This window comes from Chlorocebus sabaeus, chromosome 4 (genome assembly GCF_047675955.1).
Source record: "Chlorocebus sabaeus isolate Y175 chromosome 4, mChlSab1.0.hap1, whole genome shotgun sequence".
Lineage (NCBI taxonomy): Eukaryota > Metazoa > Chordata > Mammalia > Primates > Cercopithecidae > Chlorocebus > Chlorocebus sabaeus.
Window position 1 is genome coordinate 89,389,819 of NC_132907.1, and position 72,089 is coordinate 89,461,907.

A 72,089-nucleotide genomic window follows, 5' to 3' on the forward strand; every position below is an offset into this window, starting at 1 on the left:
ACTGAGTGTCAACTTGATTGGATCAAAGGGTGCAAAGGATTGTTCCTGGGTATGTCTGCGGGAGTGTTGCCAAAGATTAACATTTGAGTCAGTGGGCTGGGAGAGGCAGACCCACCCTCAGTCTGTGTGGGCACCGTCTGATCAGCTGCCAGCACGACTGAGGTAAAAGCAGGCAGAGGAAGGAACGTGGAAAGACTAGACTGGCTGAGTCTTCCAACCTTCATCCTTCTCCTGTGCCTGATGCTTCCTGCCCTCAAACATCAGACTCCATGTTCTTCAGCTTTTGGTCTCTTGGACTTACATCAGTGATTTGCCAGGGGTTTGTGGGCTTTTAGCCACAGACTGAAGGATGTACTGTCAGCTTCCCTACTTTTGAGGTTTTGGGACTGGCTTCCTTGATCCTCAGCTTGCAGACAGACTATTGTGGGACTTCACCTTGTGATCGTGTGAGTCAATACTCCTTAATAAACTCCATTTTTTATATACATCTACCCTATTATTTCTGTCCCTCTAGGGAACCCTGACTGATACAGGGTCCATGTGGTTACTTGTGCCACTCATGGGCACCCATGTAACTGATGGACGCTGCTGACTCTCCTCCTTTAACTACCAGTGTGTTCTCTTTTCATGTTGTCCACCAAAAAGAGCTACTTTAGAGCTTTTCTTGTGTACCTCCTTCCACCTGACTTCCAAACGACCCATCTCCGTAATGCGTGTTCTACTCAGCTAGATTAAACCTGTGTTTCACGGACTCCTCTAGAGCAAATTCTGACATCAAATGTCCTAGATTTCCAGTAAACATAACTTGCATCCTTGCAAACTATAGCTAGCTGTATTAATTCCATTATCTCCCCCACTAACTGATGTTAAATTGCATATGGCAACTTGCCATGACACAGCATGATTGGGTAGCCAGGAAGAATTTTTAAAAGTACTCCAAGATTTCTGAAGTATTTTTCTGCATCTGGATTTTCCCCTGGAATCATCTGGCTGTGCTTTATCAGATTAGGTCATGCCTAGGAAGAAAAGCATCCCCACCTCGAAAAATGTACCTCAAGGGCTTTGTTCATGGTGAAAGGAGCATTTGTTAAATCAAATACATTTGTGATTTTTGACCAGCAACTGTATTAGACTTTGGTAATTAGAAGAATCAGCGTGAAAAAGTGCGCATCATACAATCGAATGTCCCTGGTGAATCTGAGCAATTGGAACTACATCAAGCAACTTGATTAATCGAACAAAATGGATCCATCAGGGCTATTAGTGTTATCAGTGATTTATGCTTAAAGTAGCGCAATATTTCAGATGACTCTTGGGATCAGTTTTAAACACTAAAAACAAGTGCCTCCGTCTGAAGGGGCAGTAGATTGCTCCAGGAAAGCTTCCCTGCCCATAGTAATGTACATATTCAGGTTAGTATATAAGCCAGGCCATCTCTTTCTCTCTCTGTCTTTCTCTCTCTCTCCCCCCCCCCCCCGCCCCCCCCCCACTTTTTGTTTTCCCTGGAAAAGAATAAAAGTTCATTAGCCTTCAAAAGAAAAAAAAGTCCATATCTAAACCATTTTTAATTCTGATTACTGCTTCCATTTGCCTTTTTTACCTGACTTGTCTTTTCAGTTTCAGACAGGCCACACTTTTTTGACCCATTTTGTACATTCTGTTCTTTAAGTTTAGATCAACAAAGGCATTTTAACAACAATATGATTGTCAGTAAAAAATGACATCTGAAATTGAGTGGTAGGTGTGTGTGTTGTGTGAATTTATTTCTGATGCAGAACAAAATGGATCTTGGTTTTCACAATTATATATCTGGACACATTCCCATTTGCACACATAGACAGCGTGGAGGGTTCAAAATGTATCACTGAAGAATGGGAGGGAGATGATCGAGTATCCTATTAGGAGGCAATGATGCATGGCTAACTTCATTAACTCCATCCAGGTGGCACGAACAGAATTATTGTATAGCCTGTCCTCAACGGAATATACATCTATTGAGAAAAATTTAAATCCAACACACAAAATAACAGCAACTAAACAAAAGGTTTCGAAGAATTTCTTGTGCCTGTGTTTAATCTGTTTTTGGCAGCTACACATTGGGAAGAATGTTGGTCTGTGCGGGTTGTTAGTACACAGCCTATAGATGGTGTCTATGGCTCAGCTGAAATCAGAAAACAACACTCACAAGAATGCCTTTTTAATTATTGTGTTGCAATCAAGTGGGCATTGCAGAGTATTAGAAATGTATCTGTGGCCAGGTGCAGGGGCTCTCACCTGTAAGCCTAGCACTTTGAGAGGCCAAACCAGGTAGATTGCTTCAGCCCAGGAGTTCAACTGGGCAACATGGTGGAGCCGAGTCTCTACAAAAAAAAAAATACAAAAAAAAAAAAAAAAAAATAGCCAGGCATAGTGGCACGTGCCTGTAGTCCTAGCTACTTTGGAGGCTGAGGTAGGAGGATCACCTGCTCAGGAGGTCGAGGCTGCAGTGAGCAGCCAGGATCACAACACTGTATTCTAGCCTGGGCAACAAAGTGAGACCCTGTCCAAAAAAATGAAATGTATTTGTTTTATGATTCCATTAGTTGTTGTCCATTAGTTGTTTTATGATTCCATTAGTTGTCCATGAGATATATGGACAAAATAATGTGGAAACACACTATTATTTTATTCTAATAAAATAAAATTATAAAGCCTTTTAGGTAAATACTAAAAATATTTATACATGTGCATATTCAATAACAATACCAAGTGAAATACAACAAAATAGGAGAGTTTTCCAGAAATTCTCATGCATACTGCATTGAGTTTTCCTTCCTTGTTTTCTGAACTTTTAAATGTAAAAACTCACTTGGAATTACACAATTGGCACATAAAATAGCTTAAGTGGAAGTTTTTTAAATTGGTACCAATATTACTATAGTCAGTCACCCCCATGTGTGTGCCAATTAGCCTTCTTTCTTGACTCTGCTCCTTGTGAATCATCCAGTTTCCTTTTTTTTTTTTTTTTTTTGAGACGAAGTCTCGCTCTTATTCCCCAGGCTGGAGTACAGTGGCGCGATCTCGGCTCACTGCAACCTCCTCCTCCCAGGTTCAAGCGATTCTCCTGCCTCAGTCTCCTGAGAAGCTGGGATTACAGGTGCCCGCCACCATGCCTGGCTAATTTTTGTATTTTTATTAGAGATGGAGTTTCACCATGTAGGCCAGGCTGGTCTCCAACTCCTGACCTCAGGTGATCCACCCACCTCGGCCTCCCAAAGTGCTGGGATTACAGGTGTGAGCCACTGAGCCTGGCCTGAATCACCAAATTTTCAAGTTGCCTAATTTTTCTTCCTAACTAAGTCCAGTGGCCATTGCTACCATGGTGGTGGTGGGATGTTCTCTGCCCACAATTCAGGCATAGAACTCAGTGTTGATTTTTTTTCCCCCTAAGTCAAAGTGTTTACCTTGGCTTATTCCCAATATGCTTATTATTTTTAACTAAACCTAAAGAATCTTATTTTTCTTTTCTCTACCTATTTCTATTTCCCACTTGGGGCACCATTTTAAATCTTTCCTTCTAAGTAAATTTTGACATGCAGACCAGCGTCCCACACTTCTGTCATTGATATTGAAGTCCAGAGCCAGGAATAATCACCTGCAGCCTTTGATTATAATTAATGTCTCAATCTTTGGTCCAGAGAAAGTTTGGAAAATATTGGATGCTCTATTCCCCTGGAGGTGTGCAAGGGATATTCCCATATTAAAGGGCTCTAGAAACTGAACTTGAAATAAGGAGGGTGAGAAGTGAGAAGCAGAGACTTCTTTAAGTTAGGGTTTTCCAAACATTTTTGACCAAAGGATCCATGCAAAAGTGTTGATCTTTTTTTTTTTCATATTTGTTAACTTCAAGTAAAACTGTGTTAGTTTTGCAACATTTTAGAAAGTGATGCATTTTGCACTGAGTTTAAGAATTTTATGAATGAATTACTATGGTTAAATGGTCTAATGCTGTCACCAGAATGGTTGTGAGAAAAGGACTACAAAAACAAAGGGGAACTTGGTCATCTTAATAATAAGCTTTCAAATTTCAAAAAATCTTTAATAGTTCTTAAACACAGAATACAAAGTCAGATGCATTCTAATCAGAGATTTAAAAAATTATAAATCCACGTAACTGTCGATTTCAGCCTCTGCATTATTTAGAAGCCTTTCACCCTCAGTTAATGTTTTTGATTTGCATGAAACCACCTAGCTATTTGAAAGAAGAGCTTTATGTCTAAAAGCTGTTTCAATTTTATCCCAGATGAGGCAAAACAGCAGCACATTTCTGGGATCAGGAAGAGTTCCGGGATCATTTCATCTCATTATCTCCTTGTGCCAAAGATCTTTCAGAAATTCTTGAACTGGAAGCTGGTGGTGATCTCATCCCTGTCAAGAATGTCACTGTTGATTTACTTAACATCTCTGGAGGTATTGTGGGTGACATTTCTTAATACATAAATTGGTGATAACAAAGTAATTCTAGCTACAAAGAGTTTGTTTTCCTGTTTTGTACACTCAGGAAAAATGAGCCCTAGAAGAGGAAACACTAGAACTATGTGTCTTAGTCTACCATAGACTATGGCTGAAGCAACAGAAATTGATTTATTCTACTTTTGGAGGCTAGAAGTCTGAGACCAGGGTGCCAGCATGGCCAGGTTCAGGTTGAACTGAATGATGTCCCCTCGAAATTCATCTTCATATGGTTGAAACTCTAACCTCCAATGCAACTGGATTTTGTAGATAGCTTTTGAAAAAGTAACTGATGTTAATGAGCGCATAGCAGTGGGGTGCTAATCCAGTAAGACTGGTGTTCTCCTAAAAAGAAAGAGAGACACCAAGGATGTGCAGGCACAGAAGAAAGGACACAGAAGAAGGCAGCCATCTGCAAGCCGAGAAGAGAGGCCCTGGGGAAAGCAAGCCTGCTGACAACTTCATCTTGGATTCCCAGACTCCAGAACTGTGAGAAATAAACACCTGCTGTTTAAGCCTTTGAGTTCATGAAATGTTATGGCAGCTCTAGTGGACAAATGTACTCCTTCTCTTCTAAACATTTTTGATGATGCATGAGTGCTGATCTTGTGATCTCTTCTTACCTAGGTTTGGAGCTGCACCATGCTTCCTTAGAGAAAATACCCCAGAATAGTTCATCATCCATCTGATGAAGAACCTAATCTCTCGTTTAAGCACTCGTCCCAGCCTGCTAGTCAGCTATAGGACGTTTGCAAAGATGTTTCAGACCCCAGGGGCATCTATCAACCTCTTCCAGCTGTTTGCATGTTAAGCACTATATAGAAAGAAAAAGATGACAATGTTTGCGTCCAAGGAGCTTAAAATCATACCCAACAATAGATATTAATGACCTGACTTGAGATAATTTAGTGTATGTATTGTTTTAGAATCTTTGAATGCCTTTCTAGTCCTCTGTTTCTAAAACAACCACAAAAACATGTGTGAACCCTTAGCATGCGGTCATTGAGTGAGGCTTCTTTCACCCAGCTTTCAGTTTGAGTTCTTTTGTAAACTTGGACATTCCCAGTTTCTGTGGTCCTTGCTGCAGTTCTGGCATGATAGGGTTAGAATTAACCTTCTCCTGTTCCTACAGCCGGGAAAGGAGTGGTGAAGATGGAACCTTTCCTTCCAGCATCGGACATGCGCTGGAAAAGCGCTGCTCCTATGGATGCTGCCTCCTGGCGGCACACAGGAGACTTGCACCCGTACTTTCAGGTGATGCCTCTAAAGTGGACCGTATTTCAGGTCCTGCTGAGGCCAGGTGGCACCTCAGTCCACCTTCCACGTTGTAAAACAATTAGCTTCACAGATGGTGCCGCCCTTCCATTGTTGGGTGCATTTTCTTTATTTAGCCATGGCAGTATGCTTCACATTGTTATCCGGTAAACAAGACGCTTGACTTCTTTCATAAAATGTGTACCATGCTATGCAAAACGATATAGCTTACTTTACACTGGCCTGGCCTCATCAAGAATGCTACGCTGAGGGCCGGGCGCGGTGGCTCAAGCCTGTAATCCCAGCACTTTGGGAGGCCGAGGCGGGCGGATCACGAGGTCAGGAGATCGAGACCATCCTGACTAACACGTGAAACCCCGTCTCTACTAAAAAATACCCAAAAAAAGCAAAAAACAAAAAAACTAGCCAGGCGAGGTGGCGGGCTCCTGTAGTCCCAGCTACTCGGGAGGCTGAGGCAGGAGAATGGCATAAACCCGGGAGGCGGAGCTTGCAGTGAGCCGAGATCCGGTCACTGCACTCCAGCCTGGGCGACAGAGCGAGACTCCGTCTCAAAAAAAAAAAAAAAAAAAAAAAATATTATGCTGAGTCTCAGGGAAACTGTTACTCTCTGAAAGACTCATTATGTGTTCATAGCGTGTGGTCCTTGCCCTGCGAACTCTCATAACCCTTACTCCAGTGGGCTCAGACACATTGGAAAACACTCCCTCCTCCTCTGCGTTTTACACATTACGAATCATCATTTCACTTCTTGCCCTATTTAATAAACTAAAATTTTCTGAAATGTGAAATCCAAAGAGCTAGATTTTTAACGAAGTCTTCGTCTTTTCATTTCTAAGAGGAGGACAGTGTAAATCCTGCATTTTACAGAGTGGCAATCCAATGGAAAAGTATCAGAGACAGCTTCGTAAACTGCAGGATCCATAAGACGTTGCCTGAAACCTTTTTTCTGTTGTGCATCTTGGTAATTTTTTCTCCAGAATTTCTGTTTTAGGAAGTGCTACAGAACCTGCCCAGTTGTTGCCTGCTCCAACCCCACCTGGCCGCTGTGGCCTGGCCCAGGAATGAGTTAAGTGGGCCCACCTAAGTCAGCTGTCATACCCTGTTCCTCTGCCCTTCGATCCCTCCCTGGCCTGTTCCATCCATCCAGCCTTGACTTCCAAGGATGAGTTTCTCTAAGATGTTTGGATATGGCGGAAAAAGAATGCCAGATCACTCTATCAGTCGGTAAGCACTCTGGGCAGCCGTGTTCTGTAAAATACGAAGCCAAGTCCCAGACTGCCCGGGATGCCCACTCATGCCTCCGCCCCTCCCAGGGTCTGGGTGTACAATGGCGCAGAGGTTCTCTTAACTTTTGACCAAAAGCTGTTAGAGTTGGACTTACATTACTTGCAACCTACACCTAACTAATAAGCAAATAATTAATATAAAATCTCACAGTCCACCCTGCCCAACAGATAGACCAACTGCCAACTGCACCGATTTCTACTCTTTTATAAGAAGCAAACATTTGTAGTGGAGTTACAGACCACTGCGATACTATTGCTACTTCCTTTATACTAACACAATTTAAGGATGACATCACCATCATTTGTGGACATGTGTGAGCCAGTGGAGGTAATAATCCAAGCATCGTTCAGGATCTTGATAACACGGTTACTATATAATTGTTTAACTTATTGAGGGACTATCCAGGCCTATGAATTCTGTGTCAAGGGAACCTTGATTTCATTCATTAAGGCTATTTATTTCTCCCTTGGGGATTTTCCTCTCCCGCCCTCTAATTGAGCCACCCACCTGGGATTCCCAAAACATTCACTAAGCGGAGGCTGGAGGGGGCGTGAACCACATGCAGGTGGGGTTGAGAAACCAATCGTGACTGCCCCAGAAGACTCACACAGCAGAGGCCTCTGAGGAATGCGGGAAAGACGGCTCAGCATTTTATCACGAGTCTGTGTTGAATTCGTGACAAGTGACTAAATGAAATCTTTGACTCATTCCTGGCAAATTAAAATGTTTTACAAAGCAGCATCTCTTTATGCCAAACACATTATTCTCATTGCCAAATGTTGTGTGTTTTCCAGAGCAGAAGAGCTTGGTGTCCCCATGGACAGAGGTAAGGTGCTGCCCACTCTGGGCATTCCAGTTCATCTCATCATGTTGGAGCTCATGATGCTAAATGCACTTGTCATTTCTTCATTAGTAGATGAAAAATATAAAAATACAATGTGTTTTGGAATTAAACAGTGTTATTCCTCTTCAGGGAGTTCACTGCGACGAGTGTGCAGTTGCAGACCTGGACATATGATATTGAACTTTCTATTTTGGCTCCTGGCCTTTCAGAAGTCAGAGGAAAGACAGTAAAATAGAATCGATTCGTTCCTCAGAAAAGAGGGGAAAGAGTATATTTTAAATCAGATTATGGAGAGCTAAAATAAGTTAGTCCTGTTGATAATAAGAAATATTCTTGTTAGTACAGTAGTGTTCTAGAAGTTTGGGGACTCAAGCTGTTATTGAGGGAGGGGCCTCACTGAGGTTTTATGCTGCTTGGGAAATACAGGGAACCACCTTGGTCCCTTGGTTGAGTCACGAGGATGCTTGTGCTGTGACTTCCGTCATGGTGGGCGGCATGGGAGTGTCTGCAGCATAACAAAGGCAGAGCATTGGGTCAATGTGGTCACCTTTAAAGAGAAGATTAACCGCTCATGTTTTCTACACACTCAAAAGGGAATTCTTGAGAAGGGATGGGCTTTATTGTAGATATTGTATGAGATAAAGAGCTGCACTGTGAAAGGGAGGGTCCCTGTCCACCCACCCCAGCTTCCTTTCTGGCCTACCCTCTCCTTTCTCCCAGGCCTTGACCAGCCGCCTCTGAGACCCTCACACACACCAAGCCTCCACCTACCGCAGAAAATTCCTCCCCGGCATTGACAGCTGGGGTGGGGTCTGGGACATTCACATTACTGAAGACGGTGAGGATCCATCTCAGTAGCTTGGAAAGGAGAAATGGTGGGGGCAGAGACAGGAAATCTGGAAAGTGTAGGAAGGAAGATATTGATGAAGAAGAACAAGAAATGGGAATGGAGAGCTCGGCCGTGTGCACTGCTCCACAAAGGCCTGGGAGCCTCACAGGACAACCTTGCAAAGGTCTGAGCAATAAGGCCTGATCCCGGAAGGGCAGGAAGCCTGGGACGCTGTACCTTCTGGAACCTGCAGGTGTCCAGCACGGGTTTGCTTTCAGAACAGCATGGATGTGCTCCTGGTGAAGGTACAGAAGGAGCTTCTCCTTCCTGCTCCAGGGAGAGGCTATGCTTGGGCTGCCCGCCTGGAGAAACACCAGGCTCCATGCCCGGATCTTGCTCTGGGCTCGCTGCTGACAGCGGGAACACTGTACTTCAGGCCTGAGGACTGGTTATGGAAATCCGTAAGGGCAGCTAGACTGTAAACAATCAGTAAGACAGGAACACCAATCCCCCCCACCCCAAAAAAATGGAAACCAACCAAATGAATATGCAAAAAGAGACTGGTTTTCATCTCTCTAGTGAATGCCTAAACATGTCTATGAAAAAGTCACAGGTAAAACTTTCTGCATGTCCAATCTCTTAGGCCACAAAACTAGAGGGAAAAAGTCTATACGTGCTTTCTATTCCCTTTGGATAATAATAGGTTTGTGATATTAGCCGGACTATTAACTCCCTTGAGCCAATCTCCTTCACAGTTGATTGGAAAAAATGATGGTTCACATGGATGTTAAAGGTCATGTGTGAGTTATACAGTACTGTGATACTGTACAGTGGAATCTGAAGTCCATTAAACACACTAATGCTTAATGAGCATTTACTATATGCCATGTATTTTGCTAAACTTTTAAAGGTACTTACTCATTTAATTTTCACAAAAAACTCATGGAGTAGGTTATTTTATTTATTTATTTATTTATTTTTTATTTTTAGATGGAGTCTAGCTCTCTCACCCAGGCTGGAGTGCAGTGGTGCGATCTTGGCTCACTACAATTTCCACCTCCTGGGTTCAGTGGTTCAAGCGATTCTCCTGCCTCAGCATTTTATTTTGTTTTGTTTTTTTCTTTCTTTGTTTTTTCTGTTTCAAAGAAGAGGAAAATTAGGCACAGAGAAGTAGAGTAACTTTCCTGAAGTAACTCAATATGTAAAAGAGCTAAGATCCTCAGCTAATCAACAAAAAATGGAGTCACATCCATTTAATAGAATAACAAATTCTAGAACTATTTTCTGTAGGGGTGCCAACAGCTTTATCTTTCTGTTAAATAACTTTTATAAGCCAATTAACTTAGAAACATCTCCACACATTTCAGTGTATCAAAACCTCCCCAGTAACTGAGGGTTGCAGTGTGTCTCATCAGGAATTTATAAAGCGCAGGTCAGTGGTGAAGCATGTGGGCTTGGCAGCAGGTGGCCCAATGCCAACGGCAGGCCTTGGGCAAACTACCTGATTACTCTGTGCTTCTGCTCTCTCTCTCATTTGTAAAACAAGACAAGAGAACCCATCACATGGATTTGTGAGGAGAAGAAAAGAGTTAACAAATTGCAACCACTTGGACCAGTACTCACCAGCACAGACAGCACAGCAAATATTATATGCCAAGCACTGCACACTCACGGATTGAACACTTAACATTACAAAATAACAGGCACATACTTTTAGAAATAGTAATTAATAAGTCTGGTAATTTTATAAAATAGCAAATAATCAATGTGACAGGATCCTCTCAGAGGCCTGCATGTGTCCTGACAGCTAGGACGGGGCCAGGTGGTGATCTAGGAAAATGTAGGAAGGAGAGACTCCTGAATAACCAGTGCTGGGGAGGACTCTGGAGGGAGGATGGACTCCTGAGTACCTAGTGCTGGAGAGGACTCTTCAGGAAAAGTGAACTCATGAGTATCTAGTATTGGGGAGGACTCTGGATGGAGGGTGGACTCGTGAGTACCTAGTGCTGGCAAAGACTCTGGAGGGAGGATGGACTCCTGAGTACCTAGTGCTGGAGAGGACTCTTCAGGATAAGTGGACTCCTGAGTAATCAGTGCTGGAGAGGACTCTGGGTGGAGGGTGGACTCGTGAGTACCTAGTGCTGGGGAGGACTCTGGAGGGAGGAAGGAATTCTGAGTAACCAGTGCTGGAGAAGACTCTGGAGGAAGAATGGACTCTTGAGTTACCAGTGCTGGAGCTGGACTTTACAGGAAAGATGGTCTCTTGTGTAACCACCAGTGCTGGGGAGGACTCTGCAGGAAGAATGGACTCGTGAGTAACCAGTGCTGAAGAGGACTGTACAGCAAGGATGGGCTTGTGAGTAAGCAGTGCTAGAGAGGACTCTGCAGGAAGGATGGACTAGCAAGTAACCAGTGCTGGAGAAGGCTCTGGAGAGTGGATGGACTTGTGAGTAACAAGTGCTGGAGAGGACTCTACAGGAAGGATGAACTCATGAGTATCCAGTGCTGGAAAGGACTCTGCAGGGAGAATGGACTCCTGAGTACCCAGTGCTGGAGAGGACTCTGGAGGAAAGATGGACCTGTGAGTACCCAGTGCTGGAGAGGACTCTGGAGGGAGAATGGACTCATGAGTATCCAGTGCTGGAGAGGACTCTGGAGGAAAGATGGACCTGTGAGTACCCAGTGCTGGAGAGGACTCTGGAGGAAAGATGGACCTGTGAGTACCCAGTGCTGGAGAGGACTCTGGAGGAAAGATGGACCTGTGAGTACCCAGTGCTGGAGAGGACTCTGGAGGGAGGATGGACCTGTGAGTACCCAGTGCTGGAGAGGACTCGCAAGGAGGAAGGATTCATGAGTAACTGCTGCTGGAGAGAACAATTTCATTTCAGGAAAATTTTCTCATAGATGCTCATTCCCATAAGCTAATATCTCTAATTATCTCATTCCCATAAGCTAATATCTCTAATAACACACATTCATGATTGTAAACATTGTTAAAATACATAATACCTGCAGTACCTATATAACACTTGTATGTTTGTGTATATATTTGAGTACAAAATATACATAAGGACATAATGTATGCAGAAGTTTTTGCGATCATGAAAACAGGAAATAATCCAATGCCAAATAAAAGGGGAAGGTTAAGTAAATGTTGGTCTCTTTGTCCACTCTCTGAAACACTAGAATGAGGAAAATGCAGGGATCTTGGACCTTGGACAATGGCTGGGAATTTTGACTCCTTGTAAAACTATTTCCAGGGTCTAGCCTGTACATGCTGCCATGAAGGCTTAGATCTATACATAAATATTATTGTATAAAATGGTTTGAGTTGCCATGTGGAAAAAGAGACACAAATATTCCGGATTCAGTCTCTGTTACTCTTACATTTCTGTGTTTGTGTTAACTTACCTCTAACCTGGGCAGTTGAATGCAGGTGGCAGGCAGTGCCATCCTCCCCCTTCTTTTGGATTCCCTACCCCAGCACCTGGACAACTGTTGGACATGGGACAGACTTTTTGACTGATTATTTTGTTCATCTGTTATTTATGGTACATCTTATTTTGGGGAGCACTTTTTGTTATCTTGGGAGGCTTGGAACCCTCCTTAGGTGTGAACTTCTGAGAGGATGCAGGCGTCTCCTCCTGTCCGGGAGGCAGTATGTCTTGCCTTGGGATTCACCCTTCGGCATTCATTCTTCAGTGTTCTAAGCCCAGTGCCTTCCTTCTCTAAAGCTGATTCCACAAGCGCCTGCTGCTGAACACTGAGCACAGAGACCTGGGCGACAAGAGGCCAGCAGCCTGGGCCCCAGGCAGGGCTCCTAACCAATGCCTGCATGTTGTCTTTTGTATTAATGAATTATTTCATTTTCTGAATTCTGGTGCTTGGACATTTGGGGTCTTGCTGACCCTGGAGGGACTGCCCTTGCCAGAATGAGCTGGTTCTTGGAACCCAGGGCTGTGCTTTCCAAATCAAACCAGCCACCTGGAGTCCACGCTCCACCCACCTTCTCTGTGGCCCTCACACTCCGGGCCACCATGCACCTGCCCAAATCACCCCACGCCAGGCACCAGACAAGAAGTGACAGCCCCTCACCCCTGAACCTGTGAAGATAGTTCAGATTAGCTGATCTGAGCCTGCTCTGGCCCGCGCTCCCCTCTCTCCCTTGGCCACCTGGTTGGCTGTGCGTCTCTGTGTGGCCAGGCGTGATTCCTCTCTCCAGGGATCTGCGAGGATAAACTTCTTTCTTCATGACAATCTTTTCTGTGTCTGTGAGTCCCAGCATCCCTAACTTTAAAAATTCCAGGCACCATGAAAACGCCTTTGGCTTACTTGAGGCATAGTTCTCTCTATGCCTCAAGCCCCAGGTACGACCTTCTTCCTTCTGGTACTTCCCAGGCTCTTTCTCGCATTTCTTTTAGAAGTTGCCAATTCCCTTCCCCTCTCTGGCCTCTCTTGGCTTTCCCAGTCCTATGGGTGCCTGGCGCCCTGGGCAGCCACTCCAGTGCTGGCCCTGGGTCATGACCAGCTCCTCCCACAGTGCAGGGCCTCCCTGCACCACCATGGCTGTGCTGGACTGCAGGTCCCCATCACGGTGCTCCCAGCCCATGGATGATGCTCCGAGCTCTACCTAGATGCTTGGTGTGGCTCAAGGCCAGCATTTATTTACAAATGGCTGTAAGAACAGGCACCACTCTACGGGGGGGAGGGTGTGACAAGCAAATGCTCACCTCTAGTCCCCTCCGCTACAGCATCCCTTCTCCTGTTGACAGCCCAGATTGTTAGCGTTGAATAAGATGCAGTGTTTGCTGGTGAAGCAGGGTGACTATAGTCAACAATAATTCAACTGTACATTTAAAAAATAACAAAGTGTGACTGGATTGTTTGTAACACAAAGGATGGATGCTTGAGGGGATGGGGTTCTTTCATGTGGTTAGAACACTTTCATGCCTGTATCAAAACGTCTCATGTACCCCATAAATATATACTTCTACTATGTACCCACAAAAATTAAAATAAAAAAATCGAACGACGAAAGAACCACAGAAACCAGATTGTTAGCATCTGAGGACTGCGGGCCCGGCTGACCTGCAGTGCGTACAGCAGCCCCTAGGTGGCAGCACAGCACCGGTCGCCCGGAGGGTACAAGTGGCGGCTCTCCTGGGTCCAGGGTCCTCAGGGCAGGAGGGTCCCCGAATGTCCCCAGGCCCTGCAGCCTGGGCAGCCGCGCGGGCGCTGTCTCCAGAGGGGAGGGGACCCAACGCCTCAGGAGTGGACCGAAGCTGGAAAAACAAACAAAAAAAACACCGAGCTTTTCCTGAGAAAGATTCCCAGCCAAGGAAAGGGGGTGCTGCGATGGGATTCGGGGATGCCTGGTGGGCCAGAGAAAGGTTCTCCTGGGTGGTCTTCGAAGAGCCCTTGGAAGAGTCCACCCAGGAGCACCAGCAACTGAAGATGGAGAAGAAGAAGCTGCCGCAGGCCGGAGGTCAGAGCATCTCCATGGGGAAGCCAAGTCAGGGAGAGGCCACGGGCTTGGGAGAGGCAGGGAGAGGCCAGGGCGTCCGCTGTGGTCACTGGACGGCTGGTCCATGGCAGGGGAATCTCCGGAGACGCACCGGCCGCCACGGCTCACAGAACTTAGCGCAGAGAAAGAGCGAGGACTCGCTGAAGACTCGGGTTCCGCGCGCCCCGCGCCCTGCCTCACCGGAGGCGCGCCTCTGCCTTTGCAGGGGAACTGTGAGGTCGCAGCGATGTGTTCCCAAGTAGCTCATGGGTTCTACTCAGTGATCCGTTTTAAGAAAACTGTTAGAAATCTCAGCCTAGCACTGAAATGTAAGTGCCGGTTAGCATGACTTTTAAGGATCTTACAAAAACACGGACTGATTTTTACAGAGAAGTGAGAGAAAACGTATTATTGCTATCGTGTGCCAACTCAATAAGGCACTGTGGCATTTGTTTTGTTAATAATGTGACTCAGAGAAACATACTTATTATTTTTATTATTTGACATAGTTAGCAGTTGGGCAGGGGCCGCGCTGCCTCCTCCGTTCAGCTGTTGTGGCCTGGAACCCACTGTACTTGGCTCTGCATCTGACCCCTACAGTGAAGTCTATAAAAGATTCTTCAATTGAGTTCAAACTGAGTACGGAAATCAATTACTTTTCAAATACCCACTGCAACAATTAATCCAAGGCCGCACTGCTGAGCTCTGCTCACTGGTCCCAGCTCTGTGGGCAGCTGGGAAGCAGGGAAATCCTGATGCTGTGGAATTAAACAGGAGCTGGAGTGAGTTTGGAAAGGACAAGAATCTTCCACGCCAGCATGGTTATTACCCGGTAAGGTGAAGTGGCAAGGCCGTGAGGCACAGAAAACGTGTTTTTTGTGTCAGCTCTTCTGTTAATGAGGCCTGTCTCAGTTTCCCCTTTGTATTCTGTTCAAACTTCTACCCCAAATGGGGTGTGTCTCTAGTCTGAGACTTACTTATAACTATATTGTTTCTTACTCAAATTACACCCTCCATCCCCAAACTGAAGAGATGCACAAAAGAGATGAGGAAAACAACTGCTTAGTTCTAGGAAACCATAGGCAGCATCCCTGAACTGTGCAAAACAGTTCTCACACAAAAACCACGTTTTCTGTGCCCCATGGCCTTGCCGATTCACCACACTGGGTAGTGACCATGCTCGTGTGGAAAATTCCTGTCCTTCCCAAACTCACTCCAGCTCCCATTTAATTCCACACCCTTAGAAGGATTTCCCTGCTTCCCAGCTGCGCACAGAGCTGGGACCAGTGAGCAGAGCTCAGCAGTGAGGCTTTGGATTAATTGTTGCAGTGGGTATTTGAAAAACAATTGAGCTTTTTATTGATGGAAAGATTGTTTTAGGCTGGTCGCGGTGGTTCATGCCTGTAATCCCAGCACTTTGGGAGGCCGAGGTGGGTGGATCACGAGGTCAGGAGATCCAGACCATCCTGGCCAACAGGGTGAAACCCCGTCTCTACTAAAAATACAAAAATTAGCTGTGTATGGTGATGCACGCTTGTAGTCCCAGCTACTTGGGAGGCTGAGGCAGGAGAATCGCTTGAACCCAGGAGGCAGAGGTTTCAGTGAGCCAAGGTTGTACCACTGCACTCCAGCCTGGGTGACAGAGTGAGACTCTTATCTCAAAAAAAAAAAAAAAGAAAGAAAGAACAGAAATATTGTTTTATATTATAAATGCTTTCATTCTTTTGTTGCCCTAAGATGTTTAAGCACATTTTGTCCATAAAGATTGTACATACAAATTAGAAAGCAGGGCAGAAGCAATGACATGAAACTTAGAAACGTAAAAAGTCATGACACAGTGTTTGTGACGACCTGTTCAAGGAATCAGGGAACTCAGTGGATACACTGACTGTGTCTACAACACTGCAATTTGCATAATCATAACACACTGATTTAGATGTGTTTGGTAAACACTAAGGCTTGCCTAGGTATCTTGCCTCACCAACATGACTGGAGTGATGCAAAAAAAAAATAATTGGTAGCTGGGCGCAGTGGCTCACACCTGTAATCCCAGCACTTTGGGAGGCCGAGGCGGGCAGATTGCCTGAGGTCAGGAGTTCAAGACCAGCCTGGCCAATGTGGTGAAACCCCATCTCTACTAAAAATACAAAAATTAGCTGGGCATGGTGGGCAGACTTGTGGTCCCAGCTACTCAGGAGGCTGAGGCAGAAGAATTGCTTTAACCCAAGAAGCGGAGGTTGCAGTGAGCTGAGATAGTGCCACTGCACTCCAGCCTGGGTGACAGAGTGAGACTCCATCTCAAAAAAAAAAAAAAAGAAAAAAACTGGTTATCTTTACCCTTGAGAAACTTTTAACAGGATTACTGCTTGTGGTTAATAGATTTCATTTACATAAAATTTTTAGATATCGAAAAATGTGATTCACCTGCCATGTCACATGGAAGGAAACATGATCTTTATTATCCTGGCAGGAAGTAAACCCACCCTCTGCTCTGCAGGGAGACAATTTCTGTAAGGTGGTTTGCTATGCAGATAGCCTTGAAAAGATGATCTGGAACAAAAAGAAGTCAGTGTCTCTCCTGGCAAGATGCGCAGAAGCATAAGAGACAGGTGGAGAATCGTCTGGTCTCCCTGTATCTACGTGTAATGCCTCAGAGTCATGGGCATGAATAACTCATTGGCTAGGACTTTTGAATGTGTGTGTAAATGAATCCAAGGCTGGAGATGACAGAGATTCGTGATGGTGGCCTGACAGGCAAGCACACGAGCTCTGTGCCTCTGGCCCTTCTCATGTTCAAGTTGCAGGCTGAGAATATAATACAGAAATCCATCTGTGTGTCAGCTGTTCAGACATCTGGCTGCATCTATCCTTGGGGCATTTACAAGTTTGGTGTGCAACACTTGGAGAGTGCCCGTGCACGCATGCCCATAGTATTTTTGGCCCCAAGCGCTGGCATCACCTCACAGTCCCCTGGCTACTGCCCCTGGGCAACACCAGCTCTGGAGGGATTATGCCACATCCTGGCCATCCAACATCTAGGACCTGAGTCATTTGATTGAGTTGACTTTCCCCAACAGTAGGAAATGCTGCGTTAGACCGTCAGGAGGAAGGAGCAGAGTTGGGCTGAGTGCTCTGGAAAGAGTCAGCTTCAGGTATGTGCTGTCACCACTGAGTTCTTTTGTCTTTGCTGAAGTAGACAAAGTGCCTCTCCAAGATGTTTATGCTACACTTCACAATAGTGGTGACATCCTTGAATGAAGGTCCTGAAACCTGTCGGATTTTCGTTGCTGTTACATTAGCAGCTTGCCATAATACAGAGAAAAACTTTGTCTTGCAAGATCCAGTGTGGCCTCACATGACTGGACCACTTTGCATATAATGTGGCACATGCCAGCAGACTGCACAATGTTCTCAATGACAAAGGCAACTTCTTCTTTATGCTTTTATGCCTTGGGGTGGCACCAATTGCTTGAAACACCTCCCTAGAAGGTGACTGTGACCTCTTTAAATCTTTTAATTTGAAGATGACTCTCAAAGAGGAACATTGAGAGATTCTCCTTTATTGTGTTCTGAAATTCCATCCTGAAACTTCTTTTTGCAGGAAGTTACGTGCTCAGATATAAGGGATTTGGCCGTTGATCTGTGCATTTGTGTATATTCTTCTGAAAGCAATGACTTCACTGACTATCACTAGCACATATGTGAATAAGCAGTTGCAGCTTGAACAAAGTAGGAAGAAGAAACCAGTTAGAGGGTTCTGTTTGGAGTTTCAGGAACAACAACATCACAGACAACTCATAACAGGGGTTAAAATGGAAATAGCATGCTTTATGCTTACAAAGAAAGCCAGTAAAGCCTCCTGCTACTCTTAAGCAGTTTCAACAAATGCACCCCTTAGTGTTGCAGAAAATAGCCCAGAATCATGATTTAAACAACACTGGAAGACAGTGTGTCAGTGACTTGCATGTTAGAAGATGACACTGCAGACACATGTGTTCAAGAATAGTGTATGTGTACCAAATGCTGCTTTTTTCATTCCCTCCTTTACTCATCTTGTCTTAAACCCTGTCCAGGAGGCAGGCACTTGGATGAAGCGATGATGTTGACAAAAAGGGCACTCCTCTGGGGCTGAAGCTCAGTGCAGGGATTCTCAAAACTGTGGAGGACCTCGATGCGGGATTGTGAGTAAAAGCCAGAGGAGGCAGAGGCTGCTGAAGGAGCAGGTGGAGCATGGCTACCCGAGGCCCTGGACCGAGAAGGATGACGTCTAAACTAAGATTTGAAGGACCTGGTACTTTTGCTGGAAAAGAGGACAAGAAAGCAAGCCACCAGGGAGAAGATCTCATATAGACGTACTGTATCTTCTGTGTGTTTCTCGAATACTGACAAATCATTAAAAGAGAGAAGCTGCACTGATGACATCCTTGATCTCTGTTTCAAGAAATGGACTATTTTTCTGGCAGGGAAAGTGAAAGAGAGCAGTGTAAAAAGAAGATTAATGTTGTACCTACTGAATTAGAGGGTTATAGAAAAACGTGATGGGCATCATCTCACTGAGTTCTCATGACGCATCTCAATGACAATCACTGTGGTCACGGCTGTTCTGAAGGGCAGAGCCAAATCGCTTCCCCAGGACAGTGTCTGGCTCTGTGTTGGCATCCTGTCTGGATTCAAACACACACACACATACCTCATGCCAACATCTGGAGAGGTTCCCACTCTTTGGGTGTTCCTGTCTGAAGCTTTTCAAAATAAAATCTGAACTTATTTGTAAATAGAATGCATTTTAGTCCCACGGTACTGGTAAACATAAATTAAGAAACCCTAAGACCTCCCTGGCTTCTAAAGAATCAGAATTTCTTTTTTATTCACAAGGATGCAGGTGGACAGGCCTCATCCCTTCTGCAGTGACTCATGGACAGGAGCTGTCTTGAGGGTCCACCATCGTCAGAGGGAAAGAGCCTCCAAGGTCATTACAGAAAGGGACAATGTCCAAAGGACCTTGTGGGAGATTTTCATTAGTCCCACTATTGGTGAAGAGCGTTGACCACCCATTGACTGGGGCTCAGCTGCAGGGAGCTGCCCACAGCTATGGGCTGGTTTGGGGACATGCCCTCTACGGCACAAGAACGTTGCTGAACCAGGCTTGCCATGCATGGCCTTTACATACAGATCAACAAATAGAGGACTATTTTGACAGTATCAACATATAAAAATAAATAAGATGATGTGAGACTATTACATATATTCATAAACATTTGAAGATCTGTTCTCTGAATTTCTTAACTAAAGAAAAATGTCTACAAGGTAGTTAATTGCTTTTAGCCAGGGTTCTATTTTGACTGCCAACCAACCCCCTGCCTGAAATGTGAGTTGTTAGAAAATTCAGGCATCTGTTAAGGAAAATAAGGAAGTCATATGTCTTTTCCTTGGATACGGCATGAAAGCCACACATTTTTCTGTAACATTTTTACTGAAAATATAAAAGGTGAGAGGTATAATTTTCCAATAATTTTAGGAGTGTCTGTTTACGTGGAGAAATTGGTGAGGCTGGCACTCGCTGTGGCACAGTGTTCTTCTTGGGCAGAGCATGAGGGAGCCAGAGGGTGTCCTGGCTTTGGCCTGGTGGGGCGTGGCTGTCTCTGGACTGTTAGGAAGGCACTGGGGCAGAAGCAAAGGCACGTGCTCTGCACTGGCAGGGGTGCTTCCCGATTTGAAGGAAGCCACTGAAAACCTAGGGGTAGGTTGGAAATAAAAAAAAAAAAAAATTAAGAAAAACAACCAAGGGCCGAGGGATGGGAAAAATCCATCTGGCTGCAATGGAATTCAGAGCTGGAGTCAGGGTTGGTCTTTGCCCAAGGAGGTCCTCAGGTTGTAGTGACAGGGCCTCCTGGGAGGGCTTCATCTTCTCCCCTGAGTCTCACAAAATCCTGGAAGGTGTTCCTGGGGCAGTCCATGTTCATCTGAGGACAGAAAAGCTTCCTGGAGCACTTCCCAGCCCCAGAGCTGCTGATGGAGGTCATGGGGTTCCATGAGCATGCAAGCCTTTCCTGGTCATCAACCCTAATGTCCCACCTGGAGGAAGAGCTGAGCCATGTGGAGAGAATGTCCACAGCGCACACTCCTCTTTTTCCTCGCTCTTGTTTCCAGTAGCTGACCCCTTCCTGCAAGGACAAAATCGAAACAACAACAAAACACTATTGTTTCTTAGAAATGACTTTCTAGTTATCATAAGTTCCTCCAGGTTCATTCACATTATTGCAAATGACAGCATGTTCTTTGTTTTCAAGGCAGAGTAGTATAGCATTGTGTATATGTACCACATTTTCTTCACTCATTTTCTCATGATGCACACTTAGGTTGATCCATATCTTGCCTATTGACCAAGAACTTGGCTGGTGTTGCAATGAGCATGGGAGTTTAGGTATTCCTTTGACAGACTGATTCAATTCCTTTGAATACATACCCAGACGTGGGCTTGCCGGATAATATGGTAGTTCTATTTTTTTATTTTCTGAGCCCAAGCACAGAAAGACAAATATAGTACCACATAATCACACTTACATGTGGAATGTAAAACAGTTGAACTCCTAGTAGAGTGAAGTCCCTGGGGATGGGGAAAGGAGAAAGACTGGGAGATGTAGGTCACAGGGTACAAAGTTTTAGCTAGACAAGAGAAGTAAGTTTTAAGATCAGTTGCACAGAAAGTTGACTATAGTCAACAATAACGTATTGTTATTTTGAATAAATGAGAGAGTAAATTTCGAAGGTCTCACCACAAAAAAAGAATAAGTAAGCAAGGTGAGGAATATGTCAATTCACTTGATTTAATTATTTACATAATTTACACATATCAGAACATCACATTGTACCACATGAATGCATGCAATTATTTGTCAATCAAAAATAGTATTAATAAAAAATTACTTTCTTGGGATGCTGAGGCAGGAGGATCATTTGAGCCCAGGAGTTTGAGGTAACAGTGAGCTATAATCAGCCACTGCACTCCAGCCTGGACAACAGGACAAGATTCTGTCTCAAAAAAAAAAAAATGACTTTCAAAATTGCACAGTGACATGAATGATATAATGTTGAAACCAACAGGGTATGCATTAGAGTTTTGTCAACACTGTCCTGCTTCTTCTGAAGTGGACCAGTGTCATAAAGATGACCAAAGACTCCTTGTATACATCCTGGCTTCATCTTCCCCATGAACCATCCTTGGGGGAGTGGGCTAAACTTTTGTTTTGTCTTAAAATACGTATAGTTTTCCATTGCTGTGCCAGGCAGAATTCAGATGATTTCTCATCCATGATCTTATTTAATTCTTAGAATAAATCCATGGCTCTTACATTACCAATTTAAAAGTGCAAGCATCTACATGTGAAAAGATTTCGCCCTGGGGTGAAAAGACTAATTCATCGAAGAGGAAGCCATCAAAACCAAGATGCTGCAAAACTTCTCCATGAAACTTTTAATTCCATTTGCTTTTTCTAAATTGAAATTTGTTCATTTTTAAGAAACTGAAATGAAGTCATTTATAAATACATTATTTATAGAAACTTTGAATTAATAAATACGACAGTAATAGCCTAAATTTGTACAGCAATTTATGATTTTAGAAACAACTACACAAATATTAACTCAGTCGATATTATGAAAAGTCTTTGTGACTCATTTACAAGTAAGCATTTTAAAATGGTATGTATTTAAGTAGAACATGCTGTTGAGGTCTAAAGATCCACAGTGAAATGGTTGCTAAAGTTAAGCAAATTAACCTATACGTCACCTTTCAGCATTATCCTTGTTTTTGTGGTACGAGCACCTGAAATCATTCTCTTATCGAGTTTCCAATACACAGCACATTATTTACCATAGTCCTCAGGCTGTGCATTGGATCTCAGATTTATTCATCCTCCACAAGCGAAAGCAGTGTACCTTTTTTTTTTTTTTTTTTTTTTTTTTTGACAGAATCTCACTCTGTCACCCAGACTGGATTGTAGTGATGCGATCTCGGCTCACTGCAGCCTCCGCCTCCCAGGTTCGAGCAATTCTCTGCCTCAACCTCCCGAGTAGCTGGGATTACAGGTGCCCGCCACCATGTCCAGCTAATTTTTGTATTTTTAGTAGAGATGGGGTTTCACCATCTTGGCCAGGCTGGTCTCGAACTCCTGACCTCGTGATCCACCTGCCTCAGCCTCCCAAAGTGCTGGGATTACAGGTGTGAGCCACTGCACCTGGCCTAAAAGTGCTGTACCTTCTGACCTACATCTCTCTGTTTCCTCCTCCTCCCTGCCCCTGGTTATCACTGTTCTATTCTCTGTTTAACATATTCAACTTTTTTTTTTTTTTTTAAGATTCACATATAAGTGAGATTATGTGGCACTTTTCTTTCTATATCTGGGTTATTTCACTTAGCATAATGTCATCCAGGTTAATCCATGTTGTCACAAATGGCAGGATCTGCTTCTTTAGTAAGGCTGCATAGTATTCCATTGTGTTCATTCATATACCACGATTTCTCTATCCCTTCATCTGTTGACAGATGCTTAGGATGTTTCTAGATCTTGGCTATTGTGAATAATGGGGGAAGGAATATGAGAATGCAGACAGCTCTCCAAGATGCTGGTTTAATTTCCTTTGTGTATATAGCCAGCAGATAAATCATTGTGGCATATGGTAGTTCTGTTTTCAATTTTTTGAAGAATCTCCATACTGTTTTCCGTAATAGCTGCACCAATCCCTGTGAAAATTCCAATGGTGTTTTTCACAGAAATACAAAAATACCTAAAATTTATATGGAACCAAAAGGTCCCAAATAGCCAAGGCAATTTTGAGGAAAAAAAAATGTTGAATGCATTACACATGCTGATTTCAAATTATATTACAAAGCTATAGTAATCAAAACAGTGTGATACTAAGAGTATGGTAATGTTTTAGACACATAGACCAATGAAACAGCATAGAAAGCCCAGAAATAAACCATATGGTCAGCCAATTTTTGACAATGCCACCAAGAAGACAAATGGGAAAGTAATAGTCTCTTCAAAAAATGATGCTGGAAAAACAATGTCCACTTACAAAAATAAATAAATAAATAAATTGGGCCTTTATTCTACATTACAGACAAAATCAACTCTAAATGGATTAAAACCTTACTTTTAAGGCCTGAAACTCTAAAACTCCTAAAAGAAAGCATAGGGGAGAAGCTCCTTGATATTGGCAGTCATCAATAATGATTTTTAAAAATTACACCAAAAGCTCAGGCAACAAACATAAAAATAAAGTGGAACTATATCAAGCTGAAAAGCTGCTGCACTACAAAAGAAACAATCAATAATCAAAAGACAGCTTACAAACTGGAGAAAATATTTGCAAATCATATATCTGAAGAAGGATAGATATACAAAATATATAAGGAACTCACACAACTCAATAGCAAAAAGAATAATAACTGGATTAAAAATAGTCTCCAAAGAAGGCATGCAAATGCCCAACAGGTATGTGGAAAGATGCTCAAAATCACTAATAAAGAAATACAAATACAAATCAAACCCACAGCAAAATACCACTTCACACCTGTTAGGATGGTGGTTGTCTAAAAGACAATGGATAGCAAGTGTTGGCAAAGCTGTGCAAGGCTTGTCTACTATTGGTGGGAACATAGAATGGTACAAGTCAGCATTTTGAATTACATAATTACAAATCGGAGGACTTGAGCAATTCTAGTTAGACATAATAGTATCCTCTGAATGTTTATCCTTTGTATATCAATAAGAAAATAATATTTAAGTAATTTATTCAAGCATAACATGAGAATCACCATGCACATGTTCCTGTTTCACATAATGAGCATATCCTGGTGACTTCTACCTGGGTCAGAAAAATCAGCAGCAGCATCCTGGAAACTTCCTTACGTCTCCAACCTGCATTACCCATTTAGGTCTCTTTTTGGGTTTCTTATAAATTAGATGATACAACATGTTCTCTTGTGTCTAGCATCTCTTATTCAAACTTTTATGAGTGAAATTCCTTTTGGTTGTTGTAAGAATCGCTAACCAAAGTCTTTGTACGAATTTCTACTCTATCAGTAGAGATAAGCAGTGCAGTTGTTACACAACCACAGCATCACACAGTATTGCCTAGTGCATCATATACATTATATAATGGTTCACATAGATCACATATAGTAGTATTAAGTATAATATACCATATACAGAGAATGCATGTAAAATAGATTGGTTTATATGTGTGACTATGTGTGTGTGTATATATATACACACACACAAACATATATATATACAGTGCATATATATAGTGCATATATGTGTGTGTGTATATATATATGAAAACATACTTTTGTTATGGAAGATCTCAAACATGTGTGAAAATAGGCAGACTGGTATACTAAACTTCAATATACCATTGTCCTGTGACAACAACTTGGACACTGTGGCCAATCCTGTCCTATGCAACCTTCATTCCACTTGCCCATTCTTTTATTAATTTGAAGCAAACATTCCAGAGTGTGTCTGTGAAGATGGATTTAAAAATTACTACATAATTATGTTAAAATAAATAATTCCTTAATACCAGTGAATAGTCAGTGTTCATATTTCCAATATTTTCATTGATGTGCTTGTTTGTTTTTTAGAGTTTATTTGTATCAGAATCCAAATTAATTCCAACATTTTGATTAATTGGTATGTCTTTTAATACCCCTACAATTTCTTTTTGAAGTCTTTTTTCCTAGCTATTTTGTCATTGGAGAAATTTGTTATTTGTCCTGCAGAATTTGTATAGCTTCTAGTTTGCTAATTGCGTTTCTATGGTGCAATTGAAATGTTCCTCTGCCCTCTGCATTTTCTGAAATTTGTTAGGTGACACACATACGTATATGTACATAGATATATGAATATACAGATATGTGAAATTTCTCAAGATCAAAATTTAGTCTGAGTCACTAACATTAAGAAAACCCGGACCAATAGAGACAGTGACACCATGAAGACAGAGAGTTCTCACGCTGTATGCCTGATAACAAAAAAGACTACAAAAACCACACACTTGCACAAAGGTCATCTCAACCTTGCAAAAAAATACTTCTGCAAGGACACCTGCCCAGCAACTGCCTGTCCAACCTTGCACTGAAACCACATTTGTTATTGATCTTTGTAGCCAGGGATAATTATTCCAAAACAATTATGTAATCTTTTCTCTTTAAAAACCCCTATCTTACTTTATCTCCCTGCATAGGCGCATAGTTTGCTATGGTGTGCATATTCTCATTGTAATGCTTTATTCCCAAATAAACACATTTTTCTTCTAGACAGCCTTTGTCTGTTATCTCAGTTGACATATACACATGCATACATACGCACATACATACATATCATACTCATACACACACATGCATACACACAAGTATGCATCCATGTATTATGACATATTTTACACATATTTTTTCTGTCCTTTTGCTAGACTACTTTGCAGGAGATGTTATGCCTCCTATGCAATTAGTGTCCCATCCTCCAATGCCTTTCAACTTATCTCCCTTCTTTCCTGGGGCTGCCAGGGTACTCACTGCTCTGAACCCTCCCCCCCTTAAACTTGCTCTCAGGAGAGAACCTGTCCAGGTGTGGTGACTGGTGTGATGGGTCATTTTATGTGTGAACTTGGCTCAGCTGTGGTGCTCGGCTGATTCGTCCAACCTCAGTCTAAACATGACTGGGGAGGTACTAATGTTTTGCAGAAGTGAATAACATTAAAATTAAAATACATTAAGTAAAGCAGTTTACCCATCATAATGTGGGTGAGCCTCATTTAATTCGTCAAAGGCCTTACAAGACGGAAGTTTCCCAAATAAGAAGGAATTTGGCCTCAAGATTCCAACAGCGGAACCCTGCCTGAGTTTCCAGCCTGCTGCCCTGAGGATTTTGGACTCACGAAGTCCACGTCGAATCGTACCTGCATCCCCATGCTGTTGGACTGGCTATGGGATTTCAGACTTGCCAGCTCCCACAATTGCATGAAAAACAATTCCTCTCTTTCCTTCTCTCTCTTTCTACATACACTCTCTCTCTCACACACACACACACACACACACACACACACACATCCCTCTATATATCCTCTATATATCCTCTCTCCATAGATAGAAAGATAGATAGATAGATAGATAGATAGATAGATAGATAGATAGATAGATCTGATCTTTCCCCCACATGCAAGCAGTCTGTGTCAAGGTCCTGGATGCCTCCTTGTGAGGAGCCTCTCTCTCTCTCTCTGTCTCTCTCTCTCTATATATATATATGTATCTCCTTATACATATCTCCATATATATCCTTATACATATCTCCATATATATATATCTCCATGTATATGGATATATATAAGGAGATATATAGATATAGATATAGATATATAGATATATAGATATGGAGAGAGAGAGAGAGAGAGAGAGCGAGATTGGACCTGATGTTTCCCAGATGCTCTTGCTTGCACTCATACCTCTCCCTCCTCAGTGTTGCACCCATTCCTGCTCACAGGAAAAAATGACTTTTTGTATGAAGATCTTTCCCCCACAGGCAAGCCACGTGTGCCAAGGGCCTGGATGCCTCCTTGTGAAGAGCCTGCCTCGCATGAATGCAAATCAATGATTTTATCCTCAGATCTGCATAAGACATGTTTGATGGAGTTTTACATTTCTTTAGGTCCTGAAGAGACACACACATTCCATTATGAGAAAAAAAAAATATATATATATATAGAGAGAGAGAGAGAGAGAGACAGAGAGAGAGACAGCGACAGAGAGAGACAGAGAGAGAGAGAGAGTGAGAGAGAGGGAGAGTACATACTCCCTCATTTATGTATATATCCTATTGGTTCTCTCTGGAGAATTCTACCTAACATAGCTAATGCAACTAATTGACTAGTTGTATGTCTGTTTCTCAAAGGTAGACACAAAGCTTTGAGCTAAAGTTATAAATCTCTAACTAACGGTGGGACTGGAGCGTCCGTGGGAAGTCAGAAGCACACATCTCTTGGACCCCGCTGTTCTGAAGTCATCCCACCCACGAGTGGCCTCGTCTGCTTTCCATAGATCTCTCTGAATGCTGCTTCCTAATGACAGCTGGAGCTGTGCACCGGAGAGGGCTGGGCTTGGAGCTGGGCATCGCTTGTTCCTGGCTTGAGGCTGAGTGAGATCAGAGCATATTTCCATTGCTAGTGCTAAAATAAAAACTCCCCTCTTCAGACAGGGATTACAGCCTGGTCAGAGAGCGACTCACCCTCTGCTCTCTGGTTGCTTTTACTGCTGGGCTGGCCCTTGATTGGACCCGATGTTTCCCAGATGCTCTTGCTTGCACTCATACCTCTCCCTCCTCAGTGTTGCACCCATTCCTGCTCACAGGAAAAAATGACTTTTTGTATGAAGATCTTTCCCCCACAGGCAAGGGACGTGTGCCAAGGTCCCGGATGCCTCCTTGTGAAGAGCCTGCCTCACATGAATGCAAATCAGTGATTTTATCCTCAGATCTGCACAAGACATGTTTGATGGAGTTCTACGTTTCTTTCGGCCCTGAAGAGACACATACATTCCATTAGGAGAATGTCGTGAGCTATTGAGTACTGGGTGGGCAGGAGACAGGACATTTGGGACTTGGAGGGGTAGTGGTTTTCCAAATAACTGGCTGCTGAACTGATGAAGTAGGAAGAGCTAGAGCCCCCCACAGCTGATAACAGCCCACCCAAGCCAGGCTCAGGAGAGCAGCCTTCAGAGTAACAAGACTTCTGCCTTAGGAAAGGCGCTATCTTCCTTGTTTACAAAGCAAATGAAGCTCTCTGTGCAGTTTTAAATATAATATACAAGCCATATCTTCTAAAAGTTTTATTATTTCAGTGTTTTATGAGGATCTTTGAAGCACCAACCTTATTCACCGCATGGTGTGCTCTGCGGCAGGCAGTGCTGTCTCCTTTCTTCAGTTTATCCCTATGCTCGTCTGTGATCCATCACAGCACAGCACGGTGTGTCCAGGGTCTTCAGTTTATCCCTATGCCCGTCTGTGATCCATCACAGCGCAGCACGGTGTGTCCAGGGCAGTGATTCTGTTTGGATTCCACCATTGGTTCACTCGAGAAAGTTACTTAGGATCCCTGCACTTCCGTTACTTCATGTGTCACGTAGGAATAATAATGGCACCAAGTATTATAGGTTATTTGAATAATTACAAAAAGATAATGTACTTGAAGCAGTTGAAGTACCCATGAATGATAGCTATCATCATGGTCCTATTTTTCATTATTATCCAGTTATTTCATTATTATCCTGGAGCGCTGGTTCTCAACCGAGGGCAGTCTTGCCCTCTCAGGGATATCTGGCAATGTCTAAAGACACTTTTGCTTGTCACAGTGGGTGAGGGTGTTATTGGCATCTAGTAGGTACAAGTCAAGGGGTTCTGCTAAACAACCTACAGCACATGGAACAGACCCACAGCCAGGAATTATTCCATTCAGAATGTCTGTAGTGCCAAAGTTGAGAAACCCTGCTCTATGGAGAGTAATGGGAGGGGCAAGGAAAACTGTGTGAGAAACCAACAGTCTCAGAAGGTGTGGGCTTTGGAACGTTCTTTCATCCCCACTGTAAATGGGGACACATAGTCTCTTTATGGTCTCTGAGACTCTGGAATTGCTGGAATCTGAGTTTCTTACTTACCTAGTAATGAATCTGGAAAAGTGCAGCTGTTAGCACCTTGCCTGACTTCCCTCATTGTCCAATAGAGACATGAGTATTAGGGAACAGAAAGGGATGCAAAACACTTCCTGTAGAGGCCTCAAGACATCTATACCATGCTAAAAATATGACTCTTCCCAGAAACTCTTTTGCGACATATTACAATAGGAAAGATCATAACCACGAAATCTTCCCAATGTATGCCTCTGAGCCGTGAGCAGTACCGAGCATGTTTGAAACTTACATTTTCCAGGCACTACTCTATGTTGGACAAAGCATATGCATAGGAGCATGAGCAAAGCATTAAGATTTTCCACTAAAATAAAAGCTTGTCAAGTTCATAGATACATCACCAGTATCATTTCCATAATTATAGTTGATTTCACCACTCAAGGTTAATGATTGGAAAGATATTTGCAATGACAGAATTGGCCACTGGTCCTCTGGGCTATTGCCACAGGCAGAGCCTATTGCTAAACTGCGTCTGCATCCCCAGTGGCTTAGTCTTATGCAGCAAGATCCATAAAATTACACTGGAAAGAATTACTCTTGGTAATACCATAGCTAATAGCAGGTTGCCTCAGAAGTGAAGGCTCACACCAATACATCATGGCTACACATTGGCACCTACGTTGTTCTCATATAAAGCAATCTTGCAGAGCAGTGGAGTAGAAGGGAAACGTGGAACACAACAGAAACCATGGTCCCTGGGCAGCTTTCTAGGGGGATGTTACATCATCTTAAAACCCAACCCCATCAACCTGTAAAATTGACACACAGACACCAACTGCTGTGACATCACAGAGGGAGGAGAGAAATGCAGGAGGCCTGCTGAAGGCATGAGGCCGCACAAAGCTATGTTTCCAGCTTGCATCACAGCCCTGCTTTCTCTTCATTTTCACACTTTTCTCCTTGCCAAGATACTGATTGCCGCCATGCAGGTGTCATAGCCAAGGTATATCCTTCTCCAGGACATACTGGTGTGGGTCCTCTCTGCTCTTGGCAACCTGTCCAGGCTTCCAGGGCAGGAATTTATCACTAGAGTCCTCTTATAAGAGTGGCAAAGCTTTTCAGTGCTGAGAACTTTTCCCAATCAGATAAGGCTGCTGGTGGGAACGTCTAAAAGAGGGATACTTGGTGGTCTTAAAAAGTCTGAACCTTTGACTCAAGCCAAGACCTCAGGAAAACAAAAGTGCAACAGTTCTTGATAGAAGAAGCACTAAAAATTAGTTTCTAAAAGTCACTGGAGCATTCAATATCTTCTTTCCTGTTGTAATATATCTCAAAAAGTTTCTCACACTAAATACATTTAATGGTAACAACAGAAATGTTGCTTAGAAAATGTAATTTTATGACTGTGTACACCAGTACACCAGGTACATATCTATAGCATTCGACTCTGCAATTGACACATGATTGGCTGATCAAGATTTCTCATGTTATAGAGGGCAGTGTGCTTTCTTGCAGTGTGACGTTATCCTAAACTTTCTGCCTAATAGCATCATTGGTTTTCACCACTGGGTTTACTCTGCTTTCCACATCACCTGAGGAGTACGAGGAAATAACAGACCCCGACCAGTAAGTGCACAGATGTAGCAGTAGTGGCCATACACTTGTCCTCAATGAGCAATGAATCATTCTTGTAGCCTGGCTTTAAAAACACATATGCTATTAAACAGTTACAAGTTAACCTCAGTGGGTTTCTTTGCTCAAATGGTCATGGTCTGCAGTGCCAAACACAAACAACAACACCATCTTGATAAGTAGAACAAATGTTCTAGCTTCACCTCCAAAGGCAGCTTAATTAACACCTGACACTGTCTACTCATAATTACTGGGAAAGGATAATCAGTGACAATACTTGTCCCAGGGAACAGGGCTGTGACTTAGGATGTCACAGTCTCATACCATTTATCATGAAGATGGAATTGTTGCAACCCTGAAACTCTGGATTTTTTAAAAAAACGTACATTAGAATTGAAGATGAAACTCTTAGCATAAATGTTGCCATTAGCAAGCGATTATTTTCAAGATACCCTATCGCTTGAATTCAACTCTAAGCTGCCCCAGAACAAAACAGTGAGCTGAGCTAAGTTGCCACATCACATCAGTGCACACACTGCTCTTGAGTTCCAGAACGCTCCTTTTCCTGCTTTTCTCAAAAAGGGCCTGGAAACTGTTATCAGTACTTCCCACAGTAATGATGCTTACCTCATATCTCTGTTGAGGTATGCATTAAATATGGATGGTTCCAGTTATCTGTCTGATGGAGATGACTCATGAATCTGTGTCTACAGTTGTGGCTTCTCTTTAGAGTTCTGATTCTCTTTGTTTCTCCCTGCTGCTGTGGATCACCACCTAGATACCTGTAGCCACCAGGGTTCAGGGTCAGAGCACAGGAGTGAGCCCCAACCCTCTTCCCTTTACGCGTCTTTCCCGTCACTATTCCAAACCCATCCTTCTCAATGAAGCAGAGCCATCATCTAGGGACGGTCCTTGCTGTGCCTCACTTTCTTGCTGTGATTTGGAGGTCAGTGCCCTGATCACAAGTTAACTCAGCCTGGAGGTCAATGCCTTGACATCTTGTCTCCATCTGTCATTCAGCCTCCACTCCTGCCATCCCATCCATGGGCCCTGTGTTAGCCAGGGATCACCAGAGAAGCAGAACAGAACCAATAGTGTATGTGTGTGTCTATCTGTCTACCTATCTATCGATTTATAGAAAGAGAGAGAGAGAGAGATCATAAAAAGTGGTGGACACAATCAACAGGGGCCAGAAATCTCACAATATGTTTTCTGTAAGCTAAAACCCATGAAGGCAGGTAGCATGATTCCAATCCTAATCCAAAGGACAGAGGTCAAGGAGTGCTGATGGTCTGAGGCCCAGCCTGAGAGTCCCAGGACAGGAGAAGACAGATAACCAACTCACACAGGCAGGCAGAGATGTTGAATTCTCCCTTCCTCTGCCTTTTCGCTCTATTCATGCCCTCCATGGATTAGGTGAGGCCCATCCACATTTGCTTTACTCAGTTTACAGATTCAAATGCCAATCTTCTCTGGAAACACCCTCACAGACACACCTAGAATAACGTTTGGCCAAATATCTGGGCATCTCGCAACCCAGTAAAGTTGACACATGAAATTAACCACCACAGAACCTCGCTGCTGAACTATGCTTATTCTTCCATCCTGGTGACTTTTCTCTCCGCAATCCCAGTTTCAGAAGTGCTCTGCTCTTGTTTTCTGAGCCCTCTCTGCCTGCCTTGCAAATGCATTTCAGGTGAGCATCTCCTTTGCCAAGCCTGTGGGGTCTCCCTTCCTGCAGGGCAACCCCTGTCCTTTAGCCTCCCTAACATGTTACTGTTGTATGGTACTTTTGCATTTCTACCTTAAGTTATCAGTATTATGTGCTGCCTTCTGTCTCCTCCAAGGCCAGAAGCTTGTTGAGGACTTCACCTCTGTGTTTTCTACAGGACTCTGGGTGTGGGTAAGAACCCAGCATCTGGAGGTTGAAGTTATGCATAGGGAAAAAGCCATATTTCTCCAACACCTTTCCCCGAAGGAATTCCCTCTGTCTGTCCAGCTTGAGATTCAGTGTTTTATACTCTCACGGTGAGTGTTGAACCAAGCATCACACACTGCTTTCTGCCCATCCTTTGGCAAGGCCTGTATCTGGGTCTCACATCGATCCTTTTCCAAGCTTGCATGGTTATTGGCAGAACTCAGTCTTTGCGGTTGCAGAACAGAGGTCCCTGCTTCACTGATAGTGGTTTTCCTGGAGCTTCCCTGAGCATCTAAAAGCCCCACAGCTTCTTGGATGTGGTCCTCTCTAGGTCTTCAGAAATAGTGACTTGCTTCTGCAAGGCCAGCATGAAAGTCTCTTGCTTCAGCCTGCTAAGATGATGGCTTCTTCTATAATAAAATATAATCATGAATTGGCATCCTGTCACCTTGGCCACATTCTCTTGGCTGAAGTCAAGTCACAGATCCACCCAAACTCAAGGGAGGGGATTGCTGTGTGCCTGTTCCCCACCAGAAATGTTCCTCCATCCACCTGCGGCTTGTACATTGACACCATCACACCATTCACATCTAAGCTCCGCTGGCACCTCCTGACTACCCAGTGGTTGACGGTTGCTGAATCCCTCCACGTAGCCTCACCCTTTAGAAAGTCTCTGCACAATGTGCACTGCCCGTCTATATTTACATTACTGTGGTGTTTGTATGTTTATTTATTGGCTATCTCTCTCCCTGCAAGAATGTGATTCTCTACGAGGAGGGGCCACCCTCATCAGTCATGCTCAAATTGCATCCTAGTGCCTGCCTGGCATGTAATAGGTTTCTACTAAATCAGCACCAGCAGGCTGAGAAAATGAATGAAGGTCAGGGTCCTGGGCCTGTTGATACGGGAGGGTTCCTGCTTTGCCAAGAGCCCATAAACAATCAGTCATGGGACTTGCAGGTCAGAGCTGAGTCCCTGGACTGTTCTTGCTTCTGTGAGAGGGGAATCTATTTTTCAGAGGTAAATAAAAGCAACTCCAGTGTTAATATTTCAGGTGTTGTGATTATTGATTATGGTGTATTATATTGCCTCCTATGGAACAGCAATCCAAAGCCACCGGGCATAGAAGAGAATAAGAAGGGTGTTTTCATGTTTCTTAACATTTCTAACCTGTATATGTGCATGCATGCATGTGTGTTTTTGTGTGTGTGTGTTGCGTGTATGTACGTGTGTATGTATGTAAAGAAATTCTATTTTTTCCTTAAGTTCTTTTGTCCATGAAAGAAGATGTACCTAGCCACAAATGTAGTCTTGTCCAAGGGATTGAGCTTGGGGCTATCTGTTCATCCCCATGGAATCTATCACCAGGAGAGAAGTGACTGATCAGGTCAGAGTGAAACACGGATGCAGAAACAGAGAACGCAGAGGCTGCTCCCTTTCCAACCACACAGAAATAATCACATTTCTCACATGAAAGCATTAAAGCAACTCTTGCCTCAAGAATTATTTTTGGTTGTATAGAAGAAAACTGCGAACACAAGTCCAGCCATTATTATCAAAGCTTAGCTAATCTTTCCGATGATGGATGCATCAGTTTATCTAACAACTTGGAGGTTTCTTCGAGATCCTGGCACTGTTTTATCGAAACGAATCATGGATAACACGGTCAATTTATCTCAGTCTCCTGTCTCCAGAAGTTTCAGTACATGACCAGACATTCTGAGAAAGGCAAAGCATCTTTGTTGCAGAGCTGAAGATGATACTCCTCCATGGGGAATGCTCTCATCGTCCCAGCTGGGCAGCAACTGAGATCCTAAATGTGATCATTAATGGGCTTTGACATTTTATCATATTTAGAGCAACTACAGATGCTAGTCTGATTCCAGTGTTGCATATGTGATCCATTATTTACTGTGTCTAAGGAATTTGCATTCATATTTTATTGTGGTGCAAATAGCTACAATAATGATATATTCTACACCCTCTGCAACCCTGGGGGTGCACTTACTTTTTTACCCCCTTTGATCTCTCAAATCACAGTTTTTCACAGTTGAAGAGAGAACATTGGCCCTAGCTAGGTTTACCTCCCCACTAACTTTGACAATTTTAGAACTGTCTATTCCTTTTAAAGTGCACAAGAAAATATTATTGTTCTCTTTCCCAGAGCACTATCTGGGGGCTGCCAGATCCTGAATTTAGTTCTGGGAAGTAAATACTAATTCACACTCCACCATTCTGTCACACGCTTCAAATTGCTTGTTCATTTTAGAGTCTTACGTTTGAAGCTCAAGCCACTTTTCTGGCCAAGGATATAACTAATAAGCACCTGCTGTTCAGCTCCACTGCTCTGTATTTCCTTATCAGAAACTGTCTCAGTTCCCAAACAGGAGGATGTAAATTGGCACCATGGCTTCCAAGACATTTTCAAGAATAAGTTGGGTTTTGCACATTAATGAAAAAACCTCCCTTTATAATTCTATTTTGCATTTCTCCACCTAAGGTGGATTTTTAACTGAAAAATCTGACCTCTACGAATTGCCCATGGCATCCTTCAGCCACCGTCCCAAGCCCAGGGAACCACTGATCTGCTTTCTGCCTGTCGCTATAGATTAGTTTATTTTCTTTAGAATTTATAAAAATGGAATAATGCACTACGTACTCTTTTTTTTTTCTTGCTTCATTCACTCAGCATAATTATTTTGAGATCTGTCAAAGTTGTTGCGTGTATCAGTTGTTCCTTCCTTTTCGTGTCTGAGTAGTGTTCCACAGTACGGTTATACTCAGCTTGTTTATCTGTTTACCTATTGACAGATATTTGGGATGTTTCCACTTTTTGGCTATCACAAATTAAGTACCCATGAATGTTTGTTTACAAGGATTTATATTGCACGTATACTTTCATTTATCTTGAGTAAGTGTCTAGGAGCAGAACAACTAGATCAAACGACAGGTAAAGATTTAACTTTCTAAAAAGAGAAAAATTGTTTTCCAAAATGGTTGCACAATTTTATATTTCAATTAGCAGTGCCAGACATCCATATCTTACTACTGATTTCAATGGGAAAGCATTTCGTCTTTCACCATAACTGTGATATTACCTGTTGCATATTTTTGTTTACAAACACATATTATCAGGCTGAGGAAGAAGCCTTCTATTCCTAGTTTGCTGAAAGCTGTTATGAGAAAATGGAAGCTGGCTTTTGTGAAGGGCTTTTTCTACTTTTACTCAGATGTTCAAGGTACTTTCCACTTTTAGTTTGTCACATTTATTTTGGTGTATGAAACTCACTTTGTATTCCTGGGGTAAACCTCACTTGCTCACTTGATCATGACGTATTTTTAAATGTTGAATTTAATTGGCAAGATTTAGCTTAGGATTTTTGTTCTTCCATGTTCCCGAAGTCTGTAGTTTTCTCTTCTTATAATGTCATTAACTGGTTTTTGTTTTTGTTTTTTTCTTTTTAAGTCAGGGTAATGTCAGTTCACAGAATGAGAAGCCTCTTCAGTTTTCTAGTTGAGTTTCTATATAAATAGAATAATTTGTTTTAATAATGTTAGTAGAATTTACTAGTGAAGCCATCTGTCTCTGATATAATCATTGAAGGGAGGTGATCAGCTACAAATTCACTTGCTTTAATAGGTAAGAGGCAGGATAATAGGGAATAAGGGAACCAAGGGTTAAGGAGAAGGAGAACAGCAGGTGCAGCCAGCTCCAGACAAGATTGGGCAACATCCAGGCCACATTCTGCCTCCTGTGATAACAAGACAGAGGATTCCACTTCAGCCTGTGATTGACTGGGCGCCAAGTCTTCATTCACTTCAGCCTCTGATGGGTCATGGGCCAATCCTTCCTAGGGTGTAACCAACTGGACGCCACTAAAGAGCACTTAGGGATGTTACCAAATTCTTTTATCTTAATAAAAACCCTAAAGAACATTGTAATCCAGGGGGTTCTTGAGGCTCTTGCTTGAACCTGTTCCCACTCTGTGGAATGAACTTTTGCTTCAATAAATCTGTGCTTTTGTTACTCTGTTATTTTCTTACTTTGTTTATCTTTCATTGCTTCATTCTTTTGTTGCTTTGTTTGTACGTTTTGTTCAATTCTTTGTTCAACATGCCAAGAACGTGAACAACTTACAGTCAACACATTCCATCCAGTAACAGGTCTCGTTCAGGTCATCTCCTTCTTGACTGAGCTTAGTAGTTCCTGTCTGTCAAGAGACCAGTCTCTCTGGTATTCTGCACTGTGGATTCTATGTGCCTTTGCCTAACTGGATTATTCTGCCTTCTCCTCAACTCAGAGAGTCTGAGGGCCACCAGCTAGGTCCCCTGCCTTTACCCATCTGGGAACTCCCTCAAGGCAACATGCTAGGACAGTTGGAGAGCTCACATCATTTGTTTTTCATCTTTCAGGGTTCATAGCCTTTGTTTCTTGATGTCCATTCTTGACAATGTGGGTTTCACATGTTTTCTCTTTTTCTTTTTGTATGCTTTAGGTAACAGGGTAAAAATAGTCTCTTCCCTGACAGAAAGCAGAAATTTTTCTCATACATTTATTTATGCTATGAGTCTTATAAACAAAACTTAAAAACTGTGTTCTCTTTCTTGTGGTGCAAAAAGTTATTGGCTAACTCAAATATATGACTTATAAGAAAATTTTGCTATATGGGTGATCTATTTATTCAATTGTATAAAAATTAGAATTCAGAGAATGACGTTACTATGATACATTCTGAGTTGTTCATCTGGGTAGAACGTAATTTTTACTAGGTAAAATGCAATAAAACAAAATCTTTTCTCTTTAAAATATAGGGCAAAATTATTAAGAAAACATAAAATAGAGTCTAATAAAAAAATAGCACATACCAGTAAGCAAATAAAATAGCAAATTTCCTTGGCATCAGGACACCTCATGGGTGTATTGAATGACACATCATCTCATGCCAGGGCTTGAATGACACATCATCTCATGCCAGGGCTTGAATGACACATCATCTCATGCCAGGGCTCCAACTTTCAGTTTCTTAGAGAATGGCAGAGGGGGGACAATTTTACATTTATGTTCATGAAACCGTAAAGTGCCATCTACTTCAAACACATCAGGAGAATCGTCCCTCTCATTCGGCCTGTGCCCCACCTCCCCAACCTATTCTGCTGAAACATATCATGGTTTATTGAGGGTCTTCTTGCTGTGTTTAGTCATCTGTTGGGAGTGTGTGTGTGTGTTGGGGACTATTGGCGTCAGCCTAAAAAATCCCAGGGAGGGCCCAAGACTTACAAAAACTACTTCTTAAATTTCTTGGGTTGTAGAACCAGAGAGAAGCTTGGGATGAAACACTGGTACAATGATCAATCACAAGACTAAATTAAATCAGGTTTGTCTTTTTATTAATACATTTAGCTTGCATTTCTGCCCTTTTGTCAAGATCTACTCACAGCTTAGTAATTGATTCACACAGAAATGCTTGTCAACATTAAAAGTCCCCCTAATGACAGTACAATTTTTTTCTTAATATTATGTTAGGCTTTCAAGAGACTCAACCAAGAGCACAATTCTTACTTGCATGTAAAGTCACGTTTTTTAGTATGAAAAACTGGTCTATATTATCATGAAAACAGTTTACTCAACTTGATAATTGAGTTTAAATAAGGATTCAGTTTTAAGAATTTGAACATTGAAAACACATTATAACCATGTCCCATTCAGGGTTCTTAAACATTTTGCTTTCACTGCTGCATAGTTGTATGAGGAAATGCTGACATCTGATCTTAACTCACTCCATATTCCCCTTGCGCTTTGTAGGCTGGAAGGCACAGATTCAGTGGTTTCAGCATTATCTGTGCTTTGGCACTTTCTGGTTGTTTACTTAACTGAAGAAATTAATATGACTCTAACAAAACCACGGATGTTAATTTGTTCTAATTGATGAACTACTCCTCCCATGGTGTATTGCAAAAACATGGAAAAGATATACTGTGGAGAGTTGGAAAATTCAATGGCATTTGTCTGTATTTTAAAAGAAATCTGAGGAAGAATTTGGGAAGGAATGGTAAGGGAGGAGCCATCACAATCAAACATAATAAGAATTCAAAGGTGTGGAACTAGCTTGCTCCAGAATCTTCCTTCCTCCATGTCAAACCTCCCTTCTCCCTTGACTCAGTGACTGGACCCAAAATAAACACTGATGTTGCCTTCCCTTCCCTTCCCTTCCCTTCCCTTCCCTTCCCTTCCCTTCCCTTCCCTTCCCTTCCCTTCCCTTCCCTTCTTCCTTCCTCCCTTCCTCCCTCCCTCCCTCCCTCCCTCCCTCCCTCCCTCCCTCCCTCCTTCCCTCCCTCCTTCCTTCCTTCCTTCCTTCCTTCCTTCCTTCCTTCCTTCCTTCCTTCCTTCCTTCCTTTTCTTCTTCCTTCTTCTTTCTTTCTTCCTCTCTCTCACTCTCTCTCTCTCTTTTTTCACAGGGGAGAAAGGAAACAGAATATGGATGCCCTTCCAGACCAAAACACAAATCTCCAACAGAGAAGAACTCTTGGCTGACCAGCAGTGTCCTCACAGCTTCTCTCAGCATCTGAATTCAAAGCTGTCATGAACCAACTCTGGCTGAACCTGAGACCCAGGCCCAGTGCCCAGCAAAAGCCTGCAATTCTGTGGGCCGGGTTCATGGAGACTGCCACGCAGCATGGAGCCCAGGGGACTAAGCCCCCATTGTGTGCCACCGGCAACTGCTGGCTGGTAGGCATGGAGGAGATGCCTACCAGCCTGTGGCAACCCAGGGTGGGCTGGCTGCTGACTGGAGAGGAGATGTGTCAGGGTGATGACAGGAGAACAAATAGGCCCAGTGCTCCTTCTCCATGACAAATCACGAAGATGCAATCTTCTATTGAGAGAGAAATGCCCAACAATGATTCTGACTCCCCGCAGAGGAATGTCTCGGGTCTTCAGCATCTGTAGCTGACAGCGGGGGATTGTGACCTCATGCTAAGTTTGGGACTTTATAATGTTAAGTAGCTAACTGATATTGAAAGTGACAGGCACAGAGTGTCTGGTCCCCACCAAATACTGATTGCTGGGGTAGGAACAAGTGTCAGGGTTATAAAAACTGTCATCTTTTGGCCTGTGTTTCTGTTGTATACAAGCTGGTCACATTCTTTGTCCCCACATGTTTTAAATCAAGGAAAAAATATAAATAAAATATGTAGCTCCAAATCTCCCTCACATTTGGCACACAATGTCACCACAAAGCAATCAGAGCCCAGCTCTCTTCTCAAGGGTAGATGCTCTGGAGTCTGTCAGGAGGCTGCAATCTGACCAGTGCTCCCTCACCACAGCCAATGGGAGTGGAACCTCTGAGGTGGTTGAGCCCATTCTCTGGCTTATTTCCTCTCCTGGCCCATGCCTGACTTCCTTCTCTCATCCTAGAACCATAGCTCCCAGGCTCCAAGGGAACAGAATCAGGACAGGCCTCTTTCCTTCTTCACCCTGCATGAAAAACCATGAGGACCTTGATATGGTTTGGCTATGTCCCCACCCAAATCTCATCTTGACTTATAGTTACCATAATTCTTATGTGTTGTGTAAGAGGGACCCGGTGAAAGGCAATTGAATCATGAGAGCACTTACCCCTATACTGTTCTCATGATAATGAGGGAGTTCTCATGAGATCTACTGGTTTTATAAGGGGCTTTCCCCTCTTTATTCGGCACTCAATCTGTCTTCTGCCGCCCTGTAAAGAAGTGCCTCCTGCCATGATTGTAAGTTTCCTGAGACTTCCTTATCCCTGTGAGTCAATTAAACCTCTTTTCTTTGCAAATTACCCAGTCTTGAGTATTTCTTCATAGTAGCACGAGAACGAACTAATACAGTAAATTGGTGCCGAGGGAGTAGGTACAAGGATACCCAAAATGTGGAAGCAACTTTGGAACTCGGTAACAAGCAGAGGTTGGAAATGTTTGGAGGCCTCAGAAGAAGACAGAAAAATGTGGGAAAGCTTGGAACTTCTTAGAGACTTAAAGGGTTCAGAAGACAGGAAGATGTGGGAACGTTTGGAACTTCCTAGAGACTTGTTGAGTGGTTTCGACCAAAATGCTGATAGTGATATAGACAATAAAATCAGGCTGAAGTGGTCTCAGAGATGAGGAACTTATTGGGAGCTGGAGCAAAGGTGGCTCTTGATGTGCTTTAGCAAAGAGACTCACAGCATTTGGCCCATGCCCTAAAGATGTGTGGAACTTTGAACTTGAGAGAGATGATCTGAAACTGAAACTTATGTTTAGAGGAGAAGCAGAGCATACAAGTTTGAAAGTTTGCAGACTGATGCTGCTACAGAAAAGAAAAACCCATTTCCTTGGGAAAAATTCAAGCCCTTGCAGAAATTTGCATAAGTAAACAGAAGCCAAACTTTAATAGCCAAGACAATGGGGAAATGTTTCCAGCACATGTCAGATATCTTCAGAGCAACTCCTCCCATCACAGAGGCATAGCTGAGAAAAATGGTTTCCTGGACTGGGCCCAAGGCTCCCTTGCTTTGTGCAGCCTCAGGACATGGTGCCCTGCATCCCAGCTGCTTCAGTTCCAGGCGTGGCTAAAAGGGGTCAAGGTACAGCTTGGGCCATTGCTTAAAAGAGTGCAAGTCCCAATCTTTGCTGGCTTCCATATGGTGTTGAGCCTATGGACACACAGAAGTCAAGAATTGAGGTTTGGGAACCTCTGCCTAGATCTCAGAGAATGTATGGAAATGCCTGGATGTTCAGGCTGATGTTTGCTGCAGGGGTGGAGTTGTCATGGAGAACCTCTGCTAGGGCAGTGTGGAAGGGAAGTGTGGGGCTGGAGGCCCCATGTACAGTCCCCACTTGAGAACTGCCTGGTGGAGCTGTGAGAAGAGGGTCACTGTCCTCCAGACCCCAGAATAGTAGATCCATCAATCGCTTGCACCATGCCTCTGGAAAAGCCACAGACACTTAATGCCAGCCCATGAAAGCAGCCGGGAGGGGGTTGTATCCTGTGAAGCCATGGGAGCAGAGCTGCCCAAGTCCTTGGGAGCCCACCTCTTGCATCAGCATGACCTGGATGTGAGACATGGAGTCAAAGGAGATCACTTTGCAACTTGGAGGTTTAATGACTGTCCTGTTGGATTTCAGACTTGCACAGGGCCTATAGCCCCTTTGTTTTGGCCAATTTCTCCCATGTGGAATGGGTGTCTTTACTCAGTGCCTGTACTCCTCATTGTATCTAGGTAGTAACTAACTTGCTTTCAGTTTTACAGGCTCATAAGTGGAAAGGACTTGCCTTGTCTCAGATGAGACTTTGGACTTGGACTTTTGGGTCAATGCTGGAATGAGCTAAGACTTTGGGGGACTGTTGGAAAGGGATAATTGTGTTTTGAAATGTGAGGACATGAGGTTTGGGAGGGGCCAGGAGTGGAATTATATTGTTTGGATGTGTCCTCATCAAAATCTCATATTGAATTGTAGTTCCCATAATCCCCACATGTTGTGGGAGGGACCCAGTAGGAGGTAATTGAATCAGGAGGGCAGTTACCCCCATGCTGTTCTCATGATAGTGAGTGAGTTCTCACAAGATCTGATGGCTTCATACGGGGCTTTTCTCCCTTGTTTGGTGCTCATTCTCTCTCCTGCCACCCTGTGAAGAGGTGCCTTCTGCCATGATTGTAAGTTTCCTGAGGTCACCCCAGTCCTGCGGAACTATGAGTCAATTAAACCTCCTTCCTATATAACTTACCCAGTCTCAGGCAGTTCTTTAGAGCAGCATGAGAATAAACTAATACAAATCTCCTGACTCAACATCCCTTCCATGGAGCAGTAGTTCTTTGACCCTTCACCCCAATGTGTGATAAGGTCATCTGCTCACATTTGCTTCCTTATAATTTCCACTGAGGGCTATTCAGCTCCTCCAAGCCCTGAAGTAGGATGAGCAGGCTCTTCACGCTCCACTCAGCATTGGGATAGACTGACTGACATGGCACACCCCGGGGACCACGCTTGCTTATTTCTCTCCAAAGAAAATTATTCATGAGTAAAAGCTGGTGGGGCACAGTAGCTCATGACTGTAATCCCAATGCTTTGGGAGGCCAAAGTGGGAAGATCACTTAAGGCCAGGAACTTGAGACCAGCCTGGGCAACATAACAGACTTCATCTCTACAAAAAGAAAAAAGATAGCCAGGCATGGTTGTGCATGCCTGTAATTGCAGCTACTCAGGAAGCTGAGGCAGAAGGCTTGCTTGAGCCCAGGAAGGGACTGTGCAGTGAGGAGTCCCAGAGCAAAAGCTGCCTGATCTGAGTGCTTTCTGTCTTTGCCATGGTCTTATTGCTTCTCAGTTTTGATATGTTTGGAGTACATGTGCCAGCAGGAAGGGAGGGAGGGTCTGGTGCTCTCCTGGAGCCTGTAATCTACTGGCTTCACTTAAGACAACCTGGGTTGGGAGTCAGTGAAGCAGACAGGCTGGGCAGTCCTTTCTCTCACCCATACCTACAGGGAGGGCAGGGCGTACATGCTGGAAACTGTGCCTCCCCTCACAGTGGCTTCTGTGGCTGGGCCCCATCGGTCAGACCTCACTGGGACTCCAGTGAGATTTCCATGCAAAGAGGAGGGCAAGCAGCCACCACGTCTGAGAGCAAATGCAGTGCCTGCCTTCCATTCAGCATGAACCTCTACAAGAGTGTCCTTGTGATGTTTAGTATTTAATTTGTGTTCGGGATTTGTGACCTGTGCTTTTACCTCCTAATTTTTGCTACTCGCTTTTCTAGGAAGGAGAAGTACCTTTTTTTTCATGAAGCAGTGCCAACATGCATTGCTTTGGGAATCTTCAGATCTTCTGATTCCTGGCACCTGCAATTTTAGCCTCAGAGCCCAGGTCTTTGTCAATTCTGTGTCTTAACAGGATGTATAGGAAATACCTGCTTTTTTGGTTCCGTGACTCAACAGATTCTAATCCTGTGGTTTGCAAGTTTGATATTATTATTGGAAATTGTGTCAAATGCTGGGGAAATAAGGAAAGGGTCCCTTCCTTGACTTTTGGTAGGTAAGCGCTATTGTAGTTTATACAACATGAACACGTCACAGGCAATACTATCTCCACACCATGGCTTTCTTCTCCATTCTAATTGGACCCCATTGTAACCCACCTGCTGAGTTTCCCTTGAGGTGCTCCCTCAGGCAGAAGGACAGGGCAGGACAAAACAGTCCAAGCCTTCCATTGGGACCAGACAGTCGTTAGGAACTGCAAGCGGCACGCCGTCCCCTCCTTGAATAGACACCAGGCCTCAATCAATGGACAGTCCTGTAATGGGCCAGATGATCAAGATTTTCAACTTCAACGGCAGTGTGGTCCCTGCTGCAGCTCTGCAGCTCTGCAGGTGGCAGGGAAGCAGCCACAGTCATGTGTAAATGAATGAATGGGCATGGCTGTCTTCCAAGAAAATATATTTATGGACTCTGAAATTTGAATGTCATACAATATTTATGTATCACAAAACATTATTTTTCTTTTGATTCTTTAGAAAAACATTCAAATGTGTAAAACTCATTCCTTGCTTGTGGACCTCACAAATGCAAGGATTTTTCTCCGAACTCTGCCAAAGACTAACATGAGAAGAAAATGGTCATGTATATTTTGAACTTGCCCTCCTCAGTGCTTTTTATCCTGGGGTTTTGGGTCCCAGGCTCCAGCAAGAGTTCTGTTTGCATGCAGACAGTCCCTGAGCAATAGATGCTGACACACTATCAAGTGATAACTATAACTTCAATTAATATACTGAATTAGGCCTCTTATAAGCATATGTAGCCATAACAGTGATCTCAATGTTTATTGAAAATTATCTAGGTGAGATGTCTACAAAGGTTTTACCATGCCTTGGTAAACAGCAGATGGTTTATCAATAAAACATTTTTTTATTGTGGCTGTTTTTGATGATGAAGTTGTTTTGTCTTTAAATTAGCCCAAATTATGTTAAGACACATCAGCAAAAGAGCACCTTAAATGTTAAAAGCACTTAATTTATGTGAGAATATCTGTTCCTTTGGAATATGTTGTCTTACTTCCCTATCTTTTATGTGCAATAAATCTCCATGGGTTGTGTTGCTAATCTCATGCCTTGGCAGGTCCCTCCTTGGCCTTTTTCCATGGCTCTGAATGGGGAATGCATATTCATAAAATAATTCACTATTTTGAAAACAGTCCAGGATGAAGAAGGGAGGAAAGATTTCTTCCTTTAGTTTTCTATCAAATATGGCTTTAAACCACCTTCATTCTCTCTAAGTTCCTACAGTGTTTGCAGCCATCTGCTCCCTTCTGCCCTGAAATTATGATTTCTTTAAACATATTTAGGAAACATTAAGCTGTTTTAAAATTTTGTTTGACATACTTAAAAAAAGGATACACTTCATGCAGATTCTGGATTCCACTTGGTTGGCAATTTTTATGGATTTACTTTCTGATATATCGCCTTTATTTCAAGAAGACAATTGTATGGAAATGTTTGGATAGAATATATTTCAGACAAAGGTATTGATCTTTTTCTGCCTTCCTGTTAGTGCCCTGAGAAATCAGCAAAAGCTGAATAAACTTCAGAAAGTAATGTTTACATTAACTTAATATTCATTTCAGGGTTATGCCACAGTAAAGTCTGACTTTTCTTTCTCATTATGCTGAAATCTCATTTCCCTAAGAATATGTTTTGCGGGGTCTCTGTACAGCAACAGCAAGCCTTTGCGTCTGCAGCTGTCACCATGTCAGTGGCCCGTGTGGTGGCCTCTTTTCTCAGGCTCCAGGCAAGAGAGGCTCCAGCACAGTTGTTTCGCACACGCCATAGACAAGGCCAGTGTCTTGGGAGTCGTTGCCGTGCTGACCGTTTTTCTTTTTTGCTCTGTTTCGTGATCACCCCTTTCACCCCCTGACAATATCCAGCTCTCTCACAAACACATGTCTTTGGCCACAAGGGGGACTGGGTGGGAGACTGTGGCCGGACCGGTTCAAATCCATCACTCCCAGTGGGAGACAACTCAAACCACATGGCCTGGTGGCCCTGAGCCACCCAAGCCAACCTCGTGGACAAAGGCGGCAGGGTCACCATGACTAACACAGGGCGGGCTGCCAGGAGGCTTTCTGCTTCCCTGAGCCTGGGCTCACGTGTGTGTTCCTTTCCAGTGCTTTTGCATCATTTTCTGCATCATTTTAAGCATCATTAAGAAATGGGCAAAACCCACGTATCATTTTAAATTGCCCAATTCTGAAGTGCTCTGTCAGCATTCTAGAGAAGTTAAAATACAATGATTCCACGAAGGAATCATTCCAGTCCATGTTTTCATGCATCTGTTCTACCCATAACCATGAGAACCCACTGACAAATATCTAGAGCCTTTATTTGGCTCCAAGTAATTTTTTATCAAATAAGGTAATTTGTGAAGCATAACTTAAATAGGTCAGCAAAATTGTTTATCTTAATAAAATTTTTCTTACTAAAGTAAGCTCTATGGATTTGATTCTAATTTAAAGATGTTCACTTTTCTTTGTTACTCTTTATTTTGCTATTTTGCTAGCTTCTCTTTCTCCCAAATGTCTTTTCATTCAGAGGTTACAGTTTTTTCAGTGACTACATTCTACACATTTCTTTGAACATCTCCATTTGCTGTCTTCATTTTCTAGGGTCCTGTCTGTTGAAAATTAGAGAAGGAGAAAGGGAGTTTCTCTCTTATGGCAGGGAAACAGGAGATGTTGTCTGGGCCCATCTCCTTTTTCTGCAGGGCACAGAGCTAGTCGACACTTCCCACTCCCGGGGAGTTCACGGTGGCGGTGGGGACCGGGGCGTGGTCAGTGGAGGCCTGGGCTGCCTCCAGGTCTGACTCTTGGAAGCTTCCTGTGTGGCCATCTGCACACTCTCCTCCATCAGCTGGATGTGCAGGCTCCTGCAGAGGACTCTGTTCGCCATGAGGTGTGGCAGCGGCAAGAGGAGAAGACCCCAGGTCCCTGGAACCCCATGGGAAGGCCACCTTCACAAGCACATCTGCCCTCATGGTTTTCTGGGACCATTTTCTTTGGCCGGAGGGGCAGTGCGGGTGGGCGAGCGTCCTCTGCTGAGTGATGTAAAGGAATGTACTTGCCTCTGAGGAGCAAGGACATCGCTCGCCATGTGCGGGCTACTGCGTTCCTCTGCAGAGTGAAAGGTGCTTTCGCAAACCCACGTACAGGTGATGACACAGGCTGCCTGCTGCGGTGCCACCCTGCCCACCGCACCTCCTCTGGCCACCCCACCCAGCTAGTGTCTTTCTGCCTGGCTCCCAGCCTGGGGACCCTAACATGGGCGTGAAGTCGTCGTCTTCTCTCTCCTCTCTTTGCTAATACGGATTCTTCTCCATGCCTTGTTCATCAGGGGCCTTTCCTTTTCCCTTTTTGAAATTGTAAGTAGAAGAAACAGGCAGTAAACAAGAAAGCATCTGGAGGCTGCCTGCTTCTGCCTCTCTGCAGCACCGTTAGGGTGCCGGCACAGCCCTCGCTGTTTCCAAGACTGACGGGGGAGAATGAGAATAAGGACGTTCTGACAGCCTCCGGGTAAAACTGGGAACTGGAGCTAGGTTTATTCCCTCTGAAAATCCAGCTAGAGCTACAGGAAAGGTGCAGATCTCCCTTTTGAGAGAATAATGGATTCCGTGTTGTCTAAGCCACTGTTGTTTGCCTCAGTCTTTGCAGCCAGTTCTAACCTGGCCTGATAGAGAAACCGTGAGGGAAGTGGTGCAGGTGGGGAAGCGGTGAGAACAGGTGAGGCAGGAGCCACAGGCACATGCTACAGTGCAGGACACGGGGAGGGGTCGGCCAGGAGAGGTGGGACGCAGAACCAGAGACAGGCAGGCTCGTTCTTTGACCAGCTAGGAAACTGTCCGAATCCAAGATGGGCTATGAAAGATCCAATCCAATGCTCAGACAATGCTCTGATTTTAGATGTTCAGCAGCTTCACATTTGTTTTCACAGGGAGAACGTAGTGTGAATGAGTGTGTGCATGTGTGAAGAAGTGTGTGCTTCTGGGTGTGTGTGTGTGTGTGTACACGTGTATGTGCATGTCTTGGGGAGGCATGGTCCAGCATATGATACAGAACTTGCAGGTAGGAAGTAACTGTGGCAATAAAGTAGAGAAATCATGAAGGTCAAAACTACAAAAACCATGAATTGTCAGACCACGTGGGAGATACATCGAAGGGAAAGACAGGGAGGTAAAATAATCAAAACTCAGTTATTGATTAGATGAGGTGGCCACACCATTTGCCCCAGGCTTGTTACGCAATAAGCAATCAGTATGCAGGTATTGAGCACAGGAAAGAGTCAATTAATTTTAATTCATACTAAAGATTTTAATTTGCAATTTTGATTTTCTACTATCTGGGAGGGATAATAAATTGAATGCATACAGCTTTAAGGAATCTATCCACTTATTATAGTGCAGTCCATTGAACCTGCAGAACACAGTTTGTAAAATAAGTATGAATTTTAAAACCCTTGAAATTCAGTGCATGCTATTTTAAGAAAATCTATATTTGTCCTCTTTTTAATGTTGATTTCACTGCTGTTAGACTGCATCTGTGTCCGCCTTGAGCTCTGAAGCCTTGTGAACTCTGCAAAACACTCATTTGTCCTTTGGTTTGTTACCTGCTTGGGAGACCCATTTGACCCTGAGGATCTGCCATTGCACAACTAAAATTGCAAAGTAGTTATCTCCTGGTTATTGGTTTTCTATCACAATAAATATGTTCACATACAGTAGGATGTTTTCCTGTAACGTTCCCATGATTAAAAATAACACTAATATTTTCTCCATAAAGCTTGCATTAGGGCTGCCCTTGGAGATTTTCCATCTTATGTACTTCCCCATTTCTCCTGCTAGTGATATTTTGACACCAGGAACAAAGTGCTCATTGAGGGTGCTCCAAACCACATTTTTCCTCTCTATATTTACATTTTTGTAAAATAGTTAAGGCAACCCCTTCTCATATTTTTCGTGTTTTTTTTTTTTTTTTTTTTTTTTGAGACAGAGTCACCCAGGCTGGAGTGCAATGTCCCAATCTTGGCTCACTGCAACTGCCGCCTCCTAGGTTCAAGCAATCCTCCTGCCTCGGCCTTCTAAGTAGCTGCGACTACAGGTACACGCCCCCATGCCTGGCTAATTTTTGCATTTTTAGTAGAGACAGGATTTTGCTATGTTGGCCAGGGTGGTCTCTAACTCATGTTCTATGTGAAAAAACAGAAAATAATTCAAGAGCTATTAGAAGTGTGTACCTTTCCCTTCCACAGTGAAGAGAATGCCCCTTCCAAATGGATTCTAACCTCATCCAATTCTGTGTAGACAGCAAGACCACATTGTTCTCAGGATGCATCTGAAACCCTGAGCTGATGGATCTTCCACAACCTACCTTCTGTGCACTGCCATGTCACTATCTGATGATTGACAAATAGGGTCCACATCTTTCCATCCCCTGTGTATCTAAATGCTCACTGGGATCATGCTTGATTACAGAAGTATCTTCTTGCTCTGTGCAGTCCCAGCCACTGTATCTTTCTGTAAGAAAGAGCAGTTCATAAGTTCCTGGAGGTTTGCCCTGGGGAACTGTGGAGCATAAAGCCCAGATATGAGTTAGCAGTTGATATTTGAGAATGCAAATTAAGTGACATAGATGTCCCAATGCAAGACAATTGTTACTTTTGAGGTCTGGATGAGTATCGGGTTTATCAGGCTGATGTGAACTGGGAATCCCTGGAAAGGAAGAGTGGTTCTTGTACACTGTGAGGGGGATTGGATTCTAGCTGTGCCAGGTGGAATGATTAAGGCTTGCATTGTAGAATTACAAGGAACTGTATTTACAGAGACAGGAAATTGAAAAGCTGGGAAGAGTGGATCCCAAGTGGGGAGCCCAAGTGGCCTGGAAGGAGATATGAGACTAGAACAGAACTAAGTATGCAGAAAAATAACAACCGAGGTTTGGAGAATGATCCCAGAGGCACCAGCCAAGTGTGTAAAGCAGCGTGAAAACTGACCTAAGTGAATTTCTCCTCCCAGCAATTGTCAGTTCTTTGGATAAACAAAGTCTCTAGCACTCAGTGTTCTGTGGGGGAACATGTCTCCTCCTCTCCCCACGGCCTTGCTACCAGATTATTATACAAGAAAAGAAAGTCTTAGTATCAAGTTTGCAAATCATATAGTCACTTTTTGGCATACATGCACACATGTACTCATTCAACCTATTCTAACAGCTGAGGAAAACTTCCCGTCCCTGTCTTTAGGGTCTCCAAACCACACCTCACGTGGACACTTCACTTGGGGATGGACCTAGGGATACGCTGATGGCAGGAGCAGCCATGCTTGGAGTTGCAAGAGAGGACAGAGACCTGGTGGGGTGGAGGGATGTGGGAACGACTGGCTTCAGACCTCGGGAAGCTTTGGCCATGATATGAGGTGATGAGCTTGCCAAATTTGCATATGGAAGATGTCACTGGTGTGCAGGGAGTGAACGAGGATAAAGGCATAAGTGAGTCTTGCCAGAGATCAAGGACAAGGCATTGGATAAAAGTCCAGGAAGAGCATAAGCTGGTCATTTACAACGCTCAGAAATCCCAACCAGGGGACTGGAGAAGAAGCAGGTATTCTGTTATGCCCCTGAGCAGTGAGGTCCTGAAAACAAGAAAAAAGAGTCCAGGCCACAAAAAGTCCTGGTAGGCAAACAGAGCCTTGCATTTCACAACTGGGGGAGCAAGAAACAGCAGAGCCAGATGGTGCCGGATGGAGCCGTGTGTTGAAGGCTTGGTGCCCAAGCAGGGAGCTATGGGCAGCCTGCCTGTCTCACTCAGCTAAACATGGTACAAATAAAAATATTTGTCTTGAATGAGAAAATAAATCACATCAGATTATAACTTAAGTGGAAACACACACACACACAAATAATAAACTGCTAGATGTCTGCTATTATATTTGCCTACAATTTTCTGTTGCATATTCTTTTATTGTCTTTTTAAGTGACAGTGATTTCCTAGTATATTTTCTATAGTAAAACTAGAAAAATTGTTTAGTCTTTGCTTTAACTTGCTTGTTTAACATTTGTTTATGTTTATGTATTTTCTATAGTAAAACTAGAAAAATAGTTTAGTCTCTGCTCTAACTTGCTTGTTTAAAACTTATTTAGTTTTATATATTTTCTACAGAAAGCTAGAAAAACTAGTTTAGTCTTTGCTCTAAGTTGCTTGTGTAACATTTATTGGTTGTTATCATTAAACATGGAAAAGCATAAGACACACAGGAGTTCTTGCATTTGCATTACTGATGTGGGCTTGTGCTTTACAGACACAGGGATCTTGATAAATTCTATTTCGTAAGATTTCCATCAAAAGCCAAAGAAAAAAACTATCAATATATTCCTAAATATTAGTGCTGCCTAACTGGATATGTTTCTGACAGGAGAGAGCATCCATTTTGCTGAGGAAATCTGTTTACAGTTTTATACATCTGGGGATTGGACTGGCTTCTAGTGCCATATATGTACACATATATATATGAAAGATATATATGAAATATATATATTAAAATATATATGAAATATATATATATGAAAAAATTTATATATATATTTGAGACAGAGTTTCATGCTTGTCACCCAGGCTGGAATGCAATGGCGCAATCTCGGCTCACTGCAACTTCTGCCTCCCGGGTTCAAGGGATTTTCCTGCCTTAGCCTCCCAAAGTAACTGGAATTACAGGCCCATGCCACCACACCCAGCTAACTTTTTTGTATTTTTAGTTGAGACGGGGTTTCATCATGTTGGCCAGGCTTGTCTTGAACTCCTGACCTTGGGTGATCTGCTCCCCTCGGCCTCCCAAAGTGCTGAGATTATAGGTGTGAGTCACTGCACCCTACCATAGTGCCATATATTTTAAGACTTTTCTCATCGGCCCCACAGGCTTTCAGGCCAACACCTTGAGGACATACTCCTATCCTAGGACCTCTCCAGCCCCTTCCTATGTGTCTTATAGGAGGGACAGGTAACAGTAACTTGATTATACAAGTAAGTTACTGTAAGTTCATTAACTGTATCAGGTTAATTACAATCTAAATGTATCTCTAAAGCAACTCCACTTTCTGAGATCCCTAACTTGTTCATAGCCTGTTCAATACCAGCAGCCATGAAGGGAAGGTGAGCAAGGGGTAGATGGAATGTAATTGATCTCAATTGCAGTGACATTCTTAGACTGGCAAATTTTATCAAACATGTGGTCCATAAACGCATTGCAAGGTCACCCTAAGGGCTGAAGCTGAAGCTCTGTGAACTGCATCGTCAATGGCTTCCAGTTCCCAGGAACTGCCTCAGGCCTCTGAAGCAGGGGTCTCAATCATCACTCACTGGACATGTGAATATTCATCAATAAACGTATCAGGAGGGACTTCATGAGAAGATAAGGCCTGCGCACTTTGGACAAAAGCCTCCAGTGCATTTCCTGCTAGACCATCTTCCAGCTTCTTTGTAGCTGGAGGCTGTCCAGTGCAACCATACCACATGCTGTGCAGGACACATGCTGGCAGAAGGCCCACGTGTGGGAAGGCTCCACGGCAGGTGCTGACTCACAGGGGGTAATCCCCCTCGTCTCACCTGCAGGCAGGGAAGTCAGAAGGACCAGGGAGCAGATGGAAGAAATCAGACTCCTCCTTGACCAGCTGCTGGCCTGCATAAAGTGGGATCCTCGTCACTTTGAGACTTTATATTATTCTTCAAAGTAGGGACATGGAAAGAATCTTTTTAAAATATTATTTTTTATTTTACTTCTTCAGATAGAGTTTTCCTCTTGTTGCCCAGGCTAGAGTGCAACGGCATAACCTTGGCTCACTGCAACCTCAACCTCCCAGGTTCAAGTGATTCTCCTGCCTCGGCCTCTTGAGTAGCTGGGATAACAGGCCCCTGCCACCACACCTGGTTAATTTTTGTATTCTTAGTAGAGATGGGGTTTTAACATCTTGGCCAGGCTGGTCTCGAGCTCCTGACCTCAGGTTATCCACCTGCCTCTGCCTCCCAAAGTGCTGTAATCATAGGCATGAGCTACCAGGCCCAGCAGAAAGAATCTTAAGTTAAGAAAATTATCTTAACCAAGAGTTAGCCATGGAGAAGTCAGTTAAGTTTATTTAGGAACCATGGAAACACAGCCATGGGGTAGTAGATAGAATCAGCTGAATGTCCTGAACTCAGATAAAATGCATGCACATAAACAAACACCAACATTTCTTTATTGACTTTTATTTATTTTTTTATGTGAAAAGTGGGAAACCTGCATTTTGCACCATTTTAGCAGCATGTGGCCAGGTTTTATGATAGGATGCCGCTCTACACGTGAGACCTGAACTGTTCTCTGGTTCTGTTTAAACCATACACCTTCTCTGTTTCTATTTTGTTAGTGCCTAGAGATGAGATGACATATATTTTACCTTTTGTGCTGCGGTGGCTGAAAATTTCCAGCCACAAAGACATAGTTGGAGGATGAAATTTTTCCCAGCCGAAACCAGGTGCACGTATATGACCCAGGGTATTTCCTTAGAGACCAAATGCTTAAGTTCTCATCAATAAACTTAACAGTAGGCGGCACCAACAACAGACCCAGTTCACTAACAAAATGGAATGCAGCATATGGGATAGACATGGTTTCACTGAAATAATCTGTGGTCTGTGATTGCATTTCCAAAATAAGTTAATAACCACCTTCACAGGGCTATGGATTGCAGCTCCAGTTCTGAAACAATAGACCTGGGACATTCAGACTCATTTCGGGTGAACTAATCATTTTCTGAAAAGAAAAGTAAAAGAAATTATTTATAACAGATATATAAGTATCATGGGGACAGACAATAACTTCCAAATGCACTAAATCACATTTCTTCCAACTTACAAACCACCCCACAGACAGTGCAATATTCTACTGAAACCCTTTCTCACAGGGGAACTCAGGTGGAGGAGACCAGCTTCTTGAAAGATGATGGTAGGAATAAAGGAATCAAGTAGACAGCATTGAGTCAGTGGAAAAAAAACAGTTTTTTATTTCCCCAAGGATGATTTAATTTAACTGAGATAATTTGAAAAAAAAAAAAAAAAAGCTTACATACATGTAAGAACTATCAGACTGACAATGAGAAATGTAGCTTCTAAAATAATCATCACCACGGATGGTCCTGTTCGTAAGAATACTCAAAAGAGAGTAGTGGGAACAACTGAAGGTTGGAGAATAGGTCTACAAAACCAAGGGCAACTGAATTATGATGGCTTCAGCTGAGAGGAGTATCATCAGACTGGGTTCATTGTTTTTGAAGAGTGGGTCTGGCGAAATCTACACTGAGGCGAAGAACGGAAATAAATGAACATTTATAATAAAGAAGAAATAATGGATGTTAGAACTAAAAAAGACCTCAAAATCACATTTGGGGGCCCCACCTAAAAAATTACATTTCAGGGTCCCACCTAAACTTTCCTAGCTTTGTTAGAACTAGAAAAGACCTCAAAATCACATTAAGGGGCCCCATTATAACTGATGGTTAGAATCCCTGGGGCTAAGGCTCAGAAATCTGTTTTTAAAAATCCCTAATGAGTTCAACTGATCCTCAAAATGGAAGCCCATGTGTCACTTTGTCTCCTATTACAAGAAGAGTTAAGGTAACAAGGTAGCTAAAAGGCAAAAAAAAAAAAAAGCTCATTCTGACTTCATGTTTAATTAGAAATTAGAAAACTCGGGCTGGGCGCGGTGGCTCAAGCCTGTAATCCTAGCACTTTGGGAGGCCGAGACGGGCGGATCACGAGGTCAGGAGATCGAGACCATCCTGGCTAACATGGTGAAACCCCGTCTCTACTAAAAAATACAAAAAACTAGCCGGGCGCGCGGGCGCCTGTAGTCCCAGCTACTCGGGAGGCTGAGGCAGGAGAATGGCGTGAACCCGGGAGGCGGAGCTTGCAGTGAGCTGAGATCGGGCCACTGCACTCCAGCCAGGGTGACAGAGCGAGACTCCGTCTCAAAAAAAAAAAAAAAAAAAAAAAAAAGGAATTAGAAAACTCTCCTCTGTAGATTCTGTAACTTAGTTTCTAAACAGCTGAAAGAATCCCTCTTCCATCTTGTACATGCTGAGGATCAGAGTGCCAGTTTAGGATTTATGTTTGACATGGATCAGAGGATCTGTGCAATCCCACTGAGTCAAGGCAGGTGAGCCCAGACATGAAGCTTTATTGCCATTGGGAAGAACGTATGCTCTATACGTCCCTCTGGACTCGGGTATGGGCTTTTATTGTTTTCTTTAGCACTTCTCAACTTAGCAGCAAGAAGAGTCTGTTACTTGGGACAGATTTAATTTGGCAAAATCCACCCGTTACCCTTATCAGAGTACTTGGGAAGCACCTACTTTGTATAATGAAGTGCTTGGCACTGAGATTCCCACATGCAGGCGTTGGGATGGTCAGGGTTTTGTTCCATTTCCCTGGACTCATGTCCAGTTTTGAAATTGCATTCCGAAGAGTTATGCAGTCATCATTCTTGTCTTCATTCATATCAGTTTCAATTGCTGATATTGTAAAGATGCTCCTCATTCGCCTCTGTGGGGTCAAAAAAGTGGCAGGCTATGGGAAACACTTGGAAACCATCGCATTCACTCGATTCAATAATGACTGGATGAGAAACATGTACAGGTTACTCTCTATGCCCAGGAACTGCAGACAAAGCAAAGAGAACAGAAGAAATTGGCTCCACTTTGCAAGTTGATGGGTCTATTAAAGAAAAGCATGATTATGTCTTCATCTTAATTAGCAAATTGTATTTCACCTATTCTCTATTCTTGCCTCTTGGCCTATACAGCCATTAGTTAGCCCAAAATCTGCTTTCTACCCATCTCTATCTCTGCCACATGCTAGCTGAGAAATCATGAGCAAGTCACTCACATCTTAGACTCTTAGTTTTCTCAATATTAAAATGACAACAGTAATACCTACCTTAAAGAGTAGCTGTAGGGATATGAAGTGTCAGGCACACAACTCTCAGTGTTGCTTTCATTGGTTTTGAAATGATGGGTGTATTTGTCCACTTTTGCACTATGATAAAGAAATGTCTGATACTGAGTAACTTATAAGGAAAAATTTAATTGGCTCCCAGTTCTGTAGTCTGTACAGCAAGTATAGCAGCTTCTGCTCAGCTTCTTGGGAAGCCTCAGGAAACTTACAATCATGGTGAAAGGCAAAGCGGGAGCCATTGCTTCACATGGGGGGAGCAGGGAGAAAGTGGCGGGGGGGGCAATGCCACACACCTTTAAACAACCAGATCTCGTGAGAACTCTATCACAAGAACAGCACCAAAGGGATGGTGTTAAACCATGAAGGATCCACCCCATGATCCAGTGACCTCCCTCCAGGCCCATCTCCACCATTGGGAATTACGGTTAAACATGAGTTTTGGGTGGTGTGATGGTTAATACTGAGTGTCAACTTGGTTGGATTGAAGGATGCAAAGTATTGATCCTGTGTATGTCTGTGAGGATGTTGCCAAAGGAGATTAACATTTGAGTCAGTGGACTGGGGAAGGCAGACCCACCCTTAATGTGGGTGGGCACCATCTAATCAGCTGCCAATGAGGGTAGAATATAAAGCAGGCAGAAAAATATGAAAAGGCTAGACTGGCCTAGCCTCCCAGGCTATATCTTTCTCTCATGCTGGATGCTTCCTGCCCTTGAACACTGGATTCCAAGTTCTTCAGTTTTGAGACTTGAACTGCCTCTCCTTGCTCCCTGGTTTGCAAACAGCCTATTGTGGGACCTTCTGATGCTGTGAGTTAATACTTAATACACTCCCCTTTCTATCTATCTATCTATCTATCTATCTATCTATCTATCTATCTATCTTATTAGTTCTGTCCCTCTAGAGAACGCTGACTAATACAGATGGGACAGATATTCAAACCATATCATTGGAATATTTGAACTCATTATAGGAATACACATATAAAGCAGTGATAAGACCAATACTCTTTTCTGTAGTGTTGGAGTTAATGTCCAGCTAGCCAATATTCTTTAAATATTTGTTGAAATACATAAATAATTGAGTCCACAGCTCAATCACATTCTGGTGTGAAGGACTTGTCACTTCCCTTATAGCTTTTCACCATTTGATCTTGAAATACTGGAAAAGAGTCAACATGTAATGGGAAATGTGTTGGAAAGATGCTAGGAACTGTTAAAGAGCAAATTCTTTTGCTATCATGACTGCATCTTCCAAGAGTCACCAGGAAGCAATGGCAGCCACAGCCATCCTTCTACCCCAGAGCTCCTTCACTATTACTTGGGCCCTTTAGAGCCTGGGACTCAAGAGAGAGCTGCAGAAATGGGGTGCCCCTGAGGCTCATCTGCCAGCATCCCCACTATGGGCTCACAGGTGTCTCAGGATGGACCCATCCCTCTGACTCCCTTCTTCTTTGGAAACTTTGGGCTGTTCCTCTGTGGCCCACTGTGACTTCCACCCCCTTTTTCTGTGCAATTTTTCTACAATGAAGAAAATGATAATCTATGAAGTTTCTACATCATCCTCTTGGGTCCCCAGAATCAATAAGAGGCTGCTTGAGTTTCCTAAGCATTCGAGGCCAGTAAATATTAGGAAAGAGATGGGGTCAAAATTAAAACAAGCAAAAAATAAGGACACCTAGGAGACCTCTCCCAAACTTTGTAAGATGTTATTTGAAGTAAAGTAGGGCAAGGACTCACTTACCTGTTTTTTTTAATCAATGGAGTTAAAAAAGAAAACTACTTTTTTTGGAGAATCCAACCCTAGCTTACTCTCTGTGCATCCTGTTTCCTTCCTTTAGCTGAGTCCTTGTGACTCCCAGCACCTTCCTGAAAAGTCCTTTGTGGTTTTTCCCTCTCCTCTCTTTCCTCTTGTGCCACACAGCACAATAAGACAAAGGTGAATGGCGCTTTACTTACATACCAAGTATAATTCCAACAAAATACCTTTCTCAGAATCCCATATTTCATGTAAGAAAATATCTTTGTAACATTCATGAAATATTTTATAGGCCAAACAACTAAATACACAACAAAATATAAAATCATAAAGATATACAAACATTAGCTGATAAAATAATCCTTCACAGAGAATTTGAGTTATATCTATATAATTTCAATTCAATGCTTAGTAGTGAAAATACAAGTCATTTGGATACATTTTTTAAAATTGTAATTATTGGATTCTGTTCCAAGATGGCTAAATAGGAACAGCTCCAGTCTGCAGTTTCCAGCATGGCTGATGCAGAAGACATATAATTTCTGCATTTCCAACTGAGGTACCTGGTTCATGTCATTGGGACTGGTTGACAGTGGGTGCAGCCCACAGAGGGTGAGCTGAAACAGGGTGGGGCGTTGTCTCACATGGGAAGAGCAAGAGGTTGGAGGATTTCCCTTTCCTAGCCAAGGGAAGCCGTGTCAGACTGTACCTAGAAAAACGGGACACTTCTGCTCAAATACTGCACTTTTCCCACGGTCATAGCAACCAGCAGACCAGGAGATTCTCTCCTGTGCCTGGCTTGGCAGGTTCCATGCCCGTGGAGCCTTGCTCACTGTTAGCACAGCAGTCTGAGATTGACCTATGAGGCTGCAGCCTGGTAGGGGGACGGGCATCCACCATTCATGAGGCATGAGTAGGTAAACAAAGCGGCTGGGAAGCTTGAACTGAGTGGAGCCCACTGCAGCTCAGCAAGGCCTACTGCCTCTATAGACTCCACTTCTGTGGGTGTGGCATAGTTGAACAAAAGGCAGCAGAAACTTCTGCAGACTTAAACGGTCCTGTCTGACAGCTCTAAAGAGAACGGTGGTTCCCCCAGCACGGTGTCTGAGCTCTGATAATGGACAGACTGCCTCCTCAAGTGGGCCCCTGACCCTGTGTAGCCTAACTGGGAGACATCTCCCAATAGAGGCCGACTGACTCCTCATACAGGCAGGTGGCCCTCTGGAATGTAGCTTCCAGAGGAAGGATCAGGCAGCAATATTTGCTGTTCTGCAACCTCTGCTGGTGATACCCAGGCAAACAGGGTCTGGAGTGGACCTCCACCAAACTCCAACAGACCTGCAGCTGAGGAACCTGACGGTTAGAAGGAAAACTAACAAACAGAAAGGAATAGCATCAAAATAAACAAAAAGGACATCCACACCAAAGCCCCATATGTAGGTCACCAACATCAAAGACCAAAGGTAGAAAAAACCACAAAGATGGGGGGAAACCACAGCATAAAAGCTGTAAATTCTAAAAACCAGAGCAGCTCTTCTCCTCCAAAGGATTACAGATCCTCACCAGCAATGGAACAAAGCTGGGTGGAGAATGACTTTGACGAGTTGACAGAAGTAGGCTTCAGAAGGTCGGTAATAACAAACTTCTCCGAGCTAAAGAAGCATGTTCTAACCCATGGCAAGGAAGCTAAAAACCTTGAAAATAGATTAGACGAAGGGTGAACTAGAAGGAACAGTGTAGAAAAGTCTTTAAATGACCTGATGGAGCTGAAAACTATGGCACGAGAACTTTGTGACTCATGCACAAGCTTCAATAGCTGATTCGATCAGGTGGAAGAAAGGATATCAGTGATTGAAGATCAAATTAATGAAACAAAGTGAGAAGACAAGTTTAGAGAAAAAAAGATTAAAAAGAAATGAACAAAACCTCCAAGAAATATGGGACTATGTGAAAAGACCACATCTACATTTGATTGGTATAACTGAAAGTAATGGGGAGAATGGAACCAAGTCGGAAAACACTCTTCAGGATATTATCCAGGAGAACTTCCCCAACCCAGCAAGGCAGGCCAACATTCAAATTCAAATTCAGGAATACAGAAAACACAAAGATATTCCTCAAGAAGAGCAACCCAAAGACACATAATTGTCAGATTCACCAAGGTTGAAATGAAAGAAAAAATATGAGGGAACCAGAGAGAAAGGTTGGGTTACCCACAAAGGGAAGCCCATCAGACTAACAGCAAATCTCTTGGCAGAAACCCTACAAGCCAGAAGAGAGTGGGTTGCCAATATTCGACATTCTTAAAGAAAAGAATTTTCAACCAAGAATTTCATATCTAGCCAAATTAAGCTTCATAAGTGAATGAGAAATAAAATCCTTCACAGAGAAGCAAATGCTGACATATTTTGTCACCACCAAGCCTGCCTTACAAGAGCTCCTGAAGGAAGCACTAAACGTGGAAAGGAACAACCAGTACCAGTCAATGCAAAAATATATCAAATTGTAAAGACCATTGATACTATGAAGAAACTGCATCAATTAATGGTCAAAATAACAACTAACATCATAATGACAGGATCAAATTAATACATAACAATATTAACCTTAAATGCAAATGGGCTAAATGCCTCAGTTAAAAGACACAGACTGGAAAATTGGATAAAGACTCAAGACCCATTGGTGTACTGTATTCAGGAGACCCATCTCACATGCAGAGACACACATAGGCTCAAAATAAAGAGACAGAGGAAGAGCTACCAAGCCAATGGAAAGCAAAAAAAAGAGCAGGGGTTGCAATCCTAGTCTCTGATAAAACAGACTTTAAACCAACAAAGATCAAAAGAGACAAAGAAGGCCATTACATAATGGTAAAGGGTTCAATTCAACAAGAACAGCTAACCATCCTAAATATATATGCACCCAATACAGGAGCACCCAGATTTATAAAGCAAGTCCTTAGAGACCTACAGAGAGACTTAGACTCCCACACAATAATAATGGGAGACTTTAACACCCCACTGTCAATCTTAGACAGATCAACGAGACAGAAGGTTAACAAGGATATCCAGGACTTGAACTCAGTTCTGCACCAAGCAGAACTAATAGACGTCTACAGAACTCTCCACCCCAAATCAACAGAATATACATTCTTCTCAGCACCACATCACACTTATTCTAAAATTGACCACATAATTGGAAGTAAAATACTCCTCAGCAAATGTAAAAGAACAGAAATCACAAAAAACTGTCTCTAAAACCACGCTGCAATCAAATCAGAACTCAGGATTAAGAAACTCACTCAAAACCACACAATTACATGGAAACCGAACAACCTGCTCCTGAATGACTAAATAACAAAATGAAGGCAGAAATAAAGATATTCTGTGAAACCAACGAGAACAAAGACAAAATGTACCAGAATCTCTGGGACACGTTTAAAGCAGTGTGTAGAGGGAAATTTATAGCACTAAATGCCCACAAGAGAAAGCAGGAAAGATCTAAAATCAATACCCTAACATAATGATTAAAAGAACTAGAGAAGCAAGAGCAAACCAATTCAAAAGCTAGCAGAAGGCAAGAAATAACTAAGATGAGAGCAAAACTGAGAGAGATAGAGACACAAAAAAACCTTCAAAAAATCAAGGAATCCAGGAGCTGATTTTTTGAAAAGATCAAGATAATTGATAGACTGCTAGCCAGAGTAATAAAGAAGAAAAGAGAGAAGAATCAAATAGACACAGTAAAATTTGATAAAGGGGATATCACCACCGATCCCACATAAGTACAAACTACCATCAGACAATACTATACACACCTCTACACAAATAAACTAGAAAATCTAGAAGAAATGAATAAATTCCTGGACACACACACTCTCCCAAGACTGAACCAGGAAGAAGTTAAATCTCTAAATAGACCAATAACAGGCTCTGAAATTGAAGCAATAATTAATAGCCTACAAACCAAAAAAAGTCCAGGACCAGATGGATTTACAGTCGAATTCTACCAGAGGTATAAAGAGGAGCTGGTATCATTCTTTCTGAAACTATTCTAATCAATATAAAAAGAGGGAATACTCCCTAACTCATTTTATAAGGTCAGCATCATTCTGATACCAAAGCCTGGCAAAGACACAACAAAAAAAAGAATATTTTAGACCAATATCCCTGATGAACATTAATGCAAAAATCCTCAATAAAATAATGGTAAATCGAATCCAGCAGCACATCAAAAAGCTTATCCACCACAATCAAGTCAGCTTCATCTCTGGGATGCAAGGTTGGTTCAACATACACAAATCAATAAACGTAATCCAGCATATGAACAGAACCAAAGACAAAAACCACATGATTATCTCAATAGATGCAGAAAAGGCCTTTGACAAAATTCAACAGCCCTTCATGCTAAAAACTCTCAATAAACTAGGTATTGATGGAACATATCTCAAAATAATAAGAGTTATTTATGACAAACCCACAGCCAATATATACTGAATGGGCAAAAACTGGAAGCCCTCTCTTTGAAAACCAGCAGAAGACAAGGATGCCCTCTCTCACCACTCCTATTCAACATAGTGTTGGAAGTTCTGGCTAGGGCAATCAGGCAAGAGAAATAAATAAAGTGTATTCGATTAGAAAAAGAGGAAGTCAAATTGTCCCTGTTTGCAGATGACATGATTGTATATTTAGAAAACTCCATCGTCTCAGCCCAAAATCTCCTTAAGCTGATAAGCATCTTCAGCGAAGTCTCAGGACACAAAATCAATGTGCGAAAATCACAAACATGCCTATACACCAATAACAGTCAAACAGACAGCCAAATCATTAGTGAACTCCCATTCACAATTGCCACAAAGAGAATAAAATACCTAGGAATCCACCTCACAAGGGATGTGAAGGACCTCTTTCAGGAGAACTACAAACCACTGCTCAATGAAATAAAAGAGGACACAAACAAATGGAAGAACATTCTATGTTCATAGATAGGAAGAATCAATATCGTGAAAATGGTCATACTGCCCAAGGTCATTTATAGGTTCAATGCTATCCCCAGCAAGCTACCAATGACTTTCTTCACAGAATTGGGTAAAACTACTTTAAAGTTCATATGGAACCAAAAAAGAGCCTGCATTGCCAAGACAATCCTAAGCCAAAAGAACAAAGCTGGAGGCATCATGCTACCTGACTTCAAACTATACTACAAGGCTACAGTAACCAAAATAGCATGGTACTGGCACCAAAACAGATATATAGACCAATGGAACAGAACAGAGGCCTCAGTAATAACATCACACATCTACAACCATCTGATCTTTGACAACAAAAACAAGCAATGAGAAAGGATTCCCTACTTAATAAATGGTGCTGGGAAAACTGGCTCGCCATAAGTAGAAAGCTCAAACTGGATCCCTTCCTTACACTTTATACAAAAATTAATTCAAGATGGATTAAAGACTTAAATGTTCGACCTAAAACCATAAAAACCCTAGAAGAAACCCTAGGCAATACCATTCAGGACATAGGCATGGGCAAGAACTTCATGACTAAAACACCAAAAGCAATGGCAACAAAAGCCAAAATAGACAAATGGAATCCAATTAAACTAAAGAGTTTCTGCATGGCAAAATTAACTACCATCAGAGTGAACAGGCAACCTGCAGAATGGGAAAAAATTTTTGCAATCTACCCATCTGACAAAGGGCTAATATCCAGATTCTACAAAGAACTTAAATTTACAAGACAAAACCAAACAACTCCATCAAAAAGTGGGTGAAGGACATGAACAAACACCTCTCAAAAGAAGACATTTATGCAGCCAACAGACACACGAAACAATGCTCATCATCACTGGTCATTAGAGAAATGCAAATCAAAACCACAATGAGATACCATCTCACACCAGTTAGAATGGCAATCATTAAAAAGTCAGGAAACAATAGATGCTGGAGAAGATGTGGAGAAATAGGAACACTTTTACACTGTTGGTGGGAGGGTAAACTAGTTCAACCATTGTGGAAGACAGTGTGGCGATTCCCCAAGGGTCTAGAACTAGAAATGCCATTTGATCCAGTGGTCCCGTTACTGGGTATATACCCAAAGGATTATAAATCATGCTACTATGAAGACACATGCACACGTATGTTTACTGCAGCACTATTCACAATAGCAAAGACTTGGAACCAACCCAAATGTCCATCAATGATAGACGGGATTAAGAAAATGTGGCACATATACACCATGGAATACTATGCAGCCATAAAAATCGATGAGTTCACGTCCTTTGCAGGGACATGGATGAAGCTAGAAACCATCATCCTGAGCAAACTATCTCAATGACAGAAAACCAAACACCGCATATTCTCTCTCATAGGTGGAAATTGAACAATGAGAACACTTGGACACAGGGCAGGGAATATCACACTTCGGGGCCTCTCGGGGGTTGAGGGACTCAGGGAGAGATAGCATTAGGAGAAATACCTAATGTAAATGACGAGTTGATGAGTGCAGCAAACCAACATGGCACATGTATACCTATGTAACAAACCTGCACGTTGTGCACATGTATCCTAGAACTTAAAGTATAATAAATAAATAAATAACAAAAACAAATAATAAATAATAAAATCTGAAAAAAAAAAAAAAAGAAACAGCTAGGAGTAGATCCCATATCTTAGGTATGTTCTCACTTTGTTAGGGTTGACACTCTAGGATCACATTAAATGAAGTCTTAAACAAACAAACAAAAAAATTGCAATTATTATCTGATCTTTCCTACAAATGCACACAGCATGTACCTGCATGACTCAAAGCAAAATAATAATTATGAGCCACTTTTGATCTGAATTTCTTCAGAATTACAATACTAATCTTTCAATTGTATATTTTATTTATATTAAATTAATGTAATTGAGACTAAATGTTAAATCTTAATGAAAACCAACAGGAGACGAAAATGTAAAGTAAATCCTAATGTATTCGGAGTCTACTACCAGACACCATTTTGATAAACAACTTAGGACCCTTGTTCAAGTGGAACGTCCACTTTGCAAAGGAAGGCTAGAGCCGGTCCCTACAGAAATGCTCCAGATGAAGGGGAGCGGAGTTTCAAAGATGAGGATAAGCTCCTCAGGTCATCAGGCCCCTTGGAGCCTGAAGCACAATGTCCAGCAGGCAGTTTCAAGAATGTGTCTGTCCTTTGAAGCACAGCACATGGCATGAAAGATGCATGTATAAGAGTGTGTGTGTGTGTGCGCGCGCGCGCGTGCGCACGCACGTGCATGTGCATGTGTTATCGGGTCACAAAACCCTTTTTGCTGACCTTGAGGAATCCCTGGATCCCCCAGGTTGTCAAGAGCACAGATTGAAAACCACTGGCCAACAAAATTTGAGATGTGAGGTGGTTAAACTCAGCCATCCCTCTGAGCTATGACAGACATCAACGGGCAACAGCCAGCACCACGTGGCTTGGCACTGGGGAGCCATTTCCATTTCGGATCCTAACAGAAAATGCCCCTGTTCTATTCAGAGGCCTGCACTTAGCCCTCCATGTTCATTTGCAGGATAAATGATGAGAATCCTGCTTTGGCTGTTTCTCTGGATGTCACCTCTGACGCCCACCTTGCCATGACTTATGGCCTTTCTTCATGGCTTATCTTAATGAACTGCTCTCCAGAGAGTGATGTTTATTGCATTTTCTTATCACTCACCCTTGCTAGCTTTGGGGACACTCCTCTCTCCTGGTTCTCCATGGACTTCGCTGTCTAATTTGTCTCATTAAAGAGTTCTCTTGCTCTGATCACTCTCGGTAGACTGTGGTGATCCTAAGGGCTCCATCCTCAAGCCACTACATGTCGCTGCTGTTCCCTAAGGAAAATCTCTACCAGGGGAACCCAGGCCCTCCTGAGGTTTCTTCTCTTGGAAAGTCACAACACACACATGCACACACACACACATGCACAGAAGTGCATACACACACACACACACACACACATATTCCATGCCATGCGCTCTCCCTGAAATATCAGAGGCATTCTTGGAACTTCCTGCTGGACTCTGTGCTTCAGGCTTGAAGAGGCTCTTGGCGGCAAGAGCTTATACTCACCTGGCTACAGGTGATGAGCCTCCCTGTCCAGCATGCATCCTCACTTCTCTCTGCCTTCTCACACTTGCTGTGATTGGTGAGCTTGTGCAGAAACAACAGACCACATGGGGCTCCAGCTCTGCTGAGTCCTCCTTGGAGCTCCTGTGTTTGCAGAGATTCTGGGTTCTCGCTTACTCTCTGGGCCATGCAAAGCAAGGGGACATATTGATGAGCACACCTGAATTTACTTCTAAGCCCCATTTTCCCGTAGAACTCCTATCAATAATATCTCAAACATTTCCAACTGGCTGACACCTCCATTTATTTATCAATGGATTCCAAGCTCAAGTAAGGGAGATTTTATTTACTGGGATCCTAAATCCTCAACGATTATTCAAACTCCAAATAATAAAGACCAGGCATGTCCTCCTTCTCCCAAATCTGTCATTCTATCACTCTATCCACACTTACCTACTTCAGCACCCTGAGGCCAATCTCTCTCTCTCTCTCTTTTTTTCACCTGAGGTCAATCTCAACATCCCCTGCACTCACGCTCTTTACCTCTAATTGATCTCTAACTTCTATCCTTTTTCTAAGTATTTATTTAAACTTCTCTCTTCCAATTTCAATCACTAGCACCCCACTTTAGAGCCTACAAGATGACTCAAAATAGCTTCAGTCAACACAGGAACCTACTGACTCATTTGATTGAAAAGGCAAGGGGTTGAGCTCACTTTTCATTTGCGGGCTCTAAAGACCCCTGTGTCCGGCTCACCCTGCTGCTGTGGACAGGAGCTTGCACCCTTGGTGGCTGTAGAAGGCCTTCTTACAGTCCCCATCCAGCTCCCCACCTTCTACCCTTTTCACTCCTGACCCTGGTCTTTCTTCCACGGTGGTGAATCTTCAGCAAACAGTAGTGTGCTCATCTGCCTCTCCATCCACTTCTGCTCACACAGCTTCTTTTTCTGGAATATGGCTTTTGTTTTCTTCCTCTGGCCAAGATTACTTGTACTCAAAAACTCAATTTCTTTTCTCTATTAACTCTTTCTTTCTAGAAAACCGGATACTGACCTCTCTCATTACTCACTTTTTAAACCCAGTTCTTTGCATTTCAACCCCTTGTGCTGAAGCACCTCAGGCAGGACTGCCATCCTCTGAGGTCTTTCTATAGAGAAGGCCCCTCGAGAGCATGCACAGAGCCTTGAACAGAGAGGGTGGCCTTCTGGTTGCCATGTCAGATGTTATGTCTTCATGGTGCCTGGGGGGTGATACAGCCATCTTCAGTGAGGGCTGAACTGAACCGATGATGGACAGATTGTTCAAGTTAAAGAGAGAGAAAGGCATGGAGAAGGCAGCGCACAGCAATATTCCCAGCAAAAGCAGACAAGGAATTTGCAAAGTCTGTTAATTAGGGAAAAAAGAAGCCCGCTATCATAATCGATAAATGTGTAAAGGTTGTACTGAAAGCGCTTCAGGAACTGAAAATGCATATGTGAAAAACTCTCATTGGAAAAAAAGAGTGTGAATCAAAGAAACAAAACAATGTAACTCAGATATGGTGGAGAAGCACAATGTAGGCCCAGAGAGGATGTGAATCTGGAAGACTGGGCCTCTATCAGACACTGAGTGCACACCAGCCTACAGAGCCCCAAACTTTGGAACGCAGCGTGTGCCTGGGGGCTGTGCTACCTATGGCTGGGTACATGCAGGTCTCACTGCAGAGTGTGGGTGCAGTTATTCTCAAGAGTATTGGCCTTTTCATAGATTGCTGGGTTAAAAACCAAAGCAAACAAACAACAGTCCAGAAAGTGTTATCTGAAACCCTTGGCTGGTCCCCACACACGGGAAGCTCTGGTGCTTAGGGGCTGTCACAGCTCTGAGGAAACCCTGGCTCTGCCCTGTCTCTCCTTTGTGATGCTCCCCGTGCCTCGTGGTAGCCCAAACCCTTCCTTTCCTCTGATTCTGTTGTAACCATTCACTTAAGGGTCCGAATCATCTGTGATGTTTGGAAAACATTGTTCCTTCTCCTGGCCGGGTTTCCGGCTTTGTTAGACCAGTCATAAACAGTGCGGTCATAAGCAACACATCCACTGCAAACCTGCCTCTCCTCCCTGTTGTCTGCAAGCCCCAGTTAAATGTTAGGACCAATATTAATTCATTTTCAATATTGTTTTCTTAAATTTCGTTACTATTTCTTAAAAATAACCTTTGTCTCCCTTCTGTTGCTTACTCTTGGGTAAAAGGGTTAGTCATAAAACTTGCTCCTGTAATGCCTACTTTAAATGTCAATTTGAGCAATTTTTATTTGGGGCACCAAATTAAAGCGATTTGTGTATTTGTTTTCCCTTTTTCTCCCCGCATGCTTAGCACTTTTCCTCACCACAGGGAAAGGTCCTCAGGAACACTGATGGCCACGCTCACTGTCATGAGGGTAGAGTTGGGCCATCATAGCCAGGCTGACCTGTGGGAACGCTGAGTTCCTCCTCTGGAAGGGTCGGTGCAGGCAGCGAGTGTGAGCACAGAGTCCTCTGCGGATGCCGGAGGGAGCAGCCGGCCAGAGAACTGAGCTTTTCCAAGGAACAAGGGAGGGGAGGCAGCAGCTGTGACGGATCTGAAGTGGCCCTTGACACGTGGGCTTATTAAATTAAAGTTATTGGCACAGTAACGTGAGCGAGAATCGTGCACTGAATGTGAATCCAGGATTCACATCCTGATTTATGCACGCATCCAGCCCTGCCTTGCCGAGGTGACAGTTATATTACTCTGCTGAACTCTGCTCCTCTGTGATCATAACGGGGTACTCCTTGGCTTGCACCCTTGAGATGTGTCTTGTTCCCAGCAACGGATGCCTCAGGACATGGCTTTTCTTTGCTTGTGTCCCCATTTGTTTTTTAAAATTTGCCAGAATGCAATCCCCTCACCTCCCTCAGAGTAGTAGTTAATATTTCATATGGATTCCGAAAAGTTACTTCTACAGTTCTGTCAAAAGTGAGATGTTGAAGGTCTAAAGACTTTCTGGCGCAGGTCATCAAAGACCCCGTGAAGATATTGGGAGGTCAGTGAACAACACCGTCAACCTACAGTGTCTGGAGTCAAACATTTCAGATAAGTCTCTACCCTGTACCATTTCATGATGACAAGCAAAGCCCAGCCACCCTATCCGCTGGACACTGGCAGATTCTTGTCAATCAGGCCTCAGAACCATCTTTAAATGTTTTCCTGCCACCTAGAGTGATGCTACCTCTGAGCTTATATCCAGATGCTGCCCCCAACAGTGTAGACCGAAGAGACACTGCCAGAATCTGGATTCAGACACGTCCACACTGCAGAGTGCTAAAGGGCACAACCACAGGGCCCTAAGCTGCCTCCTGGTTGTCACATTCACGCACACGTTGTCCTGTGACTCAAATGCCCTTCCAGCCTGGCCCTCCAGCCCTCTGTCTGTCTGGGGACCACCTCTTTTGGCTTCAACATCCATCTCAAAGGTCACCTCTTCTCTGAGCTTTCCTTCAGAAATCACTGTTTTCTCTGCCTGCCATTAGCATTGGACTCCTGTCTCTTACCTCATGTTTCCGCATTGCATTGTAGACATTTCTCCCTGTGGCTACTTCTTGAGGGACTGTGAGTTTCTGCAGGACCTGTTGAGTAGGGCTTCCAATGGCCTCCTCCTCATCCCGTTGGCGAGGGAGGAAGTCCTGCTCCAGGCTTATGAAGATGGCCAAATACACACCAGCACCGGGCAGATGCAGCTGGCAGTGGTACGTTTCTCACATCCACTAGCATTCCCAGGATGGAAGACAGCGTGCATCATGTAGCCCCACAGAGTCACATTCAGGAACTGAGTATCCACCCAGGGACTGGGGCAGGCTGGCTGTGTAGTAACAAGAGGGTGGGATGGCCTTGGTTCCAGAGGGAAGATGCAATTGGCCCATTTGCATCATTTCACGGGCTGGAGGTTGTGGAAGGCCACTGGTCAGGGATCAGCAGACATTGCACCCGATTCCTTGATTCCAAGCAACAGGATGGCTTGCCCAGGGGACCTTGTCCACGGGAGCAGATTGGGGAGTTATCTACGGTTATGCCATTCCAGACTCTCCTAACTTTACCAGCGCAGTAGTACCCCCGTAAGTGCCAGGGAAGGGCTGGTGGTTAGTGTGGCTACCCTTGTCATGCTACTTGCATAGCTAACGTTCTACATAGGAAGTTTGCGAAGCTCAGAATTTGTGTATAATTTGTTTTGCCCTCACTTGTCATGCTCCTTCAAATTATAGCAAACAGTTTAGGAAGATCTCATCTTTGGCATACTGAGGAATCTAAGATCAGTGAGAACTCCCTCTGGTGTGTGGCAGGCCAAGTATTTTAGAGTGGGATGGACATCCACATATCAACAGCTGGTTTTGTTCATCCTCTATTAGTTTTCTGGATAGTCCTGCATTTTCAAAGTAGTCACAAAAAATAAAACTTCAACTAGTTCTAATCATCTATTAAACATGTCCTGGGGCATTTTCTGGCAGAGCTGAGTGCTGAGTGCATCTGGAGGGGCAACACGGGGCCGGAGCTGAGTGCCGAATCCTTCTGGAGGGGCAACACAGGGCAGGTATGGCTGGGGCTGCAGGGTTCATTCAGCTGGCTCATGTCTATTTGGAGACTATCCCTGGCTCTGTCGCCTTTCGGCTTTCAGACCTTGGACAGAGGACATAACTTGCCTCAGTGTCTCTACCTGTAAAATAGGAATGGTCAAAACAAAACCTACTTCATAGTGTGACTCTGAGAATAAAATGTGAAAACACAAGTAAAGCATTTAACATAGGGTCTGCCTGTGCTAAGTCGGCAGCCACAGAGGCTGCTCTCTCCGTGTGTGTAGTGGGTGAATGGTGTACTCCAAAAATTCATGTACACTGGGAACCTCACAGCATTGCCTGACTTAGAAATAGGGTCTTTGCAGATGGAATTAAGGTAAGAATTGAGATGAGATTATACTGGATGAGAGTGGGCCTCAATCCAATGAGAGTGTCCGCATAAGAGACAGATCTGGACACAGAGACACAGGACAAAAGAGGAGAAGGCCAGGTCAGAAGGGAATGGAGGGGTGCAGCCACCAGCTGCCAAATGCTTACAGGGATCAGAAGCAGGGAGAGGCAAGGCAATTTTCTCCTCAGGAGGCTTCAGAGGGAGCATGGCCCCTGGACACATTGATTTCAGAATTCTGCCCTCCAGCACTCCAGCCTTTCTGTTGCTTGAAGCTGTCAATTTCATTTTAAGTTTTTAGGCAGCCCTGGGAACCTAGCAGAGCATAAGACAATATAAAGTACTTAGGGTGCAAAACAAGGGCTGACCACTCCCAGGAAAGCTGTTCTAGAAAGCAGCGCTAGTCAGTGGCCATAACCCTTCATCCAACAAAGGTTTATTAAGTGCCTCCTGCATGCCAGGCACCACTGTGTTAACGAATAAAACCAGCTGATTTCTTGGCCTCGACAGCACCCTGCCTTGCCCCCCAGTTGCCAAGCAGTTTGCACACCCCACTGATGCCGGAAGTACATGGCCTGGGGAGTGGTCTGCTTCCTGGGCACAGGTCCTGGTTTCTGGAGTTAGCCCTGCAAGTGGGTGCTACATGAGTTGCAGCCCCTCTGATCTCAGCCAGCACCTCACGGGGGCATCCCTGGTGCAGTTGCCGTGGTCCTCCACGTGCTGGGGTGAGTCCTTCCCCTTCCTGTCTCTCACTCCCTCTGCCCCAAGGAAGTGCTACTGCACTAGCACTGGCAGGCCTCAGATAAGAAGAGGAGGTTGTCCCTGTGGGCTCCTGCGGCTGCTGTTCCCGTCGGGGTTGCTGCCTCCTGTCCATGAGCCATCTCCACCCCCAGACAGGGATGGGCTGACGGTCAGGGCAGCTGCACGCCCTGCCAATGTCAGCACAAAAAATACCAACAAGACTTCTAAAGGCTCCCATGATTCTCCAAATACTTAACGAAAAGGTGTAATGTCGTTTTATTATTTCTTCCAAAATCACAGCTGTCATTTTTGTTAAGAAGCCTTCATTCTTTACATCTAACAAAAACAAATAATGCTGAGGAAGAATTTACACTGAAGCACATCAGAACGGGAGAGCGGACATCAGACATTTCACAAACACCGGGACCATGGGTTCATTGGACCCATGTTAGAGTTCTATCCCCTTGAAGTCTACACTCCACAGCCCTGTCCATAAAGGAGGCTTTGACCTGGGAGGTGGACCAGGGCCTGTGTGTGTGGAGATTCCTGGCAACGCCAAGTCTATTTTACAGCCATGGTCCTTGGCTGCCCTCTTCTGGTCGGGTCTGGAACAGCTTGGCTGAGAGGCCCTGTTCCTCTCCCTCTGCACTGGGTGTTGGGGGTGTGAACACCAGCCTCCAAGTTAGGGTGAACAGCTCTCCTGGTCTGCCTAGGCCTGAGTTGGGGGCTTTCTGGGGTGCAGGACCTTCAGTACTAAAATCAGGACAGTCTTGGACAGATTTAATTCGTCCTTCTAGGATGAATAAATTCTTGCTAGGACCTCCCGGGCCTACGTCAGAGGAGCAGGCGGCTTGGAAACGAGCCTCAGTGTGGTGCATTGCTGTGTGGCTGCTGCTGGGGACTGTCGGTGCGGAGTCGACTTTCCTCTCTTCTGTTATCCTCTGTTAGAAAGTGTTAGCATCCATGTTTTGTTTGCTCTGGACCAGGGTTTTATATTGGTTATTTAGGTTAATTCGAAGGACTTTTATGAGCAGGTGCTGTCCACAACCTGGACCCAGCCCACC